Source organism: Glycine soja, chromosome 5, assembly GCF_004193775.1.
Source record: "Glycine soja cultivar W05 chromosome 5, ASM419377v2, whole genome shotgun sequence".
NCBI lineage: Eukaryota > Viridiplantae > Streptophyta > Magnoliopsida > Fabales > Fabaceae > Glycine > Glycine soja.
Window position 1 is genome coordinate 37,122,389 of NC_041006.1, and position 72,089 is coordinate 37,194,477.

At 29.8% G+C, this 72,089-nt stretch overlaps 4 protein-coding genes and 1 non-coding gene across 8 annotated transcripts; 4 read left to right on the top strand and 1 right to left on the bottom strand.

Moving 5' to 3' along the window:
* The first annotated feature begins 32,756 nt into the window (after positions 1-32,756).
* Positions 32,757-33,994, top strand: LOC114412954. Of its 2 annotated transcripts, none has more exons than XM_028377073.1 (3): positions 32,757-32,904; positions 33,022-33,168; positions 33,626-33,994. In XM_028377073.1, exons 1-3 carry the CDS (start codon positions 32,827-32,829, stop codon positions 33,908-33,910), a joined length of 510 nt encoding a protein of 169 aa, XP_028232874.1. In that variant the 5' UTR covers positions 32,757-32,826; the 3' UTR covers positions 33,911-33,994. The 2 variants fall into 2 exon arrangements, with proteins under 2 accessions (XP_028232874.1, XP_028232875.1); XM_028377074.1 differs by having other exon boundaries at positions 32,757-32,883.
* A 7,475-nt stretch (positions 33,995-41,469) lies between these two features.
* On the top strand, positions 41,470-43,253 carry LOC114412955 (probable WRKY transcription factor 65). Its single transcript, XM_028377075.1, has 3 exons — positions 41,470-41,902; positions 42,288-42,434; positions 42,591-43,253. Exons 1-3 carry the CDS (start codon positions 41,736-41,738, stop codon positions 43,042-43,044), a joined length of 768 nt encoding a protein of 255 aa, XP_028232876.1. The 5' UTR covers positions 41,470-41,735; the 3' UTR covers positions 43,045-43,253.
* Positions 43,254-50,355: 7,102 nt separating this feature from the next.
* LOC114412956 lies at positions 50,356-56,772 on the bottom strand. 3 transcript variants are annotated; one of them, XM_028377077.1, is made up of 16 exons: positions 56,620-56,771; positions 55,860-56,105; positions 55,582-55,743; positions 55,403-55,453; positions 54,819-54,953; positions 54,593-54,616; positions 54,335-54,446; positions 53,708-53,833; positions 53,558-53,607; positions 52,693-52,851; positions 52,512-52,607; positions 52,311-52,429; positions 52,099-52,222; positions 51,509-51,622; positions 51,256-51,336; positions 50,356-50,890 (listed from the first exon to the last, which is right to left on the bottom strand). In XM_028377077.1, the coding sequence occupies exons 1-16, from the start codon at positions 56,677-56,679 to the stop codon at positions 50,744-50,746; spliced, it is 1,806 nt and encodes a 601-aa protein (XP_028232878.1). In that variant the 5' UTR covers positions 56,680-56,771; the 3' UTR covers positions 50,356-50,743. The 3 variants fall into 3 exon arrangements, 2 of the variants coding, with proteins under 2 accessions (XP_028232878.1, XP_028232879.1); XM_028377078.1 differs by lacking the exon at positions 56,620-56,771 and having other exon boundaries at positions 55,582-55,727; positions 55,860-55,989; XR_003666850.1 differs by lacking the exon at positions 50,356-50,890 and having other exon boundaries at positions 51,403-51,622; positions 56,620-56,772.
* Positions 56,773-65,516: 8,744 nt separating this feature from the next.
* On the top strand, positions 65,517-66,214 carry LOC114411546 (precursor of CEP14-like). Its single transcript, XM_028375194.1, has one exon. The coding sequence runs from the start codon at positions 65,684-65,686 to the stop codon at positions 65,972-65,974; it is 291 nt and encodes a 96-aa protein (XP_028230995.1). The 5' UTR covers positions 65,517-65,683; the 3' UTR covers positions 65,975-66,214.
* Positions 66,215-70,444: 4,230 nt separating this feature from the next.
* On the top strand, positions 70,445-70,518 carry TRNAI-AAU. The gene has a single exon. It is a non-coding gene; the product is annotated as a tRNA-Ile (tRNA).
* The last annotated feature ends 1,571 nt before the right edge of the window (positions 70,519-72,089 follow it).

A 72,089-nucleotide genomic window follows, 5' to 3' on the forward strand; every position in this document is an offset into this window, starting at 1 on the left:
TTATCAGGTGTTGACTATTATTTGCCCAGTCACGTGTGCATCTATACAAATAAAATATTCATTCGGACACGCATTATTGGTAGTCAAATTCAAAATATTTATTGTATTCCAAAACTAAGTTCGAAAGGGTCCTTTAGTAAATACTAAATAGTAAAAATTAGGCAGCAGAATTTCTTTTAAAACGTCGAGACAATCTGAAAATAAATACATTTCACAACAATGTCAAATTCATTATACGTAGTAAGGGATCCTCCGAGACTGATAAATCAAGTTTATTATTAATAAAATTAATAAATATTTTGTATTTATAACATAATAATGAAAGTGATATAACCAAATGATTGAATACAAATTATTAAAATATTAAAGTTAAGGTTGAATTATTTGAATATAATTTAAATTTAATCTTTTAAAAAAATAATTCTCTATTAATTTTTTTTTATTTTTTGACTAAATTTTAAATTAGTTAGAGTTTATTTTTTCTTATAAGTAAGAGGATTAAACAAAAAAACTAAAGTGATATACATTATTTGAACGAACATATATAATCTTTATCCAAAACAAAACATAAACCGATTCAACTTTTCACAATTAGTGGGAATTACAAAGTATTTTATATGAATGTATATCGAATTTCACATAATTACTCGTTGAATTATTTTCTAGCAGATGACATTTGCTTATATTTTAAATAACATATTATCTGTTACTAAAATAAAGTAGTACAATGCAATATCCACTTTTTTTTTTATTTCCATGAACTTTTTTAACTTAATTTGCTTTATAATTTTTTTTAATTTAATTGTTGCATTAATTAATTTTGTATATATGGGAAACATATTAAGTGAGAACTCTTATTATTATTATTTTGACATAAAAATTATAAATATAAACTATTAGGTCATATTTGAATTATCAAAATTAAAAGAAAAATGTATATGATTTATTTAAGTAGTCATGTGTTTATATGACTCAAATTTATTATTTTTATTTCTCATAATATTCAAGAGTTCTCACTTAATGCATCCTCTTTCCCTCTCTCTATAGTCTACATTAATAATATTATTTAGAATTTAGATATATCTGTGAAGAAAAGTAATAAATATTATATATATATATTATCACAAATATTGAATGAAACAAACGGACTAGGATAACATAATTTCCTATGAAGAATATTCTTGTAATAAACTGTGTGATTGGTAACTGGGAATTCCGGATTCAAGTCTCCAATTGTCCACACGTGCTAATTGTGTCTCTGTTTCATTAAAAAAAAATTGTGTCTCTACTAAGACATAGCTTTGTAGCTAGAAGCAAAGGCAAATGTTTGATGAATACTCAATATGTTATTTAATATTTAAAGAGTATAAAATATAAAATTTAAAATTTAAAAAGTAAAAAATATTAATAAAAAATATAAAATTATGAATGATTTATGTATCATTATTTTGATACAAAATTTGTGTGCAAATTTTTACTTACAGAGGAGAGACATAAAAAGATTCGTCAATCATTCACAAAAGTTGTTGTTTGCATGGCTAAATATTTAAATGATTAAACTGAGCATTATAATGTGCTTTCTTAATTATGAATATATATATATATATATATATATATATATATATATATATATATAAATTACTTATAAAATACTATAAAATTACTTACTTAATATATTTTTTATTCTTTGGAATACAAAACAAATATAAAAATATTTAAACCAATTTATACACTTTTCTCGACCAGCCGGTTCCCTCCCTTCTCAATGATTACTTGACACCTATCTTGGAGTGTGACATATGGATGTATAAATAGGAAAAAAAATTTAACACTCATTTAATATGTATACACCCCAGAAAAACATAAATGAGAGAAAATTAATAAATTGTAGAAAATAATTGTTTTTGACACCACACTCTGAGAGCGATAGAGATAAATATTAATATGATAGATGATGTGATAGGAATAGAGAGATCCAGAAAAATTAAGAGCATTAGTGATGTGTTTAATATTTAAGAATGCACGAAAATTAAGATTCTAAATCATAAGGTTTATGATGTGATATAGAGGGATGAGAAAATAAATAAAAATGAACATAAAAATGAGTGCACTAAAAGAGGAATTAAAAAATAGAAAAATATTATGCGAATATCCATGTCATCACTTAAACACCTAGAGAAATAAAAATATATAAATCTAATAAGATTTATGATGTGATAGAAAGAAATGAAAAATATTAATAAGATATCTAAAATAATGGAATGTTTGTGATCATTACTCTAAAAAAATATTAGATTTGATGTAAATATTATAACTTAAAAACCCGTCGATTCTATGTGGAACCTGAGTTCATCCTAATGTGGATGAAGTTGTTTTAACTTAATGAAAGATTTGAAGTCATAAGTATGTAGCTTAGAAAGAGAATTTTTTTCATCCGTACTGATTTTACCAAACTCGATCAAGCCTCCAATGGAAGACACCTAGACAAAAAAAAAAGTTGCAAAAAAGAAAAAAAAAGCAAATGCTTCACACTTTGCATGCATTACGCATGTACATAATATATATACACCTTTCTTGATATATGAAAATAATTAATGTGTGCAGGATGAATTGTAGGGCAAATCCTCTTTGGCGGCGGTGAACATAGCTTTTTCGCTTCATGGCCTGAATGTCAAGCAGCTGAATGTTCAATTCAACTGCCAAAAAGTCATTTCCCAGTAATGCATCTGCACATGAGTTTGCTTTTCGATAACCAATTTCTGGGTATCCATGTCTATATATAGTGTAGGGGGTGATAAAACTAGGACATGCATCGCACAAGACTAAGGATATTTCCAGCACATCCTCTGCTCAACAACTAGTTACAACAAAGAAAGTGGTCCATCATGTGCCTTTAGTCTCACAGCTAATGCACTTTTACTGTGAGATTGGTACCACAGGTTTTTCTTCTGAAATTCCTTGCATTTAATTTTTAATCAACAAACATGTCTCTACACAAACAGAACACGCAATGAAATGTGAATCCGTGACGAAGAAAATTCCATCCATATGAAAGGCATAATTCTTCTCTATTCCTTTTCTAGTGTTTTCTGTTCACTTTAAGTTAAGAATATGCTGGTAGTAAATACCTATTCCAGAACTATGTCCAATTCTCTATGTCAAGGTTGAAAAATCAACCCCCCTTCTTTTTTTCACAAGCATGCATTACCAAATTCTGAAATGACAAGTTTAATGATATTGTCTGCTTTCAAAAATCAATGTGATCTTTCCATTGAAGTGACTAAATGTATTAGTGATTGCTGATATCATATGGCTTGTGTAGTATAGTGAGTAACCAGTGCAGCTGACACTTTGAAATTCCATTTAGAAATACTTTCTCAATAAAATTATACATACATAAATATATACATGTATGTATGTATGTATATGGATCTGCTTATGTACCTATGTACATATGCATGTAGTCATATGAATTTCTAGGTAAATTTGAGCTGTTAGAGAAAATCAGTTGATCTTGTGTTAAATTATGCTCTGGCTCAGCGATATATTGCCCTGATTCAAGCAATGAAAGTGCAACAGCCTGAGGCAATTTGTATGTTGAAAGACCAAGGTTATCTAGAGGATTTGTTTTGTTTTACCTCACTTGTCTATCTCTCTTTCCTCTTTTAATCAGGGTGGTCTTCGAAACAAAGAGATATTTTTAGCTAAATTATTATGAGACCGGTTTATTCTTATGTACATAGTACATACTCATACCTGTTGTAAATGGAGAATCTTTTCTTTTCTTCTGTTTATGGTGACAATCTGACAGCAAATTTCATAGGAGAAGTGCACGAATGTCAAAGAACCTCTGGAAGTAGGTAGAAATTAATCAAGTAATGTAAGCAAATCTTCATTTAAATTTTTACAATAAATTCGTGAATTGTAAAGCAAATTCTCTTCCACTGTGTAGTTATGCTTAAGAACAGGTTCAACTAGCAAAATAGCAATTCAGCGTTGAATTCTTCATAGTGGACGTGGACACCTCTAAGAAATGATTGATATACCAGAGTAATGAAGTGTGGCCTTGAACATCAACTTGGTCAAAGATTAGAAAAATTTGTAATGCCTTGTAATCCCCATAGTAATCTCATTAAGCTTTATCGTCCTACCCAACAGTCTGTAATCCAAAGTTAGTGGCTGCTAGACTCTTTACACCTTTAATTTTATTCACCTGAAATTTTGTTTTGGATTGATTAACACATCATAATATGGACTTATAATCCGCATGAAAAGGAAGTCCACTTCTGCATGCATAAACTACAGATGCATAAGTACTGATAGTTCATTTCATGCATGTATATACATAAATTGTTTATGACCAATTCCTACATAGGAAAAGCATCTGATAGAAAATCGTGATATAGACAAATCCTTGTTTTTGAAAGGGATTGATGGTGAAAGAATTTGGACCAGTAAATAACAAGAACCTTACAATGGAATTGTACCGGCATATGCTGCCTGCTCCTAATGCTTATCAGTGGCATATCCAAGTTAGGTGCTCATAGCTACCTATAAATAGCCTTCCATTTTATGATGATTGCCTCAGACACAAATTTGTTGTTGGAAGTGTGATACATAAATGTGCTGTTGAGGAATGATAGAGCAAATCTCCAGTGGCAGAGAGAAGTAGAGGGCTTGAACATGCATGCTTCTGGTTTGCCAAAGGAGATTTGCCCTGCCATTTTTTAACAGTTTCAGACTAAATGCATTGTGTTGGCTATTTTCTATCTTCTTCTATGACTGTATTTAATTAATTTCTTTCCTGTTTACTAACGGTTTTCCTTTCAATATGTGGCAGATGGACATGGAGGAGTTTCACTTTTATGAGACATGGAGATCAAAATGATAGAAAGATAGCCAACAATCAGAGATTTTCTGAGACAATTGGCCAGCATTTCCAGTTTCATCTAGTGTCATGTAGCAAATGAAGATGCTTAAGCACTATACTGTGAAGTTAACAAAAAGAGAAGCTTCAGTTAGCAACTTCGCTTGCTGCATTGCTAATGTACCTTTTATTAGGGAGCATTGATATTTGATGCGCATATCTTACTTTTTCTAATTCGTCTCGAGAAATATTCAAATGTCAAAATCTATCCGTCACCATTTCAGTTTAAATAAATTCCATGTGTTATTTCACATTCAAATGTTTTGCATTTACTAGAATAACACCCCAAATCACATGGCCAATATGAGGGTTTCGTTTGCATAACGTTTAGTTATTCATTATGATAATAAAAATCAAATGTTCGTACACAAAAATTCAAATGTATATTGAAAGAATAAACAGACTGATGTCCAGTATAACTATATGAGCGATTATATCTGAAGGTATCATTATGATAAAAATTGTTGATAACGCAGAAAATCCATCAGACTGATTCAGACATGATGCACAAGCAGCATCTAAGAGCCTATTTGTTTTAGATTTTTGGCAGAATTGACTTTACACCTTTGAAAGTGATTAGTATGTGTGCCATAATTAAACATGTGCCCGTATTGAAATTCATTTTCGCTTGTAATCCAAACAAGCAATTTTCAAGCATTGATTGGACTAAGCCGGCGTTTGCTGCATGCCAACTCGGTTTAGTTTCTTCTATACTGTCTTTTTTCCTCATTTATCCCTTTTAGGTCCATCTAGGTCAACATTATTAATGGAGACTAAGTTCATATTCTATTCTTGTAACTGCGAAATTTGAGTTTAATTGATAGTTAATTTTGGTTAAGAACAATTAGAATTCCTCTAGTTTACTGTTATTTTTAATGAAATAATGAGAAATTTAATATTATTGTAATTTTTTACCAGACAAGATTCAAAAGAAGAAAATTTAGTGTTTTGGAGTAAAATTGATGAAAAAAACTTGAAGAAAAGTTAAAGATTAGAACAACTCGTTTAGCGCACAAGACATGCCCAGTGCGTCTCCTCGCTTAACGAAGACTTGGCGCGAAAAAGGCCCCCAAGAAAGTCCAAAGGTGTGCTTAGCGTGAATCCCACGCTAAACGTGTGATCGCCACTATACTCGTTAAGCCCATATGTTTCTGCTCTCAGCGCGTGATCACACCGTCATTGCCCAGAAGTGCGCGTTCAGCACGAGGTCGCGTGAATTTTAAGCTACCCTAGGCCTACAAAATGAGTAGGAAATAGAAGGAAAAGATACACTTGAAGCTCTCTATTGAATACATCCAAAGTCTGAGCATCTCTAGTAGGGGAAACTCTCATTCTCTACCCATTCTTCCCTTCTTTTCTTTTATCCATCCCTTCCCTTTTCCTATTCACATCAGTCCCTAAAGTGTGAAGCCTCTCATGACAGCAAGAGGCTAAACCCCATTGTTGGAAGCCTTGCAGACCAACTTTTGTAATGTAATTCTTTTCTAGTATCTATTTAATGCAATCCATTGCTTTTTTCTGTGTTTATTTGTTTATTGATTATGGCCTGATCACCTATGCTCATGTATTGTTTAGAGGATAATACATTGAAAAATGATTAGTTTCTGAGAACCGAGAAAAGACATCTAAATGAAATCATTGCTAAAAATAAAGTGATACTTGTTTAGCCTATTTTATGCATTTTTATATTAATGTAATTTACTGTTTTTATCTTTGTAAATAAATTTGAGAGAGAAAAATAGATAAATTAGGTTCTTCACACGAGAAACCAAAGATAGAATATCACAGATATGAGTGAAAATAGGGATAACATTATATAAAGAAAAATTATTAATATTGCATCACAAGTAGTTTTGGCATGCTAGGCCCCATCACATTTGCATTCTAAATTCATCTTTTGCATTCAAACTATTGTTTTTTTTTTGTCTTCTACTTTTGCCCTTCAATTCCACACTTACAAATTTTTATCTCTTCTACTCTCTAATTGCTTAAAAATTAGGTTTGCACCAATCTTAGTACAAACAAAATCCTGTGCACTTTACATTCCAACTTCCGTCTTACTTTACTACTTGTGACAATTTGGTGCAGTTGTCATGAGTTAACACCTTCTCAGAAGAAATTTTTGCCCGTACAAAATTACAAACTATAATTTTACATGTTTGAGCTTGAGAACAGGAAAGACAGTGAATAATTTTTTCAATGATTATTTTTCTTTATTTATTTGATGGTAAAGATATCAGATCATTTTAGTTGCATTAGTCAATAGTTAAACAGCACTGACTGCCAACCCACAATGTCTTCAATATAACCACTAAAAGAAATTCAAGATTTTTAATTTTTTGACAATCTAATAAGAAATTCTGATCGACCTTATGCAACTTTTAAGAGGCCAAATTTTGCATATATTTTATATTTGTTTCTGTTCAATTATGAGTAGAAGACAGAAAAAAGTCTTGAAAAAAGCCTTTCACCATCTGGTATGAAGCGTTGCATCTCTTGAACTTAATAACTTGCTAGTATAGTGAACATCCTCACTTGAAAATCATAGAAGAAAAGCATTAGTACGTTGGGAAAGACATACTGAAGATAATAAGTAGAGTTAAGTCATACTACTGGTGTGCACTTATACTTTGTCTTCATAAAATTAGTGTGATCATTGCCAGAGCACATTGTCGCAAGTATTGCATCCATGCATTATGATCTCTATCCAATAAACAGAGTTGGGGCTGAGCATTGGTTTGTCATGCGAAATTAAGAGTCAGATTCTGGAAAACTTAGTTCCGGAAAGAAATCTACCAAACTTGTACTTTCAGGCTAGGATACAACCAGAAAAATAATGTAGATTAATTAGTCTCTTATGAATTACGAACTTCTCCCTTAATATGATTTTATGCTTAATACTTGTTAACTTTAGAAGGAAAGTAAGGGAATACACTTTAGATGATTAAAATTAGCTATATTATAGACATCAGTCATTGATTAGAAAATTAACTATTGAGATACTAGCCTTATTGTTTATCATACACGTGCATGTGTATTTGATCACAATCTCAACAGTTGGTGTTCTAATCAATGGCTATCAATATACTTTATTGTTTAAACTGAAAATTCTTACTTCAGAGGAGTTAAATCCAACTTTTTACGCCTTACTTCATCTCATTGTTTCTGTAGGTGTCATGCATATAGATGAACAACTTTTTTAAATAACTATAACTTCAGACCTGTAAGTTTGTATTGATCTAATGCATTACCATTTAATCTTGCCCTTCCATTAATGCAGCCCCTCACACTTTAAAGGGTCAATCACTAGTAGCAGAATAAAACTTTAAAAACTGACCAAGAGCAGAAAGGGTTGTATCATATATAATATAGGTATTTAACTTTTCAGTACTTTAGAATATCAATCGTGAAAGGTGAAAGAAAAAGAGAATAAGCTTGCTGAGGAGGAAGATCCATATGTTTGTGCTATGCCTTACTTTCTCTCCTCTCTGTCGTGTCAGTTTGTTGACAATTAATCCTTTTGTGATCAGAAGAACATGTGAATTTTTAAATTTCAATAAAATTGACAAATTATTCTTGATTTCCATGAAATCATTCTCCAGAACTTTTGGTTGTAAAGATTACAGTTCACTAGATTTAACTTAGTATGTGCTGTTGCCATTTCAGTATATCCAAAAAAAATTCTTTGTTCTTTGAAATTTTACAATATTGCATGACTAAAGCAGTCCTTTATACTTTATTTTCCGCAATTATTGTAGACTAAAACATCATAATGTGGTTGAATGGTGACATTTTCCACTATCACCAAAGGAATCCCAGGAACACGCTAAATTTGTTAACCGAAGGTTGGCAATTCCTTTCCTGTGATCCATATGTGAATGATATGCACTGTTTAAGGTAAAATAGTGGACAAAAAAGAAAAAAAAAACTTTATCAAGCAGACCTTTAAAAACAATGAATTTGAGAAAGAGGAATCTAAAAGAATCAATTCATTACTTAGGTTGTTCAACTTGTGACTTCAAATAATACGAAATTGACCAATTAATAAGAATCAATTTATTTGATAAATCTCGTAATAATCACTTTTACAAGTTAAAATAAATTTATACATCTATGTTTCTCGAAAAGCTTTTTCTTACAACTGAGTTGTGTAGGTTGATTTTAACTTATTAAAAAATCATTCATTTTATCTTCTTAATTTATTTTAGCCTCCTCTCCAATAATGTTTATGAAAAGTTTATCTAAACTAGTCTTATCTAATATATTTCGTTTATCTACTATATCAGTGTGGGTTGATATATAGGATAATATATGAGACCAGGGGGCGAGCCTGCATGCCTTAAAAAAAATATTGTAGTGGTTCAAACTACACTGTAGTCCTTCAGTGGTAATCATGGAACCAAAATATGTGATACAAAAATGGTGCAATTAACTATGGAAGATGCATTATTTTCTAGTCAGACTGGCATTTAGTTGTGCATGTTTAATTTAAAGAAAAATACAAAACTAACTAATGACAAATCATAAAATGCTTCAAATTAATTTCCAACTGTAAGGACCTTTTAGTAAGGTTGGTTGAATGAAGAACTTTATCACAGCAAGGGGGACCATGACAGCAACAGCAGACACAACACAAAGGAGTTCCCGAAGGATAATCCGTAGCATATACCAGTACAAGCAAAATGGTTAATTGGTATACTTCACAGGTAGAGAACAATTAATAACAGTGCAAATATCCTTTAATTTGACAGATTACAGCTACACTCTTGCTTGAGATATGATATTTTCTGCCAAACAAGAATCGCCCGGCCACTCAGCATGATACGTTGCTTCACAACTACAAGCCTTCTTAATTAGACAGCATTGATTGTTCTAAATTATAATATAAGTTGAAATTTACAACTTGTGATTGAGGTTTTCTTTTAATTTTTATGGCCACTTTTATCATTAATACTACAAGGTTTTAGGTTGACCAACCACAACATGAAAGGATTTGGATTCCCTACTGTCACACAGTCGGAAATATGGACCGTCAGATCTTCATCAGATGGTTTTTATTATTCGACTGCATGAATGCATGTTTTCTCCGACTGCATAGAATCCGAATCCAACATAAAAAGTGTTTTCAATTAGGGATTTTGATCCATCCTGTCCTATTAAGTAATATCTTTTCTAAAGTTAATTTTGATGAATTTATTTTTAATTAAAATTTAAACCCAACAGCATATTTTGAAGAAAACTATCCAAATGGTTCTACCAAGAGAGTTAATGGCATTAATTATTGTGGTAACAAAAAAGTTACATTAATTTTAGTTTTTTTTTTTAATTTTATAATTCAGTTATATATAATGTTAAAATTAATATATTATATAAATAAATTAAATTGACTCAATCTTATTTCATATATTATTTTTGGATTGAATTTGAATTTAGTGAGATGTTATTGAGTTTTTTTTTATTTCATGTTATAAGTATAAAGTATTAATTAACTTTGTTAATGATTAATCTTCATAAAAAAATATGATAAAACATCTTAATGAATATGATCTTTCTTTCTAATCATCTTTTCCCCCACAAAACTCAAATCCAAAACACTGCCTAAGTCCTTCCACTTGGACTAACATAAGGTTGGAGGATTAAATTTTTATTGAATCTAAGTAAATAGTCAAGATTTTCAATTAGATAAAGATAAAAATAATTTTGTGCTAATTTTTTTTGGTCCAAATGATTGTTAATTAAAAATGTCCACCAACAATTACAAAATAACATGAAATTAAGTAAAGAAAAAATATCATATCTTTAGTCGATGCGAGATCTTTAACACCCCCTTATATCAAGGTTTGGTCCTATAGCAGTTTATTAGCAAGTGATATGATTGATGTGTCCAACAAGAATTCCTACAATAAATTTTAATATCATCTTAAAATTTTGAGTTTACGTAATTGATTGAACTTTATATAATTAACTTGTAGATAATTTTTATCCCCGAACTTATATATTCTTCTTTAAGTATATCTTTAGTTAGTGTGAAATCTGACAACATTATGAATTCAAAGAACCATCCATAAATCTTGCATAATTCTATGCTCTAAGCTAATTGTAACCCGTGAAATATGTATACTCCAACTAGATGGAGTTATTAGACATTAGTACATGGATATAGGGTTATCCATCAAATGAGATTTGAATGACATAATTAAAATCGAAACCAATGCCAATGAAGCATTAAAAATACACTAATTTGGATTATTTGGTTAACTAGTATAGTTTTTGTTTAACGAACTGTTGATATAGATATTATAATCTATATTAATATTATGATAATAAAAAAATATTAATAGTATGATTTGATACACTAAGATCGGCTTAATGATAGGAACTAAATTAGAATGATATGCATGAATTCTTAGGTTTAATATTTACTGTTGTCATTGATAAAAAAAAATTGTCTAATGCATAAAACCTAGTAATGCATGCAAATTTAATACTAAACTAGTGCATTAGTCTAAACCTTGTCGGACACACAAAAAAGGTGCAAGTACCCTTTTCTCGTTTAAGATACTTGTTCACTCTTGATAGCTTAAACAGTGACGAAGTAAATTTAAAAACAGGATAATGAAAAGTACACATACTTTAAATTTAAACGGACTATTCACCTTACTGTAAGCAAAAAGCAATTATGAGAAGAAAAAAAAGAGGACCTCATGCAAGTCCTCAAAAATGAACGTAGCACATGCATCACCTTCAAGTTTCAACCACTACAGTGAATGTTTTACTGGAGAATCAGATGAATCCCGCACATGCATTAATTAAATTAAAAAAGAGTTGCAGGAGAATTGCTGGGCAAATCTCCTTTGGCAGATTGCACACACATATAGTATTGCATAGCTTGTTGGTACCTGCCAAAGAGAACTTGCCCTGTAATGCACCCACAAAACAACTAGTAAACTAAAGATGACACACATTAAGGATGGATACTGGGAAGATTATTTATGGCTTGCTAGAATGGGTATATCCTATAGAACAATGCCTTCCATTTTGTGTTTCATACGGTTTTATTCCTTTGTCTAGGAACCATATATCCCTTTTGGCAGTACAAAAGGAAAATCAAAAGGTTAAAAAAATTTAGAGCTAGCAATTTTACCTCTACTTCATTTTTGTTTTAGCTTTGAATTGACAAAACTGTCACGTACCTTTTATTATATATATATATATATATGTGTGTGTGTTTCTATTTTCAAATATTTGTATAGAAATTGGAAAAAAAAACCATCATTTTTTTTCTGTATTTCCTATATAAATATTTGGAAACAAAAAATATAAAAAAAATAAGGTGACAATTTTATATATTAAAAGTAAAAACAGAAGTAAATAAATTGACTACGAAAATTAAATTCAAGATGGCATGGTACATACATGTTGCATTGGCGACCTCTCCAAACTCCAAAGGCTTTTCCCTTTTTTTGCCGGAGAAATATTTATATTTGTATAGGGTGTTAAAATGTTAATATTTATTTATTATTGATAACAAAATACTTTTTTATTGGAAGAACTTGAAAAAATCTAAAGTAATTACTGAGTAAGTAAAAGTTATGTTTAATTTAAATTATTTAATAATTAATATGAAGTTAATATTACATATCATTAAACGTGTGCTACCTTCATTTTTCTCGCAGCTGCAGCACCTAATCAAATCACAAGGGATCAAAGTAGAATCTTGACCTCTTTTTTCTTTTGAAAAAGAAAGCACGAGAAAGCCATCATAAGCACTTTGGCTCCTGGAGGCCGGCTTAAGCAATGTACCTTTTCACGTTTCAAGCTTAGGGTGACCAACAAGAATATATGGTTTTAGATTTTCTGCTTATACATTCATCAAAAGGAACTTGATTTATTTATTTATTTAGGTTTAAAGAATTAAGGAATCTGAATATTGTTGGAAAGGAAAAGATGTGCAAATAGAAAGAGAATAAGCGATGAATTATGCTGCTGTGAGAAAAGAAGATACTATAGGCGAAGTTCTCAAGCACAAGGTTAGCTATCTGTGCTATCAAATAAATAATGGAAAACAAAAGTTGTTTATGAAGAAACTAGAAGCAGCGCATGGATTTGGATTCTTTGCTTATGTCGGAAAGAATGAAAGAGATTTTAATGAGTTGTATGTGAAACGTATGCTCTATCCCTAAATTGCATGAAGCTCACTTTAATTAGGTACTGCTCCTGCTTTGATGATCCAAATCTGTAAATGCCATATACGAAAAAATGAATCCATTCAAGTGGAAAAACTAAATGTATTCTCTTATATTGCAATTATTATATATATGAGCAATCATGAAATGAATAAGCCTTTGTCAGAGGATTTTTTTTTAAGAAAAATAAAAACTCAGTGATACTTATAATTAACACCTTGTTACTACCTTCATTTTTAATCTTTAGTTGTTTAAGATTTTTACACGTGTTAAAAAATATATTTAATTTATACAACTTTATATCTAAATTTCCTCATTTATTATTTTACAAATTTCTATATTATTTTCAACTACTTCTTTTTTCAATGCAAATTTTACTACGAAATAATATTAATGCTTCATCACAGTATCTCGTAAAATTAAAGTTATTAATATTTCACTAAAATAATCTTAATTAATACTTCACCATATGTAAGGGCATAGTTAGAAGAGGAAAGAGTAAATTATATTAATCAATCTCTAAGTTTTATAGAATTACATAAGTCCTTCTTGTTTTTTTATTCCTACATCAACTCCTTTAATTATTTGAAAAATATATTACAAATAAGAAAGATCTTTTTGTAAATGTTAACAAAATAAAGAGTTTTGTGTAATTTCAGAGACAATTAGTATAATTTATTCTAGAATAAAATGTACAGTTACATAATGGAATTTTAAAATAATCAAAGTTTTGAAACAAATACAAAATACTAAAATAACCAAAGATTGGGGGAAAAGAGAGTATTAGTTATAGTTTTTTAAAGGATCGATTGAATGTGAAAATTCACACCCAAAATCATTAAGTCATCTTGTAATGATCATCCCCTCAAAGTTAACAGAATGAGTTTCTAATTAGCTACAATAATGAACTATTTCTAGGATTTTTTTTATCATAAGAATTACATACATATATCAGAATTTATAATAAATCACGCACCATTTTAATATAGTTGGACTTCCATTAGGAAGCATTGTTTATGTTAAGAATAATTACTTATGTTAATAAAGCAGAAAATATTTTTATAATACATTTATTATATATATATATATATATATATATATATACATATAAAAGTTTTTATAAACTTTAAAAAAATTACAAAAACTGTTTTAATATAAGTAATTTTTTTAAAAGTAGATAAATTTTTTTTTAAAAAAAGAAAAAAAACTGTTTATTTTAAATAAAAAAATAATTTAAACAAATACATTAGAAAATCATAAAACTATTTATTTAATTTTATTTTAAAAAATAAGGTTAAGCAAACTATTCCAATAATTACTTAGGATAAGACAATTTAAATTTTTTTTAAGAATAAAACACTGCAAAAGCATTTATTAGGAAAGATAGTTTAATTTGTCCAAATCTTTTTTCTTTTCCTTTTTTTTTTTGTCTTCGACTAGGTATTTTTTTGGACGAAGTTAATTATGTGACTAATGCACGAGCTAGGAGAGATATGTATACTTAGATAAAATCTATCACCTGATGACAACTTCATGATTCAAATCCTTGTAAATAAAATTTGTCTGCATTACAGTTCGTTTTCGTTATGCAACCAATCACTAATGGGTTCGTTCATTTCAATTTCACTATTAATTGACATTCCCTTACTTCTGCAGCAAATTAAATAAAAAAAACTATCATTAATGATTAAAAAATTAAAACTTTTCTTAATGATAACATGTACTTTAAAGAATTAATTGAACTACGTACAATTCTACAAGAGCTTTACTGTAATTGAAGAAACCATATCCTACTATGGTTTCCTCAGTAATGCAGCTGCAGCCGGGAAGTGTAATTTCCACTGCTAATTAACGTTTTTTACGACTGGTAAGAATCGGCATATCCTATGGAACAATGCCTTCATAATATTCTTTTGATTGTGACCTTTCATAGGATTTCCTTATTGTTGAAGCATTCTTCTTTTTCTTTCATTTTATTTTATCTTTTACATATATATTAAAGATAATTTGAATTGAAGTAATTAACAAAAACAATTGATTTCCTCAGATTTATTCATTCTCTTACGGTGATAAATCAAATTACTCCAAAAATAATTATAAAAGAATTAATCTTAAACAGCAGTGAACTATATATAAAAAAAACACACAGCAGTTCAAATAAATGCTTATTCAGCACAAACAATGAACTTTTTGTACTATAAATTATATAGCATTGAATTCGTTGAACAGACAGCAAAAAGAAATATTTGGCAAAGTAACTTACATCAATTATCACACTTTTTTTAGTACCAATTATTACAATTTAATTTCAATAACTTCATATAGGCTTTGAATTTTATCAATTCACTATAACTTTATCTTATTTGATGTGTATAAAATTTTATCAAAATTAAATAATAAAAAAATTAATCAAATTATTAATTTTTTTAATATTTTTTTAATAAATATATTAATTACATTAATTTTAATCTATACCAATAAAATATTCAAAATTTTAATCCAAAACTTTGAAGTTTAAATTTATGGATATTTTTCTCATTTATATAATATTTAATTTTTTTTATTTTTAGACAATGTGAGACTTCATCACTTCATACTTAAATTCCAATAATTATATTATTATTATTATTATTATAAATCTCTCTCACATGGGAAGATGTTTATGATCACAAAGCTTTCACTTATGCTTTTAAAGTGAGTTTTAACATAGATGAATTAATGAATATAATTTAAATAAAAGGTTTGTAGTAACAAAAATGTGAAACAAAAGAGACAAAAATATCAAGCTAATTAGGAAGGATTTGGAATTCCTATTAAATCAAACATAGACGATAAATTTTCGCATATGACCAATTTAATCGTAAAAGAGAAGTTTCACATGCATGCTCTTCATTGTAATGTACAAATTATATTAAACACATTTCTTCCACCAAATATCTTATTAAACAAATGTGTTTCGATATCTCATTTTGGTGGAAAAACCACCACCAAAATGTCATGAAAATATTTTTTTAACCATATCTCATCTTTCTTTCTCTAGCACTTGATGAAACTAGTATCATTCCTGCTCCGCATACTTTCATCAACTCAAAGCATAAATTAAGTAATGAGTAAATTAACATAAACTTCACTGAAAATTAAAATATAAGAAAAAATTATTCTCAGAGAAGACGCAGTTGATATTAGAGTCGCAGGAGAATCGCTGGGCAAATCTTCTTTGGCAGGTTGCACACTTTGCTTGCATAATTGCATATATAATATAGCATAGTATAGTAAACTGCCAAAGTAGAACTTGCCCTGTAATGCATCTGCAACTGGGAAGGTATACCAAGCGGAAGTCACTGGGAATGTTATTTATGGCTTGCTAGAGTCAGCATATCCTATGGAATTATTCTGGGATTTTCGTATGGTTATTTAATCCATCGCGAACCAACTTTTTAAAGTGAAATGAAAGTAGGTTTCTGCAATGTTTGTGATTGTATGGTACATATTGATTGCATTATGTGTTGGTAACCATCCAAGCTAGCTAGCTGTAAAAAGTTGAAACCCTTCCTTCCAACTACTAAAGTCCTAAATCAGCTTGCACAAAAATTTATCTTTTTTTATTTTATTTTCGAATTCACGTTGGTAAATATATAGATAATTAATAATTATTATATTATGGAAAAAATAAAAAATCTTGATTTTGTTTTCGAAAAAGAAAACCATGATGAACTTTCCTTTCCTATCATAAGCTCATATATTGTTATCAATTTTTTTATCCTAAGTTTGATTCTTATAGATAATTTCTTAAAAATTATTTGATTGGAAAGAGTGGCAAAGAGAAGGATGTAAATTTTGGTTCTTAATTTGCTTACATGCTCAGAAAAGGACTTGAATAAGATAAGAAACACATGGAGACTTTTTATTGTATACCCTTTGTTGAGATAAGACCTATTTGTTACCTATTATTTAAATTAATATATCCTTTTCAACAAGGAGGTTAAATTTTTTTATATTAATATTTCTCTAATTAGTTGAGCGTAGCCTTATTTTAAAAAAATACTAAAAATTCTTCAAGAATTCATGCCAATAAATAGATTAATATAAATAAATATACTGATATGAATTAATGATCAAATATTTTAATTGTAATATGTTTTACATTAAAAAAAATCAAGCAATTTTTTGCACAATGGAACCAATTAAATTAAGGGTGTTGATAGTTTATAACATCCTGCTTGTGTGTATTTTTTTTCTACCACAAATGTTTCAATTATGTTTAATTAATTTATGGTGCACTTTTAACATAAGGCAATTTTTTTTCCAGAGTGAAACTAAATACTGTCTGTAAGTTGTGTAGAATCTCAAACAAACAAAGAAAATTGATGATTTAATCAATTAATACAACTATATACGTATGTAAGGAATGAGTGCTGTTAGAGACATTGTTGTGGGGAGTAATCTTTGCAGTCTTCTAATATATATCAATATTGTTTGCTTAATAAGAGCACGATGCGATACCTTTAGTAAGCAAACTTTAATTTGTTCTAGTGATCATTGTTTTTTTTTTTTTTTGGTAATGTAATGCATGTTTCTATTCTATGAATTTTGAGTAGTTTATTACATATAGTTGTGAATTCATTCTTTAAATGGCTACATTAACGAATGCTTTAAAGATATTAATTAACGAGTATTTAATATATTCTATATATTAAATACTTTTAATTGTTTAGTAATGAAAATATTGAATTATTTTAATATGCTTGATATGATAAATATTTTTCAATAAGAATTTTCTATTAAATTAATTTTACAATCAATATTCTTAGGTGATTAATTTGCATTGCCTTTTTTCATAAGTGCAAAATTAGATATTAATTACAAACATGTCTTTTAAGTACTATTGTAGGATACATTTAATTTTCTTATAACCATTATAATTAGGGTTTTTCCTTCTTAGTGAAACTGTGAAGTATCTTTATAAGTTTTGGTCCTTAATTAAAATTGATTATGATACTAATTGTTGATTTGAAGTGTATCTCATCCCTCTTTAAGGATGTATTGTTTTGCAAAAATTGTTATGGAACAATTTTAGCATTCACTCTCAACGGATTATGACTGATATTATTTCTTTTGAAGTATGTATTGGGTGGGGCACATTGCATATGTACTGTGATTACATTGGACTATGTTACAATTGTATTTTGAGAATGTTATTTGGAAATACTTGTGAATCAAATGCCAATTAATAATATTTTTTTACCTTTTAAAAAAAGAATTTAATTTTTTCTCTACAAGTTTAATATGTATTATCAATTAAATCACATCCATTAAATATAATGTATTTAATTTAATACTCACAAACAACAAAACTCTTACTAAATTTTGTTCGAATAAATTAAAAGTGATAAAACAAAGAGACACCCTGATACTATTGTACAAGACATGAACTCATTTTTTATTTTTATTCGTTCCAAACTTACAATCTTAGCTAACTTGACATATATGTAGTTATTAATTAGAAAGTAATGTATGTACATGTTGCATGTTACATTAAGAATTTGGCTATGCAAAAGACGTGTATATATATATATATATATATATATATATATATATTAGTATCCCCGTTGTTATTGTTCGAGTGCATCTTTGGTTTTTATTTCTCCTCTCAAATAAACAATAAAAATTTGACATTTTCGTTCTATATATTTTTCTTTTTCAATTTCCTTCTTCTCTATTTCCACCAAAACAAACTTGGAGGCAAAGAAAAACCTAGGCATACTGGAAGCATTTTTCATGGACCCAACTTATAGAATTATGCCCACTTCTTTACTTACATATATAAGCCGATCGAGTCAAATCTGGTCTTACATTTCCCGTGCTGTGTAAAACTGTAACGTATTTAATGATATGTGGCGAACATCACATAGAATAGAATAATCAAAGAACCAACCAAGTATCGCAGAAAAATATTTATATATACGTGCTTTTATATATGAACATGAACCTGTTAGGTCATAATTAAAGTACCTTTCAACGGAGAGTGATCAATAAGAATATATGTTTTCAGATTTTGTGTTTATACATTCATAAGGAATCTGATTTCGTTGGAAAGAGAAAGACTTACTGTTATAGGTAGAAATAAAGAATAGCACGATTATGCTGAAAGAAGATACTACAGCACATTCTCTTTGGCTTCTAAACGCGATATTTGATATCGGTGACTAGCAAACATTATTATATATTAATTGACCCAAAAGTTGTTTATGTTGAAACTAGAAGCAGCTCAAAGATTTGGATTATGTGCTTGTTATATTCGTGTTGGAGAAAGAGAACCACTTTAACCAATTTTTATATTACAAAACTTATGCTCACTAAGTGCATGAAGCAGTACTTTAAAGCCCTGATTAAGATACTAATTAACTAAGAATGCCTTATTGTAAAAGATTGATTTGACTTACCCCAAATATTTATCTAAATCTTGATTACACACACCAAAAAAAAAAAATTAAGTAGCTTGGGCAACTATCTTCTCGATCCCATTCTGATATTTGTTCACTCCTAATATATAAGAGAAAATTAATTTTTAAATCTCGTTTGATAATGTTTAAAAGAAATTAGAAATTAAACACAAGTTCTTAAACAATATGGTTAGAGCAACTCTAACCCCAGAATATTCAGAAGTTACTTAACTTACTTTTGTAAATAAGAAACGGTCACACATCCCATTGCAGTGTGGGAGACTTACAACGACATGTAAGCAATGGGAGTTTATTCAAGTCATAAATCAATTTTTGTTTTGAAAGGCACGCCATAAATCAAAATTGCTTGCCATTTTTGGGTCCCAATAAAATTGACGAACTGAATCAAAAAATAAAATGAGAGGAGGTAGGTACGTAGTAGTGACCATGTGAATAAAAGCATGATCATATTTCTATTTACATGATCATGTGAATAATATGATAGTGTAAACGTAGTTTTCCAAAGGAGAGATACAAAGATGCAAGATAATTTGTCTGGTTCAATTCATAAACTTTTTAATTAAATATTTTAGAATTAAATTACTAAAGGTAGAAAAAAAAGTTACTTAAATGACAAAAAAGTAAAAACTTATGCAATTAATGTGTTATAAGATGGATTCATATAAATTATAAATAAAAAACAATCTAACCATTAGAGGTTTCCTATATACATAAACTATCCACTTTATGTACCTGCTGGCCTTTGTTTTTTTTTTCTTTATGTGAAAGATCTTAGTTTTCTAATTCACTAAATTAGAGATTAATTTTATTTGCCATGCGAGATACTTATTGATTTAAGAGAATTTTATACATGAAATAAATTAAATACCAGTTTTTTCACTAAATAAATTATTTCCCCACATTTTAATACAATGGGATCTTATGTCACTTTACTAATCGCATGGCTTATGGGTTATTCACCTGCTGGTCTATACTAACCAAAATGTAAAATAAATTATAAAATTATAAATATCGACTTCACCGAAAAAGAAGCTGGGAAAAATGGTTTTTACCAAAATACAAAACAAGGGAAATATGGCATATGAATGGTTCGAGATGCAACATTTCAACCAGTACAAGAAATGTTTCTAATGAATGATTGAAGAAACTAACGAATACTGTTTTCTTGAAGCAGATGTTGCAGGAGAATCGCTGGGCAAATCTCCTTTGGCAGATTGCACATTAAGAAAGTTGCAAATATTTATGAGATGCATATCATAGTGGCTACCTGCCAATGGAGAACTTGCCCTGTAATGCAGCTGCAACTGGGAAGATCCACACACATAGAGGTATGCCTTTGGGAACGTTATTTATGGCTCACTAGGATCGGCATATCCTATGGAACGATGCCTTTATTTTGCGTTGCATGTGTCCTTTCATAAGGTTTTATTCTTTTGTATGCGAACCATCCTTTATGGTGAATTAATTTTTACATTGAAGTGCTAACCGGCAACAAAAGTGAAAAGGGAAAACGTAACTTTGTTTCTCCAAATGTTTTTGTGTGGTACATATATAGGTTATATTATGCGTTGGTGGCCATTCAAAGCTGCAAAAGTCGAAACCCCCTCTTTCCAAATATGATATTCCTATTACTCCAACACAACAGTTTATCTTTCTATGTTTGGTTGTTAAACTTGTTATATATTATGGGATTAAAATAGAATCTTTGATTAATTTATTTTGAAAAACAAAGCATCTATAAAGAACTTTCCTTTTATAGCTCTTATACAGAGTTCAAAAAATTAATATTCCATTATTGCAATCTTTTGCCTTTCTAACAAATTTATAGGAATATTGGATAGAGAAAGAGCATCGGAGGCATCCTTTTAAATAAGAAAATACAAAAAGACTATAGAAAATATTACTTTACAACTGACATGAAAATATTAATGACTTCTTTTATTTCATGGTCTCTTTGATTTTATAATTGTCAAATGAGGTTTTTTTTTTTGTAAATACACATTCTCTTTTCTATTCTTTTTTAAACTACACTACTTTTTTCCTATAAGATAGATAGATGTATCAATTATTTACTGTATTTTTTAGTTTATTTTAATATTACTAACTAATTTTTTTATTTTTTTAATTGACGAGCATAACAAAAAAATATTAACAACATATAAATTTAATTACAAAAGTACATACAAAATAACTAAAAAATTATACTCTAATTTTATTCTATTTTTTTATTTTTTTTATCTGTAAATTTTTTCTTTAAAAAAATAAAAAACAAAATTATAAAATTTAATTTAATAAATAAGTAACTTTAAAACCAATTAAAAAAATTATATAATATAATATTTATATTTGATAATGTTTTAAATTAAAAAAAAACAAAAGGAGAGAGAATGTAGCAAGTAGTATATATTGAAAATTAAATTGTAAAGTAGTGTAGATGAGAAAAAAGTAGGGAAGAGAAGATTTATTTACGAAAAAAAACCTGCCAAATGATCATAAGGGTAATTATTTTCATAATTTCAGTAATTAAATTTAAACCCCATGACCATGATACACAGCCAGCAGTGTCTTCTAGATCTCTTTCTGGTATCTGACAATTTCATTCTTCATGTTTATTCATTCATTTCTTAATTACAATTCTTTGTAGTTAACTAAGTGACACACTCAAATGAAAGAGATTGAGTTAATTAATATTCTTCCCCAACTTTTTTTTTGAGGATTAAGATGTTTACTTGTCCACGACTATTGGGAGTCAAACTGTCACGATAATTAACTATTGATATACAGTGGTTGTGGTTTTATTTTTGTTTAAACCACGGTTATTTTTCACTGAGGCAATCCTTACATGTTGATATCATTTTAATTCTCCTTAGTACATATTGAATTGTGAACAACGTGGTCTTTAATGCTAGAATCTAAATTAAATTGTTTGGAACTACACACTGTTCAATTTGCATAATAATTTGTAGGAGTGACATCATTATATTCATCTAGAAACTTGCATGTGGAAAGTAAAAGTAGCTACTGTTTTCGAATGGTGAAAAGAAACCACGGAATATGTTTCATTGGATTGTGAAGTCATACATCCAGAATTATACATAAATACATAAATATCTTTTAGTATAAAAAGGCTTATTTCCATGGAACAAATTGGTTGAACAGGATAAAAAAAAAAGAAGCTTATACGTTATGTTGGAGAAATAAACTTTCTTCCCAAAATTCTCTCAAACAAATTAATAGAATTAAATAATTAATTATTTAAGATGAGTTAACTCAATTACGCACAGAATTTATTACGAGCAGAAGCAACGTACTGCTTCTTGTTTAAGCATCTAATGTTTACGTACCAAAAGATTACTAGTACCATTTATGTCAAAGGCTTCACGTGATCGATCGATCACATGGTCTTTGGACAGTGAATGAAATACGAATTTGCATACTGCGAGGAAGTGGGTGGTGGAGGCTAGGGAGTATTTATTGAGCCTCACCTAGAAGAGTACAATTGCAGTTTCAGTTGCATCTCTCACATGGCCTCTATTTCTATAGTTTTAATAGATCCCTTAGATTTTAGTATGTTGTAGGAAATATAGGTAATTAATAATGGAGTGTAGGTGTTGAACAGCTTTGACCAGAAGGGAAATTTTTTATTATTCAACATTTCGACCCTTTGTTTTACTTGGAAGTTGAAAGAGATCATGCATATACTTTAAGTATTACCATTATTCCAAAAAGAATAGAAATTACATGAAAGCAAATTCTAAAGGGGAGCCATTATGAAGGTATTTTGTGAGGTCTTGGACCAGGTTAACTTTCTGGTTCTTTCTTCGTGGAAAAGATTGTAGAAGATACCAATTACCAAAATATGTTAGAGTCCGGTGTATTGAAATTGTGGGAAGTTTTGATGAACTTTGAAATTGCTAGAATAGCCTTTCCTTTGTTTCTTGGCAACTGCTCGTATAATTAAAATTTGTAGTATGGATAAGATATGACATTTTAATTAGTAAGGATATATAGGATATCTCTTATATAGTTGAAAACTCTCATAAGTACTCATCCACATTTCCATTCATCTCTTGCACATTCCTATATATTGTGCAAACTCTTCCTTAACAAACCAAATAAATGCAAATCCTAAAGACTGGCCAGTTCTTTAACTATTGGAAGACTGGCCAGAGAAAAACAATTAAAATTAAAGGTGAAATATTGAAATTGCATTCATGGCAAACATATATATACTATTTTATAGCAACTATCCCCCTGAAATTAATAACGGTTAAAATGTTAAACTCAGAAGATATATAGGCCTGCCTGAAAAGCATGTCCATTGCCAACAACCCTAAAAGGATTTACTATTACCTAGCTAGAGTAACTTCATCAAACGTCGTTCAGAGAGGATGAGAGAGAGGAAGCCCTGCAAATGGAAATGGGGAACTTTTTGTTTTGTATTAAGACTATAACATTGCAAGTAGTGGATCAATTAATATCAACTCAACGTGTTATCATAGTCAATATGCAATATTATAAAACAATTGTTTTTTTTTTGTTATGATGATACAAGAAGAGTGGAATGGAATGACAATTTGTGTAGCCTTTGTTGGGCCAAGGCGAAGAATTTCTTTAATTTCTCAGGGATAATCAAAGAGATGAAGAAGGATGTTCATGCACTTTAGTGGTCATATATCCTTCTTAATTTCTTGAATATCCATGAAAAATGAAAGAAAAAGATGGGAGTAGCTAGAGACCTCGTTTGGTTACTGGTGAGAAAGGGTGGTTGAGAATTGAATTGGGAATTAAATTCTCGGGGGAGAGAAAACGGGAGTGCTATGACTGTGAGGGTGACGAGAGATTGAATGTGAGTGATGAATGCATGGAACCCCCAAGCTTGGGCATTTATTATTGTGGAAAATTAATGAGTGGGAGAGAGAGAGAGCGTGGTGAATGTCTTGTGAAAGAATCCTGCACAATCATAATTTTTTTAGATTTCCATCAACATTTAACATCTCTCATTTTTTTTCTTTTATCTCTTTTCTATTATATCATAAATTATATTATATTTATATATTTTTCATTTTTTTTACTTTTTCTTCATGTATATTAAGTGGTTATCAAATATGTCTCTTTGTGAAAGAATAATAATATTTAAACACCTTATCAACACACTTAGTTTATCTTTATCTTTTTTTAGAAAAATATTTGATAAACACTTATTGTACTATAAGGAGAGAGAAAAAAAAGAAAAAGAAATAATAATGATAAGATTTATGTTGTGATAAGAAAAGAAATAAAAAAATATTGACCAAACATTTAAAATAAGAGATCGTTTATGTATCATTAATTTTTTTTTTTTTTATCATCATTCATCATTTTAACATTTCGAGGCAGCTACATAACCGGGCAATTTCCGTTTTGGGAGGAGGCTACACCATAACATGTAATAATTGTGATGCTCTAACTTATTTTTTATTTAACAAACATTATCATTTGCATTCTGAAAACAATTATTACAGGTTATGGTAAATTATTTTAGTCTCTCTATTTAATTATTTTACACACCCGTACTCTACTAAATGAAAACGGTGTGCAACATTATTTTTTCAGCTCGATATATTATATTAATGATTTCCGTGTATGCGCACCTGAATCTTTGTTTGCAGGTCTGTATTATTAAATGCATACATAGTTTATTCAACAAAAATAAAAAATGCATACATAGTTAAAGTCAAAATAAAAGAAAGTTGATCATTTTAATACGCGAACAACATTTTTTACTTTTGATGGATCTGGCTCATTGAGTTGGTTTATTTGTCCCGATTCCATCTTATTGGTGCCTTTCTTGCTTTATCTTTTTGTTTAATCTGACATATATATAACAACGCAGTCCGGAGGTGAAAAGATAAATGAGTTGTTATTTGATTTTCATTTTTCGTTTTTTATTTTGTTCTTATTTCACTTTAATTATTGATTCTTTTGTTTGTAAATAACACCACAAAAAAGTTGCATAGTTAATTAAAAAGTAAATAACACCAACGAAAGTAAATTTGGGCAAACGTAAGCCCATCAGTTGTTAATTGAAAATAGGCTCTTGCTTGTATCTCTATTTCATTCCGGAATGCAAATTACATTTCGGAAATGGAACTTTTCAGAAATCAAAATTGCAGGAAGTACGATCCCTGGATAATGCATACACTTTTGTCATGATATTGGGCCAAGCCCATGAGTTTTCCTTTCTAATTTTGCTTCTCTTTTCAACATTAAAAAAACAATTTATGCCTCTGATTAAGCTTAAGCTCAATCTCAATCTCAATCTCAATCTCATGAAGAAGAAAAAAAGTTTGGGCCTGTGTTTGAGCCCAACGTGTTTGGTCAACAAACAAACAGAAAAGGGAGGGGCACCACCACTGCTGCGCCTCCCAGCTCCAGGATCTGCTACCCCTGATACATGGGCAGGCAAATAGCAACAGAGATTAGAGACCGCAATTAAAAAGTGCAAGTGGGAAATTACAATTTTAATTCGCGATTAAGATAACCAGAAACTTAACTTGCCCTATAAATAACTTACACAAGAATGCCTCAGTTTTGGGGAGTGAAGTCTTTTTCATCCTTTTGGCTTTTAGTTTCAGTAATTAATTTTATTCAAAAAAAAAATCTTAAGATTTCATTTTATGCTAGAATTTTCTGTTTTTTCCTTATTCCTAATTTAGTTTAAATTCGTATTTTAGTATAGATATTGCATATAGGATAAATATTTATTAAAATAGATTAGATATTTGAAAGGTAAGTAGAATTACTTGTGGAATTTGATAAATTAGAATATATGGGAACAAACAAACTGTGGAATTTTGTATTGACACGATTGCTTAATTGAAGTAAAAATGAGTCTAAGAAAAAAGAAATAGAACAAGAACTAATTGTAGTGTTTAGATTATTTTTCAAATATTTATCTAGAAGAGCATATTTTACTCCATGGATAAAATATTTCATGAAGAATAAAAGGCATACGGAGCATGAGGGGTTTTATCTTTATGGTTGGCAAGGTTTATTTTACCTAGTTGATACCTAGAGTGACTAAAATAGCTCTAATACATTGTTTTAGCAAGTATTTATGGGGATTTATGTTTACTGATAGTCAACAAAATCAAAATTCCCACAAAGGTTTATTACTTCATTCTTTTCTTCATTTTTATAGACCATGACTGTACTATTTACCTGCACGCCCGACTTTAACTTTCAAAAGTGACGTATCTATAATGGTGAACACAAACAAAGATTCCAGTTTGTACGAAGGATTTGAGCTGTGTGGATGGTTTAAATGGTAGAACTCACATGATGCCATGATGGACATGAAAATGATAAAAAGGTAAGAAGTCTTGAATTGCAAGATGAAGAAGCTAAGTCTCTTTTGGCCAAGGAGGGTGGGTGGTCGCAACTAGAGACCCCCTAAATTAAACACCAACATATAGGAAGCTTGCATAATTAAACACCTCTTCGAAGAGAGATTTAAGTTGGGTAGTAGAAAATGTTGGTTGTTCACTTCAACACTTCTTCCTTCCCAAATGGCACGGTTGAAAATAGAGAAACTTGATGTGTAAAATAATGTTGCATAAAGGTAAATATATCCTATGCAATAATATCGTGGACTCGAAAGTTTAGATATCATATCCTAGAAATTAGTTGTTCCTAAATAATTCAAATGATAAGAACTAAATAATTTTGGACATTTTATCTTGTGTTGAAAGTGTTTCACCAATTGTGTCAAAGAAATATAAATCAAGCTAAGCAATAGTTTTTAAGAAAAATGTATGAATGAAGACAAGCTCAAATTATGAATTTGCATATACTTATTTTTCCCTTATTCCAATTTTAATTAAGAATCCTAATTTTATGATTTAATCATTGATTGCCTCAAGTTAATACTTAACCTATGGTCAAGGTCTGAAAATATTTTTTTCCCCTAAATTAATTCACAATTGGTCATTTGAGATTTAATTTATGATTAAGGATAAATTATAAAGAGGTTTGTAAAAAGGAGATTCATGACACCAATTTGATCATGCAAGTTTATGAACCTTACCATTTTGCAAGTCAGTTAATCATGAGTAGATGGTCACTAACATGTAATTAACTATGAATTAGAGTTATTAATTCTAATGTAAAAGAGAATTTAAAACAATAAGATTAATTGAATAACATTAGAGAACTCAATTATATATGAAACTAAAGTATATGGGTACAATTACATCATAATCCAAGCTCTAGGGGTTTAGCCAACATGTTCACAATATAGCCAAACATCATACAAAATAGCATCAAGAATGAAAGAGATCAAAAACTCTTACAGATTAGAATTCCAATTGTTTCCGGTGCAGCTCTAAAACTCAAAAAATCCTTGTTGTACAAAAGTATTAAAAAGCTAACCTAAAAATGTCTCCCTTTTTTCTATTTATACTAATGATAATTAAACAGCAATGTGGAGGTTAGCAAGGGTTGTGCTAAGTCAACATGAGTCGTGCTGAGGTCAGCATGACTATGCTCGGATGTGTGACATTGATTCTGATTTTTGCCTCTAAAACATCATGGGACATGTTATTAGTAGCATGGTCATGCTCGGATATGTGACGTTGATTCTGATTTTTTCCTTTGGAACAACATGAGTCGTGTTATCAATATGATCATACTCAAATGTGTGGCGCTAATGAGGAATTTTCTTGAAAAATCACCATGACCATGTGAGAATAGCATGATCTACAAGTACAACATGGGTTTTACTCTTTGAAGATGCTCAAAACTTTTTCATTTGGGTCTTTTCTCAATCAATCAGCTTCCCTTCTCAATTGTTTGCACTTACCTATAAGCTCTCACAACAAAATAAAGTCAAAATAAGATAAATTAGGATAAAAATTGGAGTTCAAACATAATCAAATAACAATTTTATCAAAACCTTGCAAGTTTTCTCTTAACTCATTATCACACCTTTTTCAAATAATGAATAGTAAGTAAAATATATGGTTATAACAAGGACTTGTGCAATACTTGCTAAATAACACAATTTTCACTATCTAGACTATCGAAAAAAGAATTTAATATGAATAAAGTTGAAAAGATTAGATAATTACCCCCAAGAGGACATGATCATGTATTTTCATGTTATAATAATATATGCAAAACATTGATTTTTCAATAAAAAAGACGATTAATCACTACTTTAGAAAATTTAGTTTCGTAAGAAGAATGTTATATGAACTCTTTATGGGAGATTAGTAATATTTTTTTATGGAAAATGTTGGTTATTCATGTGAAACATGTTTGTTGTCTCCTTTGGAGAGTTTTTAAAAGACGCAATGTAAGATTAAAAAACAGTAGCATGAAGAGGATCACATATTATGTTGTGATGTATATTTTAGACTTGCAAACTTTTTATTGTAATCATGTCAATAAGGTTATTAGTAATTAGTTATGATCGATGGTGAATTCAACGCTAAATAGTTTAATTTCTCGCTATACATAAATGTATACCGTTCACAAATTAACGAAATAATCGCATTCCTAAAAGAATATCTTTTAAGGGGTACACAATGCAACTTACTACTAAATCCTAATATTTATATAAATCTTACCAATTCTGACATTCAAACCACTCTAACGCCAGCTCTCTGAAGTCTGATCGGTCATTTCATATATCAGCCTTCTAAGTTTTCATTACTTTTATATTATTGCCGATTTTTTTTGTGCTTTTATTTCATTGCCTCGAAGCACAAACCAAAGACATGAGCATGTTAGCCCGTGGAAAGATTGGGTGGTATAGCAAATATTGCTGCCTTATTTTGAGCATGTGAGTCTAGATATTCCATAAGGGATATAAGCAGATGAAAAGCATAGAGCTTTTAGCTAGAAGCCAATGAATAGATACAAATCTAACTTCCTTTTTCCCATTCAGAGAGAGACATGTCAAGCACAAATGGACAACTGAAACCAATATATGGAAGGATGAACTTTTTGTCATTGGTACATGAGAGGATATGAGGAGACACTAAAGTAGTCCTCTTTCACATACTAGCTCGTAGCCTTCAAAAAAAGAGAAAATTAGTGCGTACAACAAAACAAGGCTAATAAGAGCAATTTAAGGAGGCATGCAACTACTAAAATCCAAATTTTCTTTTTGCCTTGTAGTGCTAGTGCTTGCCTGTGCAAGAATGAGATGATTCAGTAGTGGACAAGTTGTTTCGATTGCTATGTGCTATGTGTTTGTCATTTCTAGCTCTAGAGAATGACCAGCCAATCCCATGGTTTATTCCAAACGGTTTCCTTCAACTTGGATTAATATTATATAGCACACATACACACATCCTGCATTTTATATATGTGTCAGTCTATTAAATAATATTTAATAATTAATTACTAATTCATTAAACTCCTTCCTTTATCCATTGATCAGTTATCTATCTCTGGTTTAGTTTAGCTACATACATGCATGGTTGCAACAAATTAAATCATTATAGCCGTGCTAGTCCTTAATTATATATAGGATACCCACAAATTAATTATAAATCTAAATCACCTCAATAATTATTTTGGTGTCACCTACTACTTGTGATCTGGCTGTCACAAACCAATCATGTCAACTATATGACATTTATGCTGTGAATTGTGATATAACAAGTAACTAAACCTAATTGTTTTAATAAACTCAATTTAAAATTTTAAAAAATAAATTAAAATGTCAATGTGTTTTATTTGTATTTTTATTTTTTGTTTTCATTTTTTAAAAATGGTTTTCATTTTCAAAAGATTAGAATTCTAAAAACATGTTTGGTTTGACTTCTTATTTTCTGTTTTTAAGAAATAAAAACACTAAAAATGCGTTTTCAAAAGGAAATATATTTTTAGATTTGCTTAAAATTACATTTCTTGCCACCGCGTTTTCATTTTACCCAAAATGAGATTTTTGATTTCAACTGAAAATACTGGAAACGAGATTTTATTGTTTTCAGTTTTTGATTCGTTTGGGAAAATATTTTCATTGAAAATGAAAACAGAAATCCAACCAAACACATTTCCATCATCATTTTCTATTTCTAGTGAAAATAAAAACAAAAAACAACCAAACCAAACACCTCCTTAATTACTAAGTTCCTACTTGGAAAATGATTTTCTTAGATAAGTTTGCACCAAAAATAGAGGATGCAGTTGTGAATGTGATAAATTATTTCTTTTCACATTTTTTAAAGTACAAAAATAATTTATACACCTGTATATAAATCTAATCCCAGAAATAGAAAGGAATGAAACAGAAAAATGTAGATAAAATATATCATAATATGATATGATGTGGAAAAAAAAACACTAATTAAGGATATATCAACTAGGTGTATGTACCGAATAAATGCCCATATATCAGTCCTTAAAATAATAATAAGGAAGAGGGAAATAATAAATATAATGATAACCTAATTAAAAAAAAAAAAGAGAGGAGACAAATAAAGAAAAACACAAGGTCAGTATAAAAGTTAGTATTTGAAACTTGAAAGAGTAGAATATTGTTATCTAAAAAAATAAGATTTGAATAAAACCAAGTACAAACATGTATGTAGATTTTTTTTTCATTTTAAAATGCATGCTTGTTAAATTCATTCAAAAGTTAAAAAATCACATGAATTTGACTGGTAAACGTGAAAGTCGGTCATAACTACTAACTTCTTAAACGTAAAAAATTACATATATAAATAGTGAACACATTAATAAAATAAATAAAAACTTCATACTAATATGAACTATAAAAGATACATTAAAGTAAAGAATATTATTATTATTTGGCAGGCAGAATTAGCTATTTTATACTTTAGGAATTAATTGAAGTGAATCGGGCTGTGCAGAAGTCGAAAAAGGGAACGATATAAAGAATAAAACAGAAATGTGTGTCAGTACATGTGATACAACTGTGGCCACTAGATAGTGAAGGTTTGGCATGGGATGGGATGCAAATTGCAATGGAAGAGGTAGAGTAGAGAGAGACAAAGGCAAATGAAAATGAAACAGAGGCCCGTGAAGGGTGTTTGTGATATGCATGCATCTATGCCTCATTGGCAGTCACTGAGAAATACCATCCTCTCTTATTGTCCATTGGTTCAGTTCCCACATCCCTTCCCATGCAAACTATATCATCCACCTTTTTATGCTCCCCCTTGTTCAGTTTCTGTGATTCCTACCAATCCCTTTCACCCACTCTGCTCTGCGCTGATAAGGGCTTTGTATCTAGCACCTTGAGAAATGAGAAATAAACTAGTGTGTACTTGCCTTTGCTTTTTTCATTTACAATGTAGGTACATATATCTCCAGAAGGGATGCACATAAATCATGAAAATCTATTTTACTATGCCATGAATTTGGTGATTCAAAATAAAATGAAACATATACTTTCAATAATCAATTAATCTCGATCGGCAGTATAATAAAATAAAATGAGATAAGCCAAATAAAAAAAAATTAAAACAGAATAAAAATACTATTAACATAGTATTATTCTATTCACATAATTAAGAATTCAACTCCTAACACGTGTCTAAAGAATTTAAAGTACTAGTCACTTATGTTACATTTTATGAATTTTCTTTTATTAAATATTATCACTCATTACGTACTTGTAAATGAAAATTGTATGACTGATTCTGTGCTAATGAAAATCCCATCATTTCAAAGAGAAGAAGTGTACGTATAAAACTATAAATCATTATAAACCTTGAATAATTTATATCAACCTTAATTTTTTATGTTCTTAGTCCTTCTTTTTTTAATATTTTTCAATAAAAACTATACATTCCAATATAAATTTATAATTGAAATTAATTTAAGTATGCATTTCAATTACGTTTAATAATTTAAAAATAATTTTATTAAAATTGATTTCGTTCAAAACAAACACCAATGCTATGTGACTCATGTCTCTTTGTCTCTCTTCATTTTTTTATCATTCACAGTCTCGTCAGTGGCTTTCTTTTTCCCACGTCACTACGTGAAATAGGTGTGGAGGTATCAGCTAGTCTTTATCCAAATTTAAATTTGGGTTTTTATTAAAGTAGAAATGGGCTATTTTTATGAATTCAAAAATGGCAAAGAATCCGAGACACATCACTCCATTCACCATCTATAAATACCCTGCCAGAGTTAAGTACTCACAAGTCACAAATCACAAATATAACATTCACATTCACTAGAGAGGAAGATAAAGTTATAGAAAAAATACTGCTATACAGAGGAGATGGCTTGCAGGGTGCAGAAAAGGATTTCACTGCGCAGAAAACTTCGCATTGTGCGAGTACTTACCTGCTCAAACTCTGTAATGCTATCTAACACCATCTATTGCAACCTCAATTTCTTTCCCATGGTCTCAAAATGATAATAACTATTTTTCATGCAATGAAGTAATTGTTTCTGTACATGTTTTGTTCTGAAGGCCAAGAGAACCTCCCTTGTCAAGAGTACCGTTCTACGCTTATACAAACTAAAGCTCGCACTGGAAACTGTCAAAAGACAGTATGAAAACCTGTTAGCCACCAGAAGAGAGTTCATTAGCCAATCGAACCATGTCAAAGAGAACAAGGTATGCTTATTCTCCTAACCTTTCCTCAAAGGCACACATTAAAAACAAGGCCTATATATAGAAATGAAAATATCCTATCATGAATGACATGTTAGAGATCAAATGTTGACTAGGCATATGATGAAAATAATATATACAAGTGGAAGGCTACTTACCTCATTAGCTATTTTAGAATTCATTAGGTTTGAATCCGATTTAATTTCAAAAGTTAACTTACAAAATGAAAGTTATCTCTATTTATAAGAATTATTATTTTGATTATATCACCATTTTAGAATTTTAATTTGAGTTTGATGAATTTAATTCTGAAAGTTAACTTATAGAGTAAGAGTTGTCATTATTTATATTGCATTATTTTGATCATATAAGTAGTTAACACAACATCTTTATGCTTATGATAGCTAACATGATATTGAATATTTTTTATATATTTAATGTTCCAATTAAAATGAAACAGGATGTGAAAATAGAGAAGGTAGGGGCAGGAACTTTTATGGTGAGGGTCACGTCTGAGAAAGGAGGTGACAATCTGGTGTCTATTTTAGAGGCATTTGATGAGATGTGTCTGAATGTTCAACAAGCCAGAGTTTCATGTGAAAATGGTTTTTCTCTGGAAGCCATTGCTGTGGCTGAGAACCAAACGCTGGATGTAAGAGACATTACTGAAGCGCTTCTAAAAGCTATTGGAAAGCAGAGTGGTGAAAAGGACTCGCAGAAGTTTGACAAATGCTGTGATTTGTAACTTTTTTTAAGTGCTTTAATCTGTTCAGCATCTTGTGTATCTCAAACTAGTTAATACCAATTTCACGTTCATCTTTAATATAAATCATATTGGTGACATGGGAGGGGAAAAAGGTTGAGTAAGGCTTTCCACTATCAAAGATTATTTAGTGTGTTTAGGGTGGCAGCAAAGTGAAAAAAAAAATCGTGGCCAATCTCACGGTGGAGCCACAACAACACATAGTTGCTTCTCAAAATTCACGGTGACACCATTTTTTTGTCCGAAAATTGATTATGCGCCGCCGCCGTTTCTAAACAAACAATCATTTTCCTACTTTTAAATGTTGATTCCTAACCAAATAGAGTCGTTGAGTATGAGAGATTGACTTATTGATTTACCCATCGTGCCTTTTGCCAATGCACACAAAAAATTTCTTAACAAACGGATCATGAATTCGTGTTCATAATTCACATTTTTCATATACTAACTTGTTGGGGAATTAGATATTAATTTGTTAACTTCTGTTGTGAATTTCTGTGTTTTTATTTTTTTGCTGATCTTAAGTTATAAATATCTAGAAATCGCTTTGTATCTCGCCTAATCTGAGGTGAAGTGAGTAGAGACCCATTTAGAGGAGATAAAGCTCTTTCTATGTCTTTTTTTCATTAAAAATTCCTTTGAAACCAGACTTTAGACTAAAATTTTCCTTCATATATAAAGTGCGAGGGAATTACAGAAACAACACTCTTTAGTTAAATTGATTTTTGGGATGAAAGAAATAGAGTGGAGTGATATAGGAGAGATATTTTATAGGGAAAATAACAAGACAACAGCATAAATACAATTGCACAATATGCAAGTGAAAAATAAATTCCTTCCAATTTATAAGAATTTGGAAATAGCAACAACAAACAAATAGCTAGAGACAAAAGAACACAAATATACAAGAAAAATTAACAATACAAAGGTAAAAATCAAAAGCCATTCAAACCAAAAATAATTCTACAATGTTCAAATAAAGATACCAATAAGTCTCAAATAGGGTTACAAATTGTGTTAATAATCGGCTAAATATATATCAATGGTTACAAATGAGAAATTACCCAAAAACAGTTATTATGCAATTCAAGCTCTTGAATCTGCAAACAGAGTTACCTCAATCCCCAGTCTAACTTCTGAAAATCAAGAATAACGCGTCTTGAATCTATTGCTCAAATTTTAACCAAATTCAATGACAAAAGAATGAATTTTATGGTGACTATTGGGTGATTATGAGAGTTTTCTTTTTCCCTCCCCCCCCCCCCCCCCCCTCTTTTATTGGTTCTTTTTCCTTGAAAATAAGCCTCCTCTACATGCTTAACATGAATCATCTTCCATGTGAAATGTCAAATGAACTTTACTAAGTAGAGAACCCAAAATAATATTAATCTCTTATTTTCATTTGGTTTGTGTAGGTAAATAATACATTTTATTGACGGCATTTCCAATAGTAGATTTTAATTTGAAATCTTAATTATTTATTTGGTGAATCTCAACAGTTGTATATCATTCTCAATATTTCTTATATTTTTTACTCTAATGGTATATCTCATTTTAAGATATTAAATTTTTGTAGATCCTACAGGGACCCACCTTCTAATATTTATTTATAAATTATTTTAAAACAATGAAAATTAACTAATTATATATTTTTTAATTTCAAAAAATTTATAACAAAAATACAAAATTTATTAATAATTAATATATTTATTTATGAATATAATTTAAACTTACCATAATACATAAAATTGATAATAAAAAAATACAAGCATCCATATTGAAAAAAATTGGTTAAAAACAGAAAAAAATGTGTCCCTTCGGATTCTTTCTTTTTTTTTCTTTCTTCTTTTCTCTCTTCCCCCACCCCACCTCCTCCGTCCCTCTCTTCTCCAAATTCAGTCTCTTGACAACTCTCGTCTCTAATAGTGTGTTGTTTGAATAGCTATCAAAATATAGATTCTGAGTCCAAAATAATAGTAAAAACTTTATAAATAAAAATAACTGATTATTATTTTGACTTACAAGGTAGAATTGAAATTGATTATGAGAAAATTGAATCCAATCCAAATACATTCTAATAAACATTTATAATTGTCCTCATTCCTCATGTTACACCCATGTAGGGGTGCTCAAATTAACTAATTATATATTCATAACTGGTTATACTAAATTATAATAAATTATATATAAAATTAGTTATGATTATGATTATAATAACAACTTATAATCTAATTATTTATTAATTATGATTATCGTTATTTGAATAATCAATCATGAGCATCCCTACACGAATTCATGGACTGTAGCTTTCAGCCATTTCTCAGTTATAGACGGGTGTGGATTAGCTGCAGTCGGAATTAAAAAGGAAACTCAATGAACAAAGTTAATCAAAAAGAAAAAATTGTAATCCTTGTATCGTAACTGCATAGTGAACTCACTGAACTGTGGGAAAGTTAACTGCAAGGAAAATGTTTATGCTAAGAGAGATAAAAAAAAAATTTGGAATAAAAGTGAAATAGAAGAAAATTTAAACTTATTATCTTCTCCGCCCATTTCCATTTCCTAAACACTGTTATCTTACCTTTTTTTTCTTATTTCTTTTGTTAAGGTCTGTTGGTATGTTCTCTTGTTGTATTTTGGGTTGGGCCGACAGGTATAAGTCTTGTAAGGGTGCCAATTTTTTTTTATTTAACTACCTATGCATAATGCATGTACATGTTGGGACTCCAAAGCTTCGACATCTTTTTGTAAAGTCTTGTGTTCCAATTTTGCCTTTAATTTCCTAAAATTAATTGTCTTAAGTCTTTACAAAACAGAGAGCATGGGGATCATCAAATTGGCATTATTCTTTGAAAACTCGAACAATACACACTTGGAGGATTCATGAGGATATCATTTACTATTAATTAATTTATACTACATGGCTTCGATAAAAAGAAAAAAAAAGGAAATAACTTTCCCACGGAAGCAAAACAATCAAGCAACCTTTGTCAAAGTTTAGCTTAGGAAAAGGACAAAAATGAAAAATGTTCGGCGTGTGGAAGTGAGATGTTTTGATCCCTCATCTGGTTCAGCCAGTAATTTATTTAAAGGTAGCAAATACTTACTCATCCATTTTAAATTATTAATTTGATAAATGAAGAAATAAAGGTGTTAATCAAAATGGTTTAATCGATGCATAAAAATGCGGTAGAATTAAGTGGGAAATTATATCCAGTTAATTTTAGAATTTTCATTGTTTATATATTTTTAAATGATTATCCCGTACAAAGAGAGGGTTAAATTGAATAAAAAATGTAGTTAAAATTTTGAATTTAATACATTTTTTTTATACATATATAGAGATTTTAATATTTATGAAATGTTAGCATAATTTTTTTACATCATCTACTAATTAGAAATTATGATAAGTGTGACTTTTAAGTTAATTATGATAAAAATTAAGAAACTTACTTGCAAGTATAATTAGATGGTAATGTAACTTGTTTTTATACTATCAATAGATATAGTATTTATTCAAGTGAGTAGTACTCTTTTTTTTTTTTTTTAAAGAAGTGAAACTTATAAATCTGTCATATAATTAATTAAGGGGTTTGAAAAATGAAACGAAGAAACGAAGAAATTTCTGTTTCTTGAAAGGTGGCGGTGACATCATGATGAGCCATTTGACAGGGCAAAATAATATACTGTAGTAGTAATGCTTAACGATCATCGCAACAACAAAAACAAAAGTTAGAAATTTACATGAATTTAAGGATAATTGTTGTATAAATAGAAACTACTCCATTAAACACCTATATAATGAGTCATAAGTAGGCCTTCGATTATTTTGGAAAGAAGATTTAGATTCTGTCACGATCTTTTGTAAAATAAACAAAAGCGAAAATATATAAGATATCCAGAGAAGGTAGTATATAATAAGAAAGAAATTTAAGGTGGAGAATAATGTGCATCACTAATGCCGTAAGGAAAGGAAGTCAAAATTTGGGAAACAAGAAACGTATCAAATACATTATTTTTTCCCCCGATTCATTTGTAGATTGATATAGTTATTATTTTTCTGACAAAATGTAGAAAATAAAAATGGATTGAACGAGTTTCACAATATAAAATTTGGGTTGCTGGAGATAATAAACGATCAATAATATAAAACCAGTTGTTGCATTGCTTCACGCTTTTAGGCACCTTAGAAAACTATATTGATTTATTTTCTGGACTTTGATATTTTTTATGTAACATATTGGCCAATAGGTACTTCCATTCCCTTTCACATTAGAGAGCGACAGATCCAACCATAAGTGACTCAGTCAAAACTAATGGGATCTGAATATTAAATGATACGTCATGACAAAAATGAAAATGTTACTTAAACTTTTCGATAGCTACCCATTCTCTAGAATTTTGATCCAAAATAAATGTGATCATATAATCATCAATATTTAAAGGTATATTAAACAATTTTGGGGTTGGTGACCGTTGTTTAGCTCAGTTTTGTTGTTTTGCTTCCTTTTTTTCACTATCCTACTAATTAACCAATGATTAATTAGTTATATAGTTGCAATATGAAAACTGAAAAGTGGATCTGAACTACTATGAATATCCCTTTTATGTATTTTCTCATAACTCGTATATTAACAAAAAAAATTATTTTGTAGTTAAATATAAATAAATCTAATTAATTTTAGTCATATTTTAAAAAAATATTTTGTATTTTGTACTTAAATATAAGTAAATCTGATTAGTTTTACTCATTTTTAATGATATTATTTTTTAAAATATATTTCATTTAATTATAACTTTATTTTCAAAGACTTTATTTTATTCTTGATATAAAAATTTAATGAAAGATGTTCTAGAAATAATTTTGTTTTTTACTCGAGATTTATAAAATTAAATTATTTTAATTAATCATCTAATCTACTTAAAAATAATTATTTTTACTTATATATAAATTCAGAAGGAATCATATGTAATCGTATATACAACCCATGGATAATAGCTTTAGCTAATTAGCTCTTTATATATAGTAATTTCCCTTTATGCACTTTTTATCAAGATGGAGAGAAAGATGATGTATTAAAAAAACAACACCAATAGATATAAAAAAAATGTACCAATTATTTTACCGTTATTTCAAAATTATATTTTATTTTTTCTTCATCTAATTCTTTCTCATCTAGGAATAATTAATGTTTACATAGAAAAAATTGTAATTAATTATATAAGAGTATATGATAAAAAGGGTTAAGCAATAAAATGAAAATGATCTTATATTCAAAGACTACGGTAGTACAAATTTTATTCGTATTAATAATCTTTATCTTATCGTGGGTGATGTGAAAACATTAAAGTATAAGAGTATTATACACCTCAATCAATAAAATGCACAAATATTTAGAATATTTAATAAAAATAACTAGTAAAAATACTAAATAATTCTTAAAAATTGTTAAATGCCTTATAAAAAATGATCATCAATTTCTTTTAAATAGTATCTTATATTAAGGACAGAAGGAAATATATTTCATAAAAAATTCAAAACTTTATATAAGTATATTAAGTGAGCTAATAAAAATATTGCAATATTTTCATATTGTTAAATTTTTCTTCTTATCTTGGAAAGTTTAGATTTTCACATTTCATGTGAACAATTTTGTGAAAAACATATCGATGTAAAGTCATAAACTTTTACCAAATAGATTTAAAAAGCTTTTGAATTTCCGGTTTCTAATTTCTGATTGAAGCAACAATCGTGAAATGGAAACGATAGCAAAATTTATCAATTGGGTTTCATATATGGTAATAAAAAAAAAATGGGTTGTTTGGGTTTAAGATTAAATGGCGGAAGAGGTACATGATAATGTTGGAGGAGGTGTCCATGGAGGGATGCAGGGGAGAAGGTGAGATTTTTTTGTTTGTTCGTGGATGTGAGGATGACGAAGGATTCCGAGAGAGGCCATGAGTTCTAAGAGTAGCTTGTGCGTTTGAATCTGGTGGATTTCGTCAACAAGTGAGGATTCCGACCAAGATTTGAGGTTGCAACGTCGTTCCCGATGCTAGACTATGGTGTATAATAACCTTGTGCTTCTTAAATAATGATCCATGATGAATCACCTGTTCATCCTAGGATTCTCAAGGTCAGAAGAAATTTTAATATTTTCTCTTCTCAATTTCACTTCTATATCCCTCAAATCAAACAACTCAAAATTTACTTTTTTTATTTATTTATCTCTTTTTCATTTTCATACATAAAATTTGAATTCAAAACTATCTTTAAAAGAAATTAGGCATGTATCGTACATGACCAACTACTGGTTAACTAATGATAATGCAATACATAATATAACTAATTTAATTATTATTACATGTACCACAGAAAAGGTTCTCGTTGGTTTGGCTTAAGAAAGCCAGTTTTGTTCCTCCAGCTAGCCCTTTTATGTTTGGCGAAAAGTTTGGCACCTTTATTAATTTCTATATAGTTTAAGTATAATTTTTATTCATAAAACAATGATCCCAAAATAAATGTCACATATAGAAAGAAAAAAAAATATCCCAAAATAAATGTCACATAAATTTTCAATATAATATTAATTATTCATTTTCACTCATACCTATAATATATGTTATTTTAGTTTTTGAATCAAATACTAATATTATTTCCTTTCATTTGTTTAATAAGGTTAATTTTATAAAACAACTTAGGTGATACTTATTTTAGGATGAATTGAAGGAGTATTTTTTTAATTTAAATCTTTATATAAAAAATTCTTTATATTTAACTCCCTAAAAATTGTTGATAAAAAAACCCCTAAAAATTATAAAAAAAATTATGTGATTTTAATCTCAAATGAGAAACCAATATTTTCAACATTTTGTTAAATATAATATTTAAAAATGAATATTTCTTTTTGTAATTTTTTATGAAAAAACTTATCTTTAATATATAGCCTACGCACTTGGAGTATGGAACTTGTACCTTTTTGGTTTTTCACCCTGTTTTTGATGGAAATGGATTACTTGCATTCACGCAGTTATGAATGACCGTCTGATTCAATCAGATAGTTAGTATTTTAAAGGTATTTTTTAATTAAGTTTATTAAAAAAAATTATGAACTGTTAAATCTTTATCAAACAATTTTAATCATCTGACTGAAATGTGTGTTTTTTCCTGACAGCAAGAAATCTGGATCCGTTTTTAACTAACGTCAACGTAAAACGCTTCAATTATCATCTTCGTTATATATTATATAATAATATGAAGAAGATGCTCCATTCCATACATAACAACCCAGCTAATTAATTAAAATTGAGGAGTTAATACTGGGTACACTATATATGTAAGCAAAAGTAGACTAAGTTGTGTTTGAAAGGGTGCCCCAGATATGACAAAAAGGGGAGACTTAGTTCCATTAAACTAATGAATGGGCTTATCCTTAAGGAAATTTCACATAAAATAACGACTAAAGAAATCATGGGGTTGCTTTCAAATGACATATTCATATATAAATTAGCGTTTGTTCGGATATGATGAAGTATTTGCTCTCACGTCCCCTAATAAACAAAGACAAAGCCAATCTGTCAACACAGGAAGCCCCCGTTTTTAAAGGGGCACCCCACCTTCTCTCTCCTCCTCCCCCTTTAATTTCCTTTTCCTTAATTGTCTTAATTTCCTTGTATTCTGGTATAATCTAGCTAACCCTTTTTTTCCATTAGCCATGGTCATCACCATCGCCACCTTCTAGGTGGGATCCAGGGCTCAATATATAATATCACACTCAACACAGTTGCCAGCTCCAAATCTCAACAAATGGATAGCAAGTTCAGAAAAAAGAACCGCAACGTTAACTCATATACCAGTGAACAAGATCAAGACACTGATATAGCTCAAGAAAACCTTGCCGAGTCCCCTCCTTCTTCCACTGTGTTCAACATCGATGGCTTAGTCCCCTCCCCCACTTCCTCATCAAAGAGAAGGTTAGTACTCCTTAGTCCTTCTTGCTATCTACATATATACCTAATTACCTTCCGTTTAAAATCGAAACATTACATATAAGGAAATTAATACTAGGAACGAATTCTCAAAGGAACAACAACGATATGAGAAATTGCATATATATACTCTCCAAAATTTAAGATTTTGGTATTGATATTGAGAAATTTTCTCTTCTTCTTTCTTTTATTAGTGTGTAAGCTTATTCAACTATTGTATCAAAAACTCTTAGATTTCTCTAGTAAAATGACAATTCTTGATATGAGAAATTCTATACTTCTAACAACACCTGGCTAGTTAGTGTGTATATATAGCTATGGAATTTTGAGAGGGTAATATTGATGTAATTGATTATGTTGAAATAAGCAGGAGGGCAATACAGAAAAGGGTGGTGCAAATCCCAATGAAGGAGACAGAAGGGTGTAGGCTAAAAGGAGAGAGCAACACCCCACCCTCGGATTCATGGGCATGGAGAAAGTACGGCCAGAAACCCATCAAGGGTTCCCCTTATCCCAGGTAATTATATAATTCCATTGCATTGCAACAACACTTTGGTTATTTTAAGGTTAATTTGTGAACATATATATATATATATATATATATATATATAACCGACGACAAGAAACTGTTTGTTAATTTGATTAGTGAAAGTGTTTGTTGTTTATGACACAGAGGGTACTACAGGTGTAGCAGTTCGAAGGGGTGTCCGGCACGGAAACAAGTGGAAAGGAGCTGCGTGGACCCCACGATGCTAGTCGTCACTTACTCCTCCGACCACAACCATCCCTGGCCACCTTCTAGAAACCACGCCAGGCCCACCAAAAAACCTGAACCGGTTCCGGACCCGGTCGAACCGGAGGAGAAGTTCGCGGACGAGTCCATGATAACAACCGCGGAAGAATTGGGGTGGCTGGGGGAGATGGAAGCGACGTCGTCCACGGTTCTCGAAAGCCCGTTTATGGCTACGACGTACCATGCTGACGTGGCGCTGATTCCGATGAGGGAGGAGGACGAGTCGCTCTTCGCCGACCTCGGAGAGCTGCCGGAGTGCTCGGTAGTGTTCCGGCAGGGGCTGCTGGCGGAGCGGCGGCGGTACACGGCGCCGTGGTGTGGGACCACAAGTTGAGGGCAAAAAAGTCAACACGAAAAGAAAAAAAGTAGAAAAACTAGAGGTGCCTGTTAGACGCGTTCTTCGTGCGCCACAAGAGAAAAAGATACCAGCATTTTTTTCCTTTTTAGTATTGAGATATTTTTTATTTTTTTTGTTTTACCGTTGTTAAGACATTAATTAAAAATTAAAAGTTATTGTAAAAATTATAAAAATATTCAAAAGAAGTTATAAACAATATTATTTTATGTATTTTAATAAAAAAAATATTTTTTTAATTTTTTTGACTAATATCCTAAATAGCGGTAGACTTTACCTATATTTTACTTTATTGAGAGTAGAAAATGGAAAAGAAAAAAAGGAAAATAGGAGAAGTAGGGTTGAAGAATAAAAGGGCAGTTAGGGAAGTGGTTGTAATTAGCGTAACTTTGGGCGTCCATTTCAACAACTTGCATTGCACAATGTTTGACAAAGAAACAAGATATTTTACTGGACCCCTATCCCCATCTCTTCCTCTTTTGCTTCTAGATACTATTAAATGGCAACCAATGCCCATAATCAATAAAATGTTCGTTTAAATTGATAACGATGTTAACCACACAATTACTAGTAACAAACTTTTTTTTTTACTACTAAAAGTGATGCAATGGAGGATCCGACCTTAAATTAAAGTGATAGAGAAATTTAAATGGTCAGAATGTTCATTATTCCATCCCAACCAACTCAATTAAGGTTGAGCTGAAATGGTTTGGATTGTTTAGAAAAGAAAAAAAAGGGTAAAACTAACCAAATTCAATTATGTTTAATTGAGTTACGTTATAAATTAATTTAAACTTGGCTCGATCCATTTAAAACATGTAATATTGCATACATTAAAAATAAATTGAGTTTAATTCAACTAACTCTAAAAATTAGTTTAAAAAGTAAAGTTTGTCCAAGTCTCAGAAAAACTAATTTGACTTTTTTTTATTTGATGTCGTATGATTTTAACATTTTAATTTCAGTTCAAAGTTGTGCCAAAGACTTTAATAATAATTATATCTATCTTTTTCTACCTTTTCATTGATCATTATTCTAAACTCTCATAATGCTCAAATCGTTATTAAGTGTCTATTTATATTTACTGCCAAACTTTGTTGTTATTTTTTAGGTAAAGAGTTTAATGCAGATGTAGAAGGTTTTTCTTTTTCTTTTTTTTACGGGAGGATGTAGATGTAGAAGTTAAAAAAACCAAAATGTTAGCAAATTCGAATATCAATATTTTGTTTTGATTATTGTTTCAAATAATCAATAAGTAAGAAACCATCAGCTTTATTTAAGAAAAAAAAATCAAAACGAAAACTGAAAATATAAAATAAAAAAAAAATTATTTTTATTATTTGCTTTATATGCTCGTGAAATTAAAGAATAGCATAAAACAAAACCAAATTATAGAATATTTTCTCTAGCTAAACAATTTATAAAATCTCTTGTCTTTTTCCTTTTTCCTTTCCCTCATGCCTCGAGATAGAGCCACGAGGACCTATCATCTGGCCTCATACATATATAACAAGATAGGGGTTATGGATTTGCATTAAAAGTATTAATTAAGGATTTTATATATATACACACACACACAAAGAATGACTTTCAGCATTTTTAACTGAAAAAAGTGTTTTTTTAATTAATACAAAATACTCGTTTGGATGAACATTTTTTACAGTTGAAAATGCTGCTTTTGCAAAGTATTCTTTAATCTTTAATTGCACTTCGATGACTTTAATATAAAAAAATAAAAAAAAAATTACGTGCCTTTTCGCCTACAGTTCCATGTTTATAAAATAATTTTTCTTTACAGCATGCATTAAAATTCCCTTAAAATATATAATCACTTTATAAATTTGACATTAAAAAATGTGGTTTTCTTTTTTAAATTACTTACTCAAACCAGCCAATTTGAGAAGTGTGCCCGCGCGCGTGTGTCTATTTTTAAAAGCATTTTATTTATATTTTAATATGTTTTTATTATACAAGCATAGTTTTTGAATTCTCGTTGTTCTAAAAATTTAAAGAGTAAATTTAACAGTAAAACTGTTGAACCATTAAAATATTACATCGTTTAACTGTTTCATTTAACGTCATCACATGGTATACAATAATCTACGGGGAGAAGTTTGTCACGTTGTTAAGAGAAATCTTTACAAACTCCCAATGTAAGAAAATATAACGGTTGGTAGAAATTTTATTTATTCTTAGATGAATAACCCATAACTTCACATGCATGGATTAAAAACTTTGAATTTTGAACATTCAGGAGATGCCCCCAATATCACTACAGATTTTTTGGTTAAAAGAGGCGCATGGTTTTTTATTTATTTATTCGTGAACGTTTTCTAAGACAGGCTTAGTTCATTCAATCAAAGAAAAATCAAATTTGCATGGAACTTGACTAGAAATAGAAAATGATAAGACCATTACCATTAACAATGATTAATTAAAAAAATATACGTATATACTATTTTTAATTAATAATTAAGATTTTATAAAAATAAATATATGTATGTATTTATATAATAAATTAAAAATTATTAAACATTAACTGTTAAATTTTAATTAATAATTATAATTTCACTTTATCATGCAGTCCTCACTATCATCTATTTTTCCTTACCTGACAGGCCCATGTAATTGTCGCGCGTTCTACGAATAGAGATAGGGAGTTACTATTTCATTTCCAAAATTGCTAATGCCACAACCCAAGAGGGTGTCTTTTCATTTTATTTCAAAATTACCCTTTTGACAAAAACACAATGAGAATGTGATTAGATTTTTGTTTATGATGAAATTATGTTATTGTTTATGTAAATACAAAATGAAATCATGATTCCATTGAGAAGTTCAAAAATTTAAAAAAATGGAATCACAATTTTATTGGCTAAAAAAATTAAAATGTTCTTATCAAGTCTCATATATATCCAATGAAAGAGATTAGAAGAGAAAAAAGTGAGAGATGAAGAGGGTGGTGGGGTGTCATGATGGATAAATGAGAGAAGAATAGAGAAGAAATGGGGATATAGGAAACTCAGAAGTATAGAATGATCATTTCCACATGCTTGGTACTGCAATTAAAAATTGTGATAGTGACAATAGCAACCCCATAGATATATGACCTCAGTTTCGAAGGCCCAACATTATCCTTATCGTTAGTAGGATGACCTTAGTAAGATAATAAAATCATAAATTATTATTGATATGAATTTTAAAATAATGATTATAAAAATTAATAAACTTACTATAAATAATAAATTATAATTAAATGATAATGTAAAACTTTTTATAAATGTATAATCTTTTTCTCCTACAATATTAGCTATCTTTTTATGATGCTTTTTATAATTTTTCGCACAGTGATCGACAACCATCGGTCCATCACATTAAAAAAAATTATAAAAAAAATTCCAAAATTTCCATTCAAAATTTTAACTCAATTTTTTTAAAAAAAAATTGCAAAGGAAATCATATTAAATCCTTTCAAGTGACATAAGGTCATTTCATCATTCCTTTGTACCTTTCTCTTTATCTTTCGTCATTGAAATTTTTGGGGACGAAGGGAGGGAAATCCCAAAGCCAAATTGCCAAAATGAACCAATTCAGAGGCATCATTCTTAACCATCATTATTGACACCCGGGAAGTTAGTGAAATGATGATAAAAAAATTTGCGTGTAAGGTTTCTACTTCTAGGATGCTGATACCTCAGGTTCATTTCCGCCTTTTTTTTTTACCTAAAATATGAAAACAGAATCTGATAGAATAAATAAAGAGCAGAGTTAGGCCCCCATGTTACGCACATAAACATAAGTACAAAGGGAAAGAAAACGAAAGGAAAAACGAATCAAACTTTTCCCATGCCATTTTACATCTTCCACCAAGGGAGAACCGTGTGTGTATAGTTAAATATTTCATATAATAAAGAAAAGCTGAAAACATAAGAGAAACTGAGAAAGGAATACAATACAGATTAGTTACTGGCTTGAGTTGTCCGAATTTTTGGTCAAATTTTCAACCCCATGTGCATTCTTTATTAATCATTCAATAAATAAACACGTCGTCTTCATTCCATGTTTATAAATTACTCAGACAATTCAACCGAACATGCACAAAATTTCAAATATTATTTTAACATAATACCTAACATATATGCATATGAAATATAGGTATGCATAAACGGGTGTCCCAGAAATGATTGGCCTCACATAGTCTCATCTACACATGCTTCTGTTTTCACTACCAACCAATATGGAAAAGCTTTAGGATAAGCCACTAAGTAGGGCCAGGCCAAACTGAGTTTTTGCTCATACATTACTTCTAGGAACTTCTTCGCAGACAAAACTTAGATACAGTTCTGTATGTAATTTTAGTATTGTTTTCAATAAAGAGAAATGCCACCGAAATTTTGGCATAGTAACCAATGTAAATTAGAACATCAATTCTAACTGGAGAACAACATTAAAAACATCTAAAGAAGTATATTTAAGTTTTTTTTCCCTTATATTTAAATGCAAGTTCTAATACCAAACAAACTGAACACTTGGCATTGAAACACCAAAAGAATCTCAATATCTCATAGTATGGTGATCACGACCCATCTATGATTGCATAGAGCCATACACGTCCTTGTCACAGTTCCCAACTTCTGCATCATCCCTCATAAGATTTGTCTCCATTTCAAATGCTACATCACTCCCACCCTGTATTCTCACTATCTCACATGCACCACATTGGCGTGTTATCAACAACAATATCATTCAAATTTTTCTTTTACCATCATCACTCATAATATATCTCCGAGTGAAATGCTTGCTAAAACCAACGTGCCCCATGAGACCTTATCTCCACAGAAGATTCAGGTCCAACATGTTCCAAAATGTGTGTCCGATAGGTTGCTAGAGAAGTTCTATGATGAGTCAGAGTTCGATTTTGATTATGAGCAAAGTGGGTTGTGGTCTCCTCCAGTTCCCCGCACGGTGTTCTTGAGCTCACCGGGAAGAATATTCACTGAGCAAGAAATGCTTGAAAGACTCAGAAGCAAAAATGCACCAAGACGTGGCAAAAGATTCAGAGTTTGTTTCAGTGTACAATGATAATACTTCTTGCTTATCTTTCCCTGTTCCATTGGTTCCTCTGCTTCTTTCATATTTTGCACTGAAAAAAAATTCTATACCTTTATTCTTTTTGCAGGTGTTCTGTTGTGCCTGATACTGAATGTAAACAAAAGTGGGTAGGTTTTTCAGCAATGTTTCTTGTTTTAGAATACAAAGGGAATTAATCCAAAAATTTCCTATGATTATTTTATCATATTCACAGGATTTTACATGTATTTCTTTTCTTTTTCTCTAGCCAAAAGTCATGTATATGTGTGAATTTATACATATACATACATACATATATATATATATATATATTATCAATTTCTTACCCATTATTTTCTGATGCGATTCATACAATACCTTTGGGTCCCTTTGCCATCTCTAATGTATGTTGTTCATCAATTGATTAAGATGCTAATAGTCACATTTTGATATATATGGTAGGGTTGGGTCAGCACTGTTCCTCTTCTCTATTAAAGCAATGTTTTAAAATCCTTTAGAAAAAACTCGTATTCATATAGAAATGACAGACATTAGTCAGTGTCCAACACACGATTAAGAAATTAAAAATAAATGTTCTCTTTAAAAAAAATATTAGTAATACATTCTTGTTTTTTTTTAGATAAATACATTGTTGGTTTTTGCTTTTAAACAAAAACATTTTATTATTGATTGCCTAAGTTTACTAGCAAGATCCTATAAAAAAATAGTAAGAAAGATATACATTATCTTTATCGTGCTCGCATAATGGGGCCGTATGTAACACTTTTGTTTGGGTCTTTTCCCCAGCATTGGGATATTGGAATAGCTAGTGGAGCATTGAATTTTGTGCCTACGTCGTAAAATGTTTACAAGCTAGACTAGTGTAAATTATAGGAGATAAAAATATAAAAAAATGTGGGAAATGTAGATTTGCATTTGCTAATGCTAATGTTCTTCTATTCTTCCTATAATCAGATCTTTATACACCCAACCTTTTTTCTTTAATAACAAAAAGATATTTAACAAATTCTAATAGAAGGTTATTGAGATTATTCATAATATAATAAAATTAATGTATAAATGATTTGGATTGAGTTGAGTCTAATTTAAGACCCAATTTAATAAAATATAGTTGGGATAGATTGAGTTTAATATTTTTTTACTAAGCAACCAAAACCAAAACTCATTCAATCCTTATTTTAATTGCATCCAATAATTAGGTTAACTAATTAAAATAGATTAAAATATATTTTTTATTCTTATAAAATTGACAATGTTTCAATTGTCTCTACAAAATTTTATCTATTTTTTATATTCATAAAATCATAATGTTTTATTTTTTGATCTAAAATAAGATTTGATTATATTCAAACCTACGATGATAATTTTTTACATCAATTATACATGTAATCAGATGTAACATTTTCTACATTGATTATTCATATAACCCATCTAAATATAACATTTATTACATTGATTATACATACCATGATACCAACAATATAAAAAAGTTTTGGATATCCAAACAAAAAAAAAATAACACATTATAATTTATAAAAACAAAAAACCGATGAAAAACTTTACAGAGACGAAATAATTTTATCAAATTTGTAAGGAAAAAGAACATTTTAATGATAAAAACATGTCGAACATGAAAAGATATGATTTACTAACAAAAACACATTCCAAGTGGAAGAAGAGACTGCGTAAACAACCCAAAATAGGAGGAGTTAGAGATGTTATAAATTAATTTGGAATGATCCAATTTCCACTCAAATCTAGAGTCATAAAATTCTTACAGCTATTAAGGAAAAGGAGATTATCAGAGTAATTAAGAAGGAACAGCAACACACTATTGAAAAATTTCAAACAATTTGCATAAGCGCTGTCCTCGGTCCGGTAACCAATCCACGTGCCTGAACAATCTGTATTCTGTAGCACTGGATGCTCATCAACCTCTACACATGGCATGCTCTCAACACATTTTTTCTGATAACATACAAAACAAATCTGTATATAAAAAAAACTAGTTGTGATAGTAAAAATACTAGTTGTCTAATATTATTTGAGAAGTGATACCAAAAAACATCTAAAGAACTGTATATTCTCAATAATATACAGACGTCAGAGTGTCAAAACAAAGCACTTTCAAAACAGTGTCTCCTTTCCTAGGATGTAGTTTTTGTTGTTGTTTTTCTGAATGATAAAAAAAAAAAATAGTTACTTTCAAAAGTGTGGTGTGTGGATTTTGATTTCGACAATAATAATAATAATAAACAGTTAGGCTTGGCTAACTCCACGCATGTCTTCCTGTAATTCTCATTCCTCTCATCAGCTGAGAGATGTAAACCTAAAACTGTTACATGAAAAAGAAAACGATAGTTCTATCTTCTTACAGTCTGAATATAAAAATTCTTTGCATCCCTATTTGCTAGAAGGAAAAGGACTCATGTTTGGAGACAGGATATACATGCAGATTGTAAGGTAAAGGCCATATCTAACTTGGTTTAAAAACGTAGTATCACAGATTTGTCAAGTTTAGATCTCTTTAGATCAAAAACTGTACAGCTCTCAAGGTACTCTCACATCTGCAACATTCATAGCCGAACTAAACAGAAACAGGGTTTTGTTGGAGAGCTTCCTTCCCAGTAATGCCTTCTTTTAAATTTTTAAAATATACGTCATAGTCCTTTTCTGGAGGAGGGTTTGCTGGATCCACAGTGAATGGCTCACTAAATGGAATGACACTTTTGACCTGCAACACATATTAGAATGAGATTGTGTAGCTAGCTTGCAAAATAGAATGAGACTATCCGCAATCAAATTACTAGATCCATGAACACGGATAAACAATTTATCTCAATCTTAAACCATTTCATGCAGTTAACCCGTATAAAATCCGATGTGCACTATGATTGTGGTGTTCCATAAATAGAAGCAGAAACAGCATATTCAATAAAAGGCTAATATCACTATTCGAGCCAAAGCCTGGAAGGAGCAGGCTTCTCCTCTCCACAAAGGAGGTCACCGGTAAGAGAAGTTCACATTACATTTATAAAATGTAAAAATACTAAACAAATTCTGAAAAAAAATATGAACATAGTAAGAGAAAAGGCTGACCTCAAATGTTTTGTCACATGCATAAGGGCTATCAAGCGCAGCTACACACATAAGAGCAATCTCTTCCCTTGATATTTTACCCTGTTAAGCTTTGTATTAGATTGGCATTTGGAAAAATGAGCAAAATGCATGCTACTATATAGTTACCATGAATTGCCAAAAGAAATCAAGAAGCGGAAATATATCATGAGATAGGTAGTTTAGTAAGAGCACTTGAACCGAGAAAAGCATCCATCTTTTGTTTTCACAGTACCGTAATATTATCTCCTTGATCAAAAATAAGATCGGCACCAGCAGGCTCCTCAGTTAATGCACAAGGCCTCACGATTACATAGGGAATGCCACTTTCTCTAAGTAAATCCTCGCCCTGTTGCAACATAAACCACTTTTAGCAAATGAACAAGTATGTGGCAGGGAAATATGAATTGCATAACTAAATAGGCTATGGCAAGCAATAAGGAGGTTCCATCAGACACTCTTAATAGAGAATGAATACTTCTTTTTCTATAAACTTGAATGACAAGGGAAAAAATTTCATAGTCAACAGCCACTCTAAAACTATAGCAAAACTCCAATCGTTGAGTGTTGACTTAATAACTAGAAGGCTTAAGTCGGACCAATTTACTTAATATAAGTCTTTTTATTAAAGCCTAGCTTGGTCTTTATAAAGCTTGGCCTGACCTGAAGCCTAATTTATAGTCTATTTTGCAGTAAAGTCTTAACCAAGAAAACTAGTTTTGCAGACCAAAATGACCTTGATAGACATCAATTTTCTGCAAACTGGAGACCTTAAAAATTAGTAATATATCCATGTTAAAAAAGGATCCATCATCAGATTTTTACCTTTAGTTTAAATGTGAGGATATAATCCAGTTCCTTGTTTAATCGAACGGCAGGAGGCTGTTTACTTAGATCTAGTCCAGGCCTTTCGGGTCTTGTAACTCCTGCTGAGCTCACATGTACAAACCTAAATGTGACACAAAGGTGTATAACAAAAGATTAAGTATATCAGGGTAAACAATGGAGGGGAAAGAAGCACAAAGATAAGGCTATACCTGGGGGTTATTGGATCCTTTATTATATATGCATGTATGCTAGACACTGGAAGCTCAAATGGACCTTCCACAAAAGTTTCATTTAATTTACCATCATACTCAAACTTGCTGAACATGAGCTGCAGAGAGTTTTGCTTCATCATTAAGAAATAAGAACAAGTGTGAAATTTCTAATAAGCCAAAAGACATACAGAGTCATGCCTGTAATGATACAACAATGCTTGGATCAAATGGTGGAGCATCAGACACAGTTCTTGCTCGAAATACAGGCCTCAAGGAAGAAAATGGCACTCGAATCTACGAAAGACAAAAGAACAAAACACACGAGAGTTGGTATTATTAGATAATATAGACAGCAACTATTGCAATAGATGATACCTACTGATTGCCATTTTCCTTTCTCAGTGTCAAAACCTGCAGTGTAACCAAGAGCATCCCAATCACTGCTTGTGCGAACAATAATTTTATATCTACGCCCATCACCTTTTAGGCGGAACTCCAAACCATCATATGCAGAAAGATTTTCAGGTTCTGAGAAATTCTGAAAACCAATTGTGAAAACTCTCCTTTTTAAATAAGAACTTAGTTCACTAAGTAACTAGTTAAAGTGAATCAAAATATATGTTAATCAAAGAATAAAAGCTAGTCACAGGCAGGTAGTAACACCCAAAACTGAGAAATAATTGCAGTCATACAATTTAACTTTAATAATTCAACTAACTGGAAAAATATAGTTCTTGAAAAAATAATAAATGCAAAATATTTTAAATGTTGATATGTTCTGTTTCACCATTTCATACTTCCAGTTAAATGTTTTCAAGGGGAAAAGTGTATTCATTTCTTACTGCCCTAATAAATAAATGCTTTCCTTGCTTAAAAAAATGGTTCTTTATTATACATTTCACAAGCACTGAACTATTAAATTACTATAAAAAAATAGCTAAAGGGTGATTTAAAGTTTAAAACCACATTAGAAGGCAGTATCAGAACACTTATCTAAAACTATAATTGAACCAGGACCGCAATTCAATGTTTATGTCCATCCATCAGAATTTAGAAGAGATTTAGGAATAAAGACATAGGAATAGGATATTTTTTTATTAAACCGAATGAACTAAGCATTGAGGTCATTTTCAAGATTTAGAAAAAAAGATTATGTCAGAGTTGGTTCAAACAATATTAATCAAGTATGTCATTGCCATTTGCTTGGCCTCATTGAAAAGTTAATATAAATAATTGCATATTACCTTAGTTCTGATACTTGTAAAGCCACCATTGTTTGCTGTAGAAACAACACCTGAACTAGACACACATTTGTATTATTTCAAGCATTAAAACACAGGTTACACATTACCCCAAAGTGCAGTCACATGCATTTGCAAGAATTTGACACATACCTTTAAAAATCCCAGTTGGTACACCATTTTCACCCCCACTTGGGTCAATTTGAAATGTACTTTCACTAACTCCACCCATCACCACATCATCTAAAGCACCCCAAGGAAGCTGCCTGTAATTTTTGCCTGCAAGGAAAATAGAAAACAAATTATATTCACTGGACACACAGTAGTAAAACTAAAAACACTTGTTCTCTCAATACAAAGTACAAACCAACAGTAATTATATTCACTATAGCATGTTGCAAGCACAATCCATGAAACGGAGACGGTCTTCTGCTAATTCAGAAGGCTGCTGCAATCAGTCGTGCAACTTAATGTTCTAAGTTCAAAATTCAAACCAGTATGTCACCCTTTTAAGTTTTCTTCCTACTATTAGCCTAGTGGAACATGTCTTCAAAAGTTATCAGCTAGCTAATACACTTATTTATGCATGAACTGTGCCTCACAACCACCCAACCCCCAAGAAAGAAAATAAAAATTAATTCAGCTTCTACAAGTTTCCTTTTTATTGTCATGCACCTAAGTTAAATTTGGTGGTCACTGGTCATGCATATGTCAAAAAGTTAGGTCGGGCAATTAAGTTGAATCAATCACAATCAATTGTTTTGTCAACTAGTAATCTACCTTCAAATCCAAATAATAGCTTTCCTCTTCGAAGTCCAAGATTGTCCTTCACGGCCTTGATCAAATTTCTCATTCCTATGTACTCTACCTTTTCTGGTGAGTCACCTTTTATCTGTTTTCAACAACCAATAAATAAGAAAAAAAAGCTTCAAGAATTTCCCAAATGAGCTTGCAGACCAACTGGACTTCCAAATTAAATTGACAAGAACAAATCTGACTCTGAAGATAATGTCAACAAAAGAAGAATCAGTAAGCTACCTCTGGCTCAAAGAACTTAATTCCCTGCACATAAATAATTTCATTCTGTTAGAGAAAAATAAATATGAAGCCTTCAGCAAACAATCATGTAACAAAAACAATTAAGACAAGTAACAGGTTGATATAAGTCAACGTTAACACATCCATTTCTCAGTGATAGATAAGCATGGATTATTGCATAAGAAAAATCAAATTTCTACTGTCTTAATAGAGCTAATGGACATACTTGGCTGTATTTTGCTCTGTCTGGAGTGTCTCCTTCCTTGGGGCCAACAATGACAGAAGCAGCATTAATCACTTTCTTCACGCCTTTAAAGTATTCAGGGATCAAAGTGCTATCTTTTGTAATGTCTCCAATGACCTTATATAAACATAAATGTAAGTTGGCAGCAGAGGAAGTAAAGGAAAAAGAAACTATCACTTTACGTAGTACACTATATGCAATCACTCAATCAAAAATACAAATACCAGGAAAGTCTGCACTGATGAACACCATTTTCTTCCTCCAAATCTTGAAACTTTAACAAATCTTATACACAAAAACTGGCGAAGAACTTCAAATGACCAGAAGTCAATTGTTTATCTCTTCTTATGCAAACACATAACCTCCAAACTAACATCTATTTTCCATCGTTGCTGGATTCATTGTATTTTAGGTTCAATAACACCTCATTCTCAACAGAATGATAACTAGAAATCTAAGCTGTTAACTTTTGCAAAATTCAGAATCCAATTGTAGCAAACTAAGAAACTACATATTTATTTTATCATTTGTAAAGTCTTTCAGTACATTAAATTAAAGTGACTCACCAAATCAACATCTGAGCCTAACATCCTTCTTGCTTTCTCTTCATTTCTAACCTGATAAAATTTGATACAGAAATGTAATGTTTGTTATGCGCTGAATTAAATAATTAACAGAACGAAAATTTCTAAGCTTTTTTTTTCTATATTTTTCTCTTGTCAGCAAGGTAAGTTAACAACAATACCAATACTCGGACTGGAATTCCTTTCTTCCGTAATATGTCAACCACCCTTCGACCAACGCCACCAGTGGCTCCAGCTACCAGGACAATATCAGAAGTTCCCATTGTGTTAACCACTTCACTTGGGGAAGGATCAGATAGTTTCTCAACTAGAAAATCAAAGAACTTCACAATTCAGAAACAAAGAATACTCATTAGTTGATCCATATTCCACACCAACCTCTCTCTTTTCTTCCTATTACTCTCTAGTTATACTAACTGAAAATTGAATAAAGTGTTACCTTAGCAGGAGATGGGAACCCATTGAAGAAGAACAGTGTTTTTACAAATCTTCCAAAATCCCAATTTTGTCTGCCAGCTTCAGCTGATATTGTTACTCTATGTGCTCCAGAAGAGAGTCTGGTTGACCTATAAAGCAATGTCTGAGGTCTACCATAAATCTGAAGAAATGGTTTAGGCAGCGTAGGTGATGCCAAAATAGTGTGTGAAGATTTCTTACAAAGCTTTCTTCTAGGCAATTCAGAGCCCTGTAGTATGAATTAAAAGAAGGGCAACAACATGAAGTAAAAATGACATAAATAGTATCAAACTTTCACTAGATATGATGAAGTGGGTAGTTTCATTTTCAGCAACAACAGCAATTAGAATCAGCTAGCATGAATAAGGGATACAAATGCTTCCAGTCCATATATTAGTTACAATTCAACTTCATATTTTGAAATTCAACCAAATTCAGAAAAGACATTTAATGAACTTCCCAGATAAACCACTGAAAAATAAGAATAAAAGGATAATATCATTATAAGATATCAATACAAATGCTTCTAGTCCAGATATCAGTTGCAATTCAATTTCAAAATAAGAAATTCAGAAAAGACATTCAATGAACTTCCCAGATAACCACTGAACAATAAGAATAAAAGGATTAAATCAGATAATTTCTTTAATCTTGGCTTAGCAAATTCATGCAAGTTGAGTGTAAAAGTGATCAAACAATAAATAGCGAGCTTAGAATTTCTTCCAAAGACATAAGAGTGGTACCTGAAAATTGAGAACAGACGTGGAAGCAGGGGAGGAGAGAGTTGTGTAAAACGCTTCCATTTGAAAAGTGATCGTAGGAATATGTTGTCAAGTTAAGGTTGCTATGATATGATATTTACAGTGCAGGATTCATATGAACCACAAACGCAACTCATTCATTTCACGTGGCTCTAGAATACGCTTGTTTTATCTTATTATTGTTTTTTTTTTTTCCTTTCTTTTCCCTCTAATCTATTCTCTCGTTAACAATTAACTATTAACTTTTTCTTTCTGAATGGAACTATTAACTATCTATATATAAAAGTAAAATAAAATATTTGCATTAATTGTTATCATTTTTATATGGTTTCTAATTTTATTCATTTATTATTTTGTTTAATTTTTCAATTGGTATCTTCAATTTTATTTGATTAATTTTTTTTATTTTAAAAAGTTCTTACATCAATAATTATTAATCTATCTTTTGTTTAAATAAAAATTCATAAACTAATTAGAAAATAAATTAAACTGAGAAATAAATTACAAAATTCTCCATTAAAATAAAAATGATCACAAAGTTACATGTATTGTAATATTTCAAATCAATTTTCAATTGATATTAATTTATTAATTTAAAAATAAAATTACTTTAAATTTAAAAATTAATATCTAAAACATGACAAAAAATAAAAATTATACTAAATAATTCAACATGAATTTTGTACAAATTCAATTGCATGTATTAAATTAAAAAATATAAGATTCGGGGAGCTAAACATACTCTCAAAATCTTGGGGACTACTTTAAAACATATTAAAGATATGGTTTTTTTAAAGCAACAATGAATTGTTTGAACCTCTCCGTAATACTAAAAATACTATTTTGGTTTACCTTAAGGTCACCTCAAGCATGCTATAAGTCAATCCAATATGATAAAATTCTAATAGATTAAATTATATACATTATGTGTAAAAATATATATAGTCAACTAATTAAAAAAGAAATATATATAAATTTTAAAATAATTATTATCAAAATTTAATAAACTTATTATACATAAAAAAATATAAGTAAGTGATATCATAAAAAAAAAAAAAAAAAAACTCTTTGAAATTGCTTCACTTAATATTCCTCTTTGAGATGCGGTAGCCTATCTTTTTCGGGTGGGTTCACTTTTGTTCCAATAAAGTTCTTAGTCAATACCTCGTGCGTTTAAATACCATTGTCTTTTGTGAACTTTATGATTTACTTTGTTATTTATAACTTATAAGTAAGATCATACTTTTGTGCATTTTTATTTATTGGATATCATCCTTCGATCATCTTTCGATCGAGAAGATTGTGTTTGAACCATATGGTGTTGTTTTTAGGAATGATATTACGAACAAGTTGGAATTGGCTACTGAACTGAAATGATTTTATATATATATATATATATGCAAATGAAACTTGAGGAAATTATATTCGGATTTCTATTTTTATATTTAAGTAGAGCAAAATACATTTTTTATAATATTAATTATTTTTATCTCTTTGGGTTTACCTAACATTTTTTTTATCATTGAGAAATAAAAAGGACTACAAACGCAAGAAAACAATTCCTATGGCATCAGTCAAAAGGTTCAAAAGTAAAACATCAGGGCAAGAATCAAGAACATTGAAGGATGAATATCCCGATGAATCCCATCTTTGCAAGGATATCAGCACAAGAATTAGCCTCCGGTAAACGTGTTAAACTTGACATTCCAATGGTTGAATATTAAAGGGGATCTGATCTGAGCCAAGATTGAAGCATAAGGATGATAGCTTCATGAACCTTGCTGAATCAATTGAATAGAGGTAAGAGAATCTAATTCCACTAATACGTGAGTAAAGTTTTGGTTCCAAGCATGCTAAAGTCCACGGAGGATACCTAACATATACATAAATGCACACGTTAAAAATTTTATTACACACATAAGTTTAGAAATTTTATTACTTTTACTCTTAATCTTAAACACTTATTTGATCTTTTTTTATAAAAAAAAAACTATCTCTTTTTATCCTATCATTTATCTTATTGCATATTTTTCTTTTCTTCTTATTCCTCTCTTTTTATATACAAAATGTTACATAAAAATGACGATTTGCATTTCTTTTTTAATGTCATATAAGATAAAGTGCACAAAAATAATTTTCGGAAAATATTTATACTTTATACGTTTTGTTTGAGCTTCTTCAATAATTGGTCTGTAAGCTTACTAGCTAGCTCATCTTACACATTCGATAGTATCTTTATTTTTCGTTTGTTATATGAAAATCACTTGAAATTTTAATTAACATGAGTTAGATAAACTCATATAAGAGATCTTGAATCTTTGTCTATTTTTTTTATTTGCCAAACTCAAATGTTAAAATTTAAGGGAGAAAAGAAAAACAAATCTAGTGTGACTTGAACAAGAGCTATGAATAATGATCAATTATTCTCTGTAGTCATTTTTGGGTCGCTACAATTTGTCATAATGCTCTTATTGGTATCATATTGTTGTCATGATAATGTAGTTCTGCCATTGTTTATGGTGTTTCAACTTTATGGTGACATCAACCCAGACAAAACCAGAGTACTTTCGGTAATTAGGTAAATCATGTCCCAAGGGAAACACCTGAACTGTGACATGTGTGAATAATTAAGGCTTCTCTGTGTCCATTCTTCCCAGCACCTTTTCCTTCTTTTAGACCTTTTCTAAAGAAGAAAAAAAGTATTTGCCATACACGTAATCCTATCCAACTACAAATTTTGACTTCCCTCCTACTATTTCCTTCAACGTGATATCAATTAGCACAAGTCAGCCATATTGTTATTGTTATTCTTTTAAGTAAACATATGCTAAAAATGGTTGGTTGTATAAACTCCTCCTCCTGGTCCAATTACGCACAACAATCACAAGTATATTAATTTTACAAATTTATTTAATCGATGTAATTCATTTTCACTTGAAAATGTTAGAAAATTAAGCACATTTTGAATTTTTTTTAATTATGATTTTAGATCTCCAATCAAGTTTTAAATTCAGCTCGATTTTCACCCATGTGAATATACGGATTGCTAATTTCGTGGTGATTAGGATCCTTTATACTAGTACTATTTTGTTTAAGACAAAAACTCAACACGAATTTCATTTGAAAAATGAAAACAACTTAAAATTTTTTATTTTATAGTCTTTTCCTTTATGCCAAACAATGATATTTTTTTAAAAATGTCACATAAATCTTAATACAAGCATCAATCTTTTTTTTATTGGAAAATCTAAAAATAAATAAATAACAAATTAAAAAACTTAATAAATGTGTTTTCAACCAATACTTTTGTGAACATATGTATAACTACGGTCACAATTTACTTTAAATATATATATGTACAACTAAATTAAATCTAACATTAATCATTACCGTCATTATAAAGACAAACTTTTAATGACGAATTATTTTTTATCTAAATTACATATATTTTTCTTAAAAATAATTTTATTCGATCGAGTATAATAAAACTAATACGAACAATAAAATTCCTTATTCAAATATTTAGCACAATAATATATAAAAAAAACTTAAACTCAAGATAATTGATTAAGCTAAATAAGCCTATCCAGTTATCAATTGGATCAACAATCTATACCTAAAACTAAAGATAAGTGACTTATAAAAGTAAACATGTAAAGCAACAAGTATATAGATCATAGGATAATATATTATTGAATGGTATATATAAGAATAAATTTATATATATATATATATATATATATATATCACTTGAGTTCTCAGTTTTGAAAATCACGCATGTTTCTAATTAGCTACAATGATAGGTTAGGAATAACAAAAACCACAGAGCGAATATTGAAGACGAAAATTTTCCTTTCAACCAGGTAGAAGTGCGTTTTATTCTATACTTATTTATTAAATATATGACTTATATACCAAATTTTACATATACACAATTGTCACGCCATTTGTGTTCTCTCGATTAAGAAAATGATGTTATCACTTAATTAGTTACAATGATAGGTTGAGATAACAAAATTATCCATGTATACCCTACCAGCGAATATTGAAGACGAAATTTTTTCTTACAAGCTAGTAGAAGTGAGTTTTATTTTCTATACTTCTTTATTAAATATATGACTTACATATATATGAAATTTTTGTTGGTAATGAATATTCTCTCAGATAAAATTATTCACACCTATCAGAATCGTGAGAATATAATAAAAATTATATCATAAGAAAATAATAATAAATACAATAATTTAACGTGGTTCGACATCTCTTATCTATGTCTACGGATCTGTCTCAAAAAATATTTCATCATCATAAAAATGATTACAAGATTGTAACTCACCTTGAATAGTATATCACCCGAATATCCCACTCAATAGTTACAAGAAATGATAACTCTGACATTTTTCTCTCAACAAAGTAACTTTGATTCATAATCTCTCTTATCATACATTCTCTTGTCATGTATTATTTCTCCACTAGATCTCTCCTTTATAGTGAAATTATTACCAACTATAATAAATAAATTCTTTGAAACAAAAACAACTTCCAATACATCTATTCAACTAAGGTTCATTGTAAAATATAATCTTTCATTTTACATTTAAGTCACTTAAACTTTAATGATAAAAAATCAAATTCTCAATATTTATACACGTTATCTTTTAACTTAAACTCTACAATTTTTACTTATTGAAAACCGTTAAGGCCTTGTGTTCTCAGTTTTGAAAATCATGTCAGCGCTTAATTAATTACAATGATAGGTTGGGAATAACAAAATTATCCATGTATTATGTATACCATAGGTTCACACACACACACAAAAAAAAATGTGTACCATACTTGCTAGCGAATATTGCAGAGGAATTTTTTTCTTACAAGCTAGTAGAACTGTAGAAGTGAGTTTTATTTTTCTTACTTATTTATTAAATATGCGGCTTAATAGATCTATCTAATTAACCTTCGTTTCCATTTATATCTGTTTTTTTTCTTTCAGTTTTTGTTCATTTTTTTATTCTGCTATGATTTAATAGATATTATACATACTCATTAACACATTATATCCATCATATTTATGAATATATAAAAAATAAATAACTTAAAGCTAGTATTTATCCGACAGGACCGAAAGTTCTGACCGCCCCACCCTACACTTAAAATGCTGTTGCAGTTGAAGTTGCACAGGGACCACGCCCACAATTATAATCATGCCTACTTATTTTAATTGGTAAAGTGATTTTAACCTTTTTGAAGAATGATGATCACATAATTAATTAACGAAAATAAATATATGACACAATTATCTTTAATCTAAGGAATACACATCATTTTATACTTTTAATCGACTCTTTCAACATTATAAAGCCATCACATGTTTTGGCTCCTTACTTGTTTATTCTATATTTAAACGTACTTATAAAACACGTACAAAAGATTATCTTTACATATTATAGATAGTATAGCTAGTTTTGATCGAGACACACACACAAAAAAAATATGGTATTTCAAGTTTTGAATACCCGTAATCCAATTTAGTATGTTTTCAACCCAAACCATACTTTTGAAAACTTAAGTTAAACCTTAGGAAAAAGTCTCTTGCTGACTACGTACAATCATAAAGACACTGATTAAAGAGTCAATAAATTGTTTTTTTAATTAAAAATCACAATGACAATGCACTATAAACATTTTTCTAATTCCTAAATTTAGATATTTCAACTATTTAGTTGCCATAAAATTATTTTAGTTCCCGATTATTTTTGTGTTTTTTTTAAATTATTATTAGAAAAGTTTAGTTAAAAATGAAGTGATAAATGGAGAGCCATCACCTCACCGTGTCATTAATTCATGGAGACATAATGACATGTTTTTGGAACTAAATAATAGTTTTAAAAGTATTAAAAATATCTAAATTCTAAAACGAAAAACATGCTTAAATCTTTTTAATTTTTTATTCAGACAATTAACTGTAAGCAAAAAATGAGTTTTTTCAACGAAAGCACAAGGGCGACTAAAAAAAAACAAAAGAACAAGAGACAATCTGCCGGCTGCCCTCGCATAACTTAGATCTTCCACAGTCCGTACTATAAATCACTATGGCTTTTTTTATGTATATAAAACTACGAATCACTATTTAAAAGTCGAATCAGGGAAAATTAAAATTAATGGTTCAATTATTTAAATCGACTAATTTAATGATTTAATTGGAGTTTTTTTTTGTGAATCAATTGGAGTTGAATTGAATATCATAATACAGAATGTTAGATTTTTTTTTTTTTTTTGATAATATAAAGTTAAGCCATTTATCACTCCAAGTCCAATTCTCGCTAAAATCTAAAAAATTACAAGAATAACAATAATTTAGATTCATGTATTAAAATCAATATAGATATAATTAAATTTAATTATTTTTTTCATTAATAGTATTTTCAAATTATTTTACAAAATAATAGTAGATAAATATAAAGAATATTTATTACATTAGTATGCAGTTAGTAGTGTAATTTTGTTAGAAGAATATTATTGTTATTCTATGCTAAGCTACACTAAACTAATACTTGATAATTCTTTTTTGTCCATTTTATTTCCTTTAGTGCTTATTTATACATGACTCATGGTTGTGTGTTAGTGGAAATCATATGATAATAATATTTTTCTAATAGAATTGTACTACTAATTGCATAACAGAATTACTATAGCAGATTCTGTTATGACCTATGGCTAGATGGTGATGGTGTTGTAATCATTGTTCCTTCTTCCTATCATTCCCTAACCCATCAAAAACACCTTGTCCTCAAGGTGTTGGGTATAGGAAAATAGAACCTGGATTCCAAATGAAATTGGGTGTAAGAATGAGTGAATGAAGATCGTTGCGGAGGCAAAGCCATTTAGTAGCGATAAGAATGGCATAGACGATGATGAGGAAGGGGTGGAGATTTGTGTCCCTAACCGTGGTGACAAACACAACAAAAATGGAGAAGTGGAGGTCGGAGGGAAGGATGCAGTGCTAGGGGGCTTCGTGTGGAACCGGTGACTGGCGGCTCGAAGGGGGTCGGAGGAGGGTGCGTGATGCTTGGCGTTAACGGGGAGGTGGGAAGCTGCCATGGGAAGGGGAGGTGGCGTGGTTTTTGTTGGTGGTGGTGGCTTTGCAAAGGAAGAAGATGGGAAAAGTTGGCTGGTTAGCTTGGGAAGTAGAGGCGGCATGGTTCCGGCTAGGGGTGGTGACTTCGCAGAGGAAGAAGATGGAGAGAATTGTCTAGGTACCATGGTATTCAATTTCAGAAGAATGACATCAAGTTTGGAATCCATGGAAGCTTAGGCTGCAGCGAATTTGACCATGGCGACCTCGAGGCGGTCCACATAGGCGACGGAAAGTTTAGCGTCTGCCATTGAAGAGCGACAAGTCGGACCAATTGTTAAGAACAAAAGACTAAGCTAAGCTACTCTATGCTAAGCTACACTAAACTGATACTTAATAATTCTTCTCTATGCTCATTCTATTTCCTTTAGTGCTTATTTATACATGACCTATGGTTGTCTGTTAGTGAAAATCATACAACAGTAATATTCTTCTAACAGAATTGCACAACTAGCTGCATAACAAAATTGCTATAATAGATTCTGTTATGACCTATGACTAGATGGTGATGATGCTATAATGATTGTTGCTTCTTCCTATCAACATATGTGAAGCACAGAATCATAGCTATCATTCTATTAGAAATAGCAATTATGTTATTATTTATTAAAAAGACATTTTTCATGCTATCTCATGCATGTGTGGAGAATGTTACGATAAAACAAATAAAAAAATTATATATAAATAGAGTCATGAAAATACTCTCTTTAATTTTTATCATCCATTAATTTATTCCTGTACATTACACATTAAATTTGGGTGTATTAAAAAATAGACTTCAATATCTTTTTAGTATTTGTATAATTGTTACTTTTAGTTCTTCAATTTTTTTTATTAGTCCTTAAATTTTCAAAATTTTATTTTTAATTTCAATTTTTAGTAATTGTGTCATAATTTGTGACGATTTATTATTATTGAAATATTTTTTTAATTTAATTTCTTTAAAAATGATTTATGACAATTTAAAACAGTTAGAATATGTAAAAAATCACAATAATTTTACATTTATTTTTTATTTTCTTTTTTAAAACCAACAGAATTTATAAAAAAAAACATCAAATTATACAAGTCAAATATTTTGACAGTTTAAAATGGTTAGAAATCATTTTTCAAAATAAATAAATAAATACATTTTGGTATAAAAATTGATATAAATTATGAAATCATGAACACATTAATAAAAATGGACTAAAAGTAATTTTTCAAAAATTTGAGGGATTAATGATAAAAAATTATTTTTTTAAGGACTAAAAAGATAATTACCTAAATTTAAAGTAATAAAAGTATATTTAAGCTTAAAAAATATACAGATCAAATACTTCACCTCTAAAGATTAGTATTAAGAAATTTAATATTAATATTTTTAAATAACTAAAAACAAATAATAAAATATACTAAAGAAAAATGTCATACATTATCAATGTAAAATTTTTTACGTAGTCATCTAATTACAATACTCATATATAATAAATTTATTAATATTTAAAATGATTATTTTAAATTAATTCACAGTTGTAATAGAAAGAAAATGTAATATTTTATACCGCATAAAAATTAAACTCAATATACTATCAAATACATACAAGTTCTTTAAGATCAATTCTTAAGAGAGATTAAAAAAATCCTTTACTTTATATGGCCTGTGTGGGGCTTGTAACATTTTTAATATATGATCAATATCTTAATTTACTATAGACCCACCTACATTCAATCCCAACAATCCCATTCCACATCCTGTTTGGATTTTCAAACCCCACGCCTACTTTCTCTTGACTTTAGCCATCCCTTACTCCTTAAAGCTAGCTTGATCTCCAAGTTCTCTCTCTCTCTCTCTCTCTCTCGACCCATTTCTCCATTTCCTTGTATAATTCAATAACTCTCCCTCATAAAGCTATTCCCTCACTCTTTCACAATATGGCACGACCTAGCACGTTGCTGCTCCTGTTGATGCTTCTCTTGTCTTCATTTTGCTCGCTTTTTGAAGCCAGAAAACTTGTTCTAGAGAAGCAGCAGAAGAAGGAAAACCCATCTTCAAGAAGGGACAGTTTGTTTCTGAGTGCACTTCCTAAGGGCACCGTGCCACCTTCTTCACCAAGCAAAAAAGGACACTCTATGGAGGTTGATGAGAAGCTCATAGCACGACACCTCATAGCCATCGATCGAGTTCTTCTAAGATCTGTCCCTAGCCCTGGTGTTGGCCACTAATAAATTAATTAAGTTTGTGTGTTTATTTATTTTTTCTTTAACTTCTTTCTTGAGATATCACACCACATTTTTATTGGTTCAGTTTTGTTATTATATGGCAAGATTCTTTGTATGGTGGTAAAGAGGATTTTGAAATTGTGATATAAATAAACCGTAGGGAATAGTTGAATTGTGTAAAAGTGGAATGAATGAATATGTGTGCTTATGCTTTCCTCTGTTTTGGGACTATTAGCTTTCCTTTTACGATTATACTCATTCACAAACATAAATAAATGAATACATTTTGAACTTTGCGTCAACTTCTTTTTCCGGCGTACTTGTAAGCTTTGCAGTTTGCATCAACGTTTTCTCAATTGGAATATTATATTATGTGCCATTTGGAATTGGAACAGAGATAAATTGTTGATTTGGTACTGGGAATCCAGGGATAACCCATTTGGCGTCATACAAAGAAATTATAATACATGAAAAAAAGAAAAAAGAAAGAAAGAAAATTCATTCCAGACAATTCTTTGTAAGCCTCCACTTACTTTTTTTCACCAAGAGTTGGTGCGTCAAGATTCGAGGGTATCTCTGTTTGACAATCGATGTTTTATTATTATCAAGGCATAGCTTTTCTTAAAGTGTGGTTTGTCTTTTGTATTGAAGTGTTATTCATACGCACAAGTAAAAGTTAAATCTTAGTCAATGTGTTTTAAGGCATCTAACTATATATAAATATATGCGTTGGTACTTGTGACTTGGTGATGATCTCGTTAGATGGTTAGAGATTGAAATTGCCTATATATACTTTTCACCTCCTTTCGAGTCTCTCTAATTAAAAAGCTACACATGATTAAAAAGGTGAGTATTTCTCCTAAATTAACTGTAACTTGTTATTGTTGATATGTCGCTTTCCACGCAACGTCAAGAAGCTTTTTTTTTTTTTTTTTAAGGAAGTTAAGATGCTATTTCATTTACATAACCTTTTGATATTTATTTCAAAGCAAATGTATTTACTAAAAAAATAATTTTATATGCAAGGCTTTTATGAGTAGAATTTAGGGAAAGACATGACGCAATCCAATACTAAAAAAGATTATGGGCTAAAAAAATACTTACATTAATTTTGATCATTTAAGAAGATTTAATGAATAATATTTATTTCTATCACCAAATCATTAATTTAAATGATATTGGATTCAATATCTTTATGTAAGTAAGGTCTCAAATTAATCTTATGAATAAAAAAAATATGACTGGAAGGAAAAAATTCCACTAAAAATATCCAGTTAAATTTTTCAACAAAAATCGATAAAATTAATAAATATTTCATACCAATAATATGATAATAAAAAATTACATTCATTTCTCTTACACTTAAAAAGATATTCTCACTCACATTTTGTTAATTCAAATGTCTAAATATCTCAATTCATTACACTTAAATATTATTATTTTGACTACAATGATAATAATGAGGATTAGTGTTTTTGCATTTACCCCAAACCTCACTACTAAACTAACTTTAATGAGTAACACCTAAATATTATTATTAACTTCAGTGTTGTTTGTAACAAAAATATCTCAATAGTTAAATAGTAGTTATTACTTGTTTGGTAGGATATCTTTTCTAGGTACCTGAATGAAATGTTAACTTCTTATTATTTAGATTAAATTACTCAATATATCCCCGAATTATTTGTGAATTTTTAAGTAAGTTCTTATACTATATAATTTTTTAAAATTGGATTCCTAAACTAAAATACTATGTTCTTGAATTAATTTTTTGGTAGTTTAAAATCACCATAAAATAGGAAAATTGGTGATAGTTTTAGAAACTAAAGGGATTAAAAAAAATGGGGGACCTATTTAAAAATTTGCATATAAATTATAGATTTGATGAGTAATTTAACTAACTAATCAATATATTTATAAAAACTATCCAACCTTCTTTTTCATTACAACGGTCAACATATTACAGCTTCTACGATTTTTCTCTTTTTACATTTTGTTTTTTACTGAAATGATAATAATAATGAAAAAGACAGACACTGTTGAGTTGTTTTGTACTTTTTTACCGAGCAATTGCACGGGCGCTGATCTTGTTTCTATAAAAAAAAAGTGTTTGATTATATATATATATATCCAACAGTCCAGAACCATAACGAAATGAGTATCTCCCATAATGAACACAATAGTTATGCTGCATCAATTTTTTTACTTCAAGAAGAGTAGGACACAAGGAACTTTAATTCGACCGGGATTGTCCTAGCACATCGCAATTGAGGTATAATCGTGGGAGAATTCCTGAACCAATCCCATCATATAGCACATAATGCTGATCAATCTCATACTAGGGTACTTTGAAAAAAAATTCTTATACCAGCTGTAACACTTTGAAAAAAATTTCATGGTACAAGTGTCATAAGTAAAAGGTCCTTTGGATTAAATGCCAGATATACTCAATTTCAGAAAGCATGGTAGGTGAGATCTTCAATTTTAAAGTACAAAAGGAGGAAGAAAAAAAAAATAGCGTTAGATATGGTCCATGCATACAACTACTGGTCTGCCACTCACTTTGCATATTATGGCCAAAAAACAAAAAAAAAAACATAGCATCAGAAAAGACTAAAAACGCGTCCAAAGAACCAAGATATAGCATATCCTCAACCAGCACCCAGCTGTTTTTTTTTTTTAGAAGGGGGATCACCGTCAGTGGCCTGTGTTTTGCCATTTGCACATCTTCTGCCCCAACACTCTTTTCTTGTTGGAGTAATTGCATTAGCATTTTAGCCTGGCACATCTTCTGAAATTATCTAGTGACATTAATAATACTAAAAGATTAAAAAATACAATCGATCAATTAAATCTATTACATTTCAAAGGTAATTTTATAATAGCATCCAAGTAAAATCAATTATTCTAAATTAAATTTTAAAATATTGTTCTGAAATAGGAATCAATTTTTTAATATTACTTTTATATTAATCATTTAAAAATATTAAACTGAACTAAAGAAGCATTTTATGAAGATAAGGGGAAAAAATAATGAAAATGAGAATATATAATAATGTGTGCATCTCACTTGAACTATATGTTTAATTTATTTGCATCCATATGTATTGGATGACGGCTGAGGATTGAATCTTCTACCTAACATAACAGACACCTCACACACCGGAAACATTAAAAAATCAGAAACTACATTATTCATTAGAAACTCGACGTATGTCACACGTACTTGTGTTCCAATCCAACTTCAAGTGTCAGCGTTCTCAATCACACGCAACAAATCACTTCACATACTGCGTGGATAGGTCCATCCTTGTAATTATAGTTATCTCCACTAAATTTCTCTCTTTCAGTCTAATAATTTCCAAGGTTCATTTTTATTATTATTAAGATGTCCTATGTCATGTGCAATATAGTCAAAATATTCTTTATAAGACATGGATCCATTTTAATATGATATTGGTGCTAACCAAGTTGGGTCTCCAAAAGTTGTCAAGGCCCACTCAAAATTGGTTCTCTAGAAATGGTTCGACTGCCTCTTCAGGACAATGAGGATTGAGGAGTAAGAATGTAAAGGATACATGAGAGACTAAAACTTCTTGCACTTCCATTATTGTTTTCGGTTGTGTCGCATTGCATTTTGAAAAGTCTTGTATTTTGGATTGGGCTTTTTTAGAATGCAATGGGACTTAACATGAAACAATAATGAGATTACAGAAGCAACATCCTATGTACATGAGAGGTACTTTAGCACTGAAGTTAATGTGTAAAATGTGTTCATTGACAACGATGAAAAATGCAAAGAGTTGAGGTGAAATGTGTTCACTATTAGCTATCAATGCAAAGAGTATAGAGAACTCACATAATGTTGAACCATGCATACCTATGAACAATGAGAGTAGAGAGACTCACGGAATGTTAAAGCATAAGAATGATGGGAGTAAAGAGAACTCGCAAAACTTTGAAGCATAAGAACAATGAGTAGAGAAAACTCAGAATGTTGCCATTGCTATTTGCTAACCCTTGAGCTCACAGAATGTTACACTTACCTGCCTTCTTTGTATTCAAGCTTAAAAAATAGTTATTAGGTAAAAATAATTAAATACTAAAAAGGTAATTAACAAAAAAATAGTAAGGTTTATTATGAAAAATGTTAAAAAATATAAATCAGGTGAATAAGTATTATGTATTGTTAGAAATTTTACAATATATAACAAAAAAACGTTAGAAATTTGTAACATTTGCAACATACTACAAGTCTACAATATAGCATATACAATTAATACATTCCATTGTGTATATTTTATTCCTTTAATTCAATAATATAAACAAAGGATGTTTGCTAACCTTGTTTTCACTAGCAAATTGTCAAAGAGCAACGAGTATAATCCATCGGTCCAATTTAATTAATAACCTAAATGCCCTAATATAACAAAACACTAATAGATATAATACTCTTGAACTTATTTATTAAATGGCCTATTAGCTCAGTTGGTTAGAGCGTGGTGCTAATAACGCCAAGGTCGCAGGTTCGAGACCTGCATGGGCCAAAATGCTTCCTTTTTTCGTTTTTCTCTATCTGTGAATTGTTAAGCGAGGCATACAGTCACCTTTAGCCTTCACGGGGTTCTTTCATTTTTTTCTTCAGTAAATCAAACTTATACAAGTAAACATGAATAATCATCTTACACAAGAGTGCATAAAAACGAATGATCTTTTCTCTCTTTTTTATTTTAAAAAAAAAAACAATCAATTACATGATTTAATAGGTTTATAATAATTGCGGGGTTTTCATTGTAATTGTAATTTTTTTAGTAGTTTTAAATCTAAATTCTTTATTAATTATATCACTTACTGATAAAAATATATTAATTGTTATTTATTAAAAAATATTTTTTTTCCTTGAATAATATTTTCAACATGTTAAGTTATGTTGGATTGAAATGAAATGAAATAAAAATATTATTCTATTGTTTGATTATTTTATAATGAAACAAAACAAAAATTTTATTCTATTATTTGAAAAAATGATAAAACGGAATGAATTATAACTTTTAAATTTCATATTATTCTTATATTAAAGATACTTATAAATAAATTATTTTATAATCTAGAAATATTGTTCTATCAAGTGCACCCCAAACTGGGGGCGGGAATGTAATAGATGATGATTTATCTTCTTCTATTATGTTTTATTCCTATTTTTACAAACTAAACATTGTTTGATTTGAAAAAATAATATTTTATATTTTAATTGTAAAAATATCATTTTATTGGTTATATTTTTGTAATTAAAAGTGATAAATAAAATAAAATCTTAAATCAAACCACCCTAAACTTGTCTCATTTACCAATCCCAACTCCCACATTTATGTCTGCCAATGTGTTTGTTTTGGCAGTCCACCAGTACTTCTACAATGCACTCGGCTTTGTATTGGCTAAACCCAAAGACGTCCCATGCCATCAAGAAACTAAAAACACGGATTTTGTGTTTCCTCATGAAAATGTATTGTCAAAGAGGTTTCCTCATCATGGTGTCAAACATTTGAACTTTTCTTAAAGGTATGCCAAGGTATTGATTGATGAGCTCTTTAGTATTTATTAGCTGGATTTGCCCCCAAAGCGTTTGGTATTAGGAGTGCAGATCAAGCTACGAATAAAATAAAATATCCAAATTGGGAAACATTCTTACCCAATTGCTTGAGAATTCCTACTCACTCTATGCTAAATGTTCAATGCATGCTCAACTTTTACATTAAAATTAATTTGAAGATACAGATGATTATTTTCTGCCATCATATATATATTATACCGAAAATAATATATGGCTATCAGATGATGCGATCACATATCTTGGCTATTAGAGGCTATGCATAGAGATTATGAGGCAATTATTTATTTATTTTTTCATCTTCAAGGGTATGATTACGGTGGAAAGTAATTTTTTTGTATGATAGACAAAAAATAAAGATTTTTAGATTGATTTCATTCCATGTTATTATGCTACTCTACTCTCCCACTATACCTTACCATTGTTTTGTTTTCTTTCTTGCTAACCCTTCTTCCTTCATAGTCTCCCACCACCCCTTCCTCTTTGACACCATCTCTATCGTTGCCATCA

What these genes read in the sequence shown, in the direction of transcription:
- LOC114412954 (XM_028377073.1), top strand. Translation starts at nt 32,827, where the DNA reads ATGGCTTGCAGGGTGCAGAAAAGGATTTCACTGCGCAGAAAACTTCGC. An exon ending in TACTTACCTGCTCAAACTCT is followed by an intron (nt 32,905 to 33,021) that starts GTAATGCTATCT and finishes TTTGTTCTGAAG; the next exon opens with GCCAAGAGAACCTCCCTTGT. An exon ending in ACCATGTCAAAGAGAACAAG is followed by an intron (nt 33,169 to 33,625) that starts GTATGCTTATTC and finishes AAAATGAAACAG; the next exon opens with GATGTGAAAATAGAGAAGGT.
- LOC114412955 (XM_028377075.1), top strand. Translation starts at nt 41,736, where the DNA reads ATGGATAGCAAGTTCAGAAAAAAGAACCGCAACGTTAACTCATATACC. An exon ending in ACTTCCTCATCAAAGAGAAG is followed by an intron (nt 41,903 to 42,287) that starts GTTAGTACTCCT and finishes TGAAATAAGCAG; the next exon opens with GAGGGCAATACAGAAAAGGG. An exon ending in AAGGGTTCCCCTTATCCCAG is followed by an intron (nt 42,435 to 42,590) that starts GTAATTATATAA and finishes TTTATGACACAG; the next exon opens with AGGGTACTACAGGTGTAGCA.
- LOC114412956 (XM_028377077.1), bottom strand. Translation starts at nt 56,679, where the DNA reads ATGGAAGCGTTTTACACAACTCTCTCCTCCCCTGCTTCCACGTCTGTT. An exon ending in TAGGCTCAGATGTTGATTTG is followed by an intron (nt 54,954 to 55,402) that starts GTGAGTCACTTT and finishes TGTTTATATAAG; the next exon opens with GTCATTGGAGACATTACAAA. An exon ending in ACAGAGCAAAATACAGCCAA is followed by an intron (nt 54,617 to 54,818) that starts GTATGTCCATTA and finishes ATTTATGTGCAG; the next exon opens with GGAATTAAGTTCTTTGAGCC.
- LOC114411546 (XM_028375194.1), top strand. Translation starts at nt 65,684, where the DNA reads ATGGCACGACCTAGCACGTTGCTGCTCCTGTTGATGCTTCTCTTGTCT.